The sequence below is a fragment of the Vitis vinifera genome, chromosome 19 (assembly GCF_030704535.1).
Source record: "Vitis vinifera cultivar Pinot Noir 40024 chromosome 19, ASM3070453v1".
Classification (NCBI taxonomy): domain Eukaryota; kingdom Viridiplantae; phylum Streptophyta; class Magnoliopsida; order Vitales; family Vitaceae; genus Vitis; species Vitis vinifera.
Window position 1 is genome coordinate 19,664,376 of NC_081823.1, and position 72,089 is coordinate 19,736,464.

The window sequence follows — 72,089 nt, forward strand, 5'->3', positions numbered from 1 at the left end:
TTCATTGTTTTGGTTTCTTCCATGTTGAACCTTTTGAGAAGATCTCTTATATATTTTGCTTGATTGATGAAGGTTCTTTCCTTTAGCTGCTTGATTTGAAGTCCAAGGAAGAAGTTGAGTTCTCCCATCATGCTCATTTTGAACTCACTATGCATGCATTTAGAAAATTATTCACAAAGAGAGACATTAGTAGCTCCAAAAATGATATCATCAACATATATTTGCACTAAGAGCATGTCATTTTCTTTGGTCTTTATGAAAAGAGTTATGTCAATTTTTCCCATTTTAAAACCCTTTTTCAAAAGAAATTTACTCAATCTTTCATACCATGCTCTAGGTGCTTGTTTCAAACCATAAAGTTCCTTTTTAAGTTTAAAAACATGATTAGGAAAGTTAAAACTTTGAAAACTGGGTGGTTGTTCAACATATACTTCTTCATTTATAAAGTCATTTAAGAAAGCACTTTTCGCATCCATTTGATATAAAACAAAGTCTTTAAAATATGCAAAGGCAAGTAGCATCCTAATGGCTTCCAATCTAGCTACGGAAGCAAAGGTTTCTTCATAATCTATCCCTTCTTCTTGATTAAAACCTTGGACTACCAATCTTGATTTATTTCTAACAATTAAGTCATTTTCCATTTTATTTCTAAAGACCCATCTAGTTCCAATAACACTTTGATTTGAGGGTCTTGGCACTAATTCCCATACTTTACTTCTTTCAAATTGATTTAACTCTTCTTGCATAGCAATCATCCAATTTTCATCAACTAGAGCATCATTTATATTTTTAGGTTCAATTTGAGAGATAAAAGCAAGATTATTACAAATATTTCTAAGAGATGATCTAGTTCTTACCCCACTAGATGGATTACCTATAATTTGATCTTATGGGTGGTTGATGACAAACTTCCAATCTTTAGGAAGGTCTTGACTTGATTCACCTTGCACTTGTTGAGGAGGGGGTAGTGCCAATGGTGATTATTCTTTCTTGGGATCCTCTCCAATTTCTTCTTGTCGCCTTCTATCTTCAATTTGTAATTTTCCCATGGAGGTCTCCAAGCCTAAATCATCATCAAAACTCTCTCTTTCTTGAAGAGAATTGTTAGATTCATCAAAAATAACATGGATGGACTCCTCTACAACCATGGTTCTTTTGTTAAAAACTCTAATGGCTTTACTTGAAGTTGAGTAACCAAGAAAAAATCCAACATCCGATTTTGCATCAAATTTTCCAAGATTGTCTTTGGTGTTTAATATAAAGCATTTGCACTCAAAGACTTTGAAATAGCTAATGTTGGGTTTCTTGTTTTTCCAAAGCTCATAGAGAGTTTTCTTAAGAATGAGCCTCTATAATATTCTATTTAAAACATAACAAGAAGTGTTAACCGCTCCCAAAAATATTTTGGTAAATTGTTTTCATTTAGCATGGTTCTAGCCATTTCTTAAAGAGTTCTATTTTTCCTTTCAACTACCTCATTTTGTTGAGGAGTTCTAGGAGTCGAAAAATTGTGGTTAATACCATGCTCATTGCAATAGTCTTCAAAATCAATATTTTCAAATTCTCTCCCATGATCACTTCTTATACAAGTAATTGTAAAACCTTTTTCATTTTGAACCTTATTGCAAAACTTCGAAAACTCATAAAAGGTTTCATTCTTTTGACTTAAAAACAAGACTCAAGTGTATCTAGAGAAGTCATCCACAATAACATATGCATAAGATTTTCCTCCAAGGCTTGGTGTCCTAGAGGGACCAAATAAACTCATATGCAACAACTCAAGATGCCTAGTTGTTGAAATGAAATTTTTGTTTTTAAAAGAGTTTTTGATTTGCTTTCCCATTTGACAAGCTTCACAAACTTTGTCTTTTTGAAAATTTATTTTGGGAAGGCCTCTAACAAGTTCATCTTTGTTGAGTTGGGAAATGAGGTCCATGTTAGCATGTCCCAACCTCCTATGCCACAACAAACTTTGATCATGCATGCTTGGAAAGCATCTATCATGGCCATAATATTTTGAAATATTTATAGCATAAACATTATCACATCTATGGCCCATGAAGATGGTTTTATCATTTTGAATATCTTTGATGATGCAATGAGATGCTTCAAAAATAACTTTAAAACCTTTGTCACAAAGTTGACTAATGCTTAAAAGATTATGTTTTAAACCATCCACTAATAAAACACTTTCAATAAGAGAGAATGTTTCATTACCAATGTTGCCTTGACCAATGATCCTTCATTTTGCATTGTCTCCAAAGGTAATGTATCCTCCCTTTCTCTTTGTAAGGAAAGCAAACTTGGATTCATCCTCGATCATGTGTCTTGAGTATCCACTATCCAAGAACCACTTATCCTTCTTTGAACCCTACAAAATAAAATTCAAGTTGATTTAGGTACCCATATCTTTTTGGGTCCTTGAGGGTTAGTGACCTTGGATTTCTCAATCCAAACATTTTTAACTTTAGCTTTTGAATTCTTTTGAGAACCATTTCTTAAGGGACATGTGCTACTAATGTGCCCTCCTCTTCCACAAAAGTTGCAAGTAGTAGAAGGACTTGCACTTGAGGATTCTTTCACAAAATAGTTTTTAAAATACGTTTGATTTTTTGAGGATTTGAATCCTAGCCCTTGTTTGTCAAAAACACATTTTTGGCTAGCTAAGATCATTTTAAAAGATTTTTGTCCACAAGAAAAAATTGAAAGAGAGGAGGTCAACCATTCATTTTTCTTTTTCAAAACCTCATTTTTACTTCTCAAAATCTCATTTTTTTTTTTCAAGATGAATTTTAGATATTTCAACAATTGAAAATTTTTCTTTCACTTCTTCAAGTTCTTGAATTTTCTTTTTAAGAGAATTATTTTTCAAACTAAATTTTTCAAAATCCTCATATAATTCTTCAAAAACATCATGCATATCTTCATCATTAAAGTTAGAGTTTACCTCATCAAGTTCATTTATTGCCATGAAGCACATGTTTGCCACTTCTTTCTCCTTTTCTTCTTCGGAGGATTCTTCACTTTCACTCCAAGTGGCCATCATTGCCTTTTTCATTATTCTCTTGGCTTCACTTTTGTAGAGAGGACAATTATATTTTATGTGTCCCAGTTTTTTGCATTTGAAACATACCAAATCTCTTTTCTCTTCCCATTTCTCCTTGTCACTATGAGATGAGGATTCCTTTTTAGAAAGGTCTCCTCTAGAGGTGAACTTTCTTCCTCTAAACCTTTCACTCCTCGTGTATTTGTTAAGCTTTCTTGTGATGAGGGCTAAATCATCATCTTCCTCACTTGGTTTTTCTTCTTCAACATCTTCTTCTTCCTTGGTTGTAGCTTTGAGAGTTATGCTCTTTTTCTTTTTGTTTTCACCCTCTTATAGCTTCTTTGCCAAGTTAATCTCATATGTCATCAATGACCCTATGAGCTCTTCCATAGGTAGCTTAGTCAAGTCTTTTGCTTCTTGAATTGTGTGACCTTAGTATTTCACTTTAATGGGAGTGACCTCAATATCTTCATCACCTTTTTGGATTCCTTGTAGGTCTTTCCCAATGCTTCAAGACCATTGACAATGTCGATGAACCTAGTAATCATCTCAACAATAGTCTCATTTTCTTTCAATGAAAACAATTCATAGTTATGAATAAGTAAATTAATTTTTAACTATTTCACTTGATTTGTTCCTTCATGAGTTATCTCAAGTAATCTCTAAATTTCTTTAGCCGATTTGCACTGACATATTCTATTATATTCATTTCTATCCATAGCACATTGCAAAGTAAAAATAGTCTTGGCATTTAATTGATAATTCCTTCTATCAAGCTCATTCCATTCTTGCTTGGGTTTTGGAACCAAGACTCCATCAACTAGTTTAGTAGGAAAAGTTAGGTCATCTTGATTCGTGCCCACTTGGTGTCTCAGCTGATTCGTGTCCAGCTGGTGCTCCTTGATTGAAGGAGTATTCAACAAAATTTATAACCTATTACACCATATACTAGGGTAGCAAAGACAAAGCTACTATAGCATAGTGGCTCTAGGATCGTTCACTGGGATGGGTTTTCACTTCACAAATGATGTTAATTCAAAGTTGAATTGGTGCCTTTTCATTTCAAGGTTAGCTTTAAAAGGAAACATAAAGATGTTTGAATGAAAAATGATTGGTTTTAAACTAACCACAAATAGTAACTGATTTTACTTACAAAGAAAAATGTTTCTTGGAGTTTCAGATCACTAGGCTCAGATTCCTCATATAAAAAGGGAGTTCCGGTCACTTGTTTCTTTTCCTCGCATTAGAGAATTAACATATAGTTCCTTCTCCAACCGGTGTTGTACAGATGATTCCCATTAATGGGTTCAAACACTAAATCCCTCTCACTGATGCATCTTGCAATGGCTCGTGCCTCTCACCTAGCATTTGCCATTCAAGGTGATCTTTAACCTTGGATTACCTGTCAAAAGCTCGCAAGAGATAACTAATGGATGTCTCCTTGGAGTCCAAAAGCTTACCAAGTGTTGGCTATTCTAGAAAATCCTACCTTCAAACCACCTCCCAAAGGCTCGCAAGGGGTAAACTAGTGAATCTCCATGGACGGAGATCACTTGCCTTACCAAGTGTTGGCCCAGGTGATTTAAAGGCGTTTTAAGTTAACTAAAAAGATAAAAACCATTAACGGGTTACACTTTCTCTTCATTAAAAACTAAAACAACAAAACTTCCAAATTATACATGTGGAAACTTACCCGGCTTTCCTTACTCCAAGAGACAAAAAGCTTAGCCTCTCATCCTCTAAGGAAAAATCCTCAGAGTTTGGTTGGCTAGAAAGAAAACTAACGAGAAAACAAGAATATATATGAAAAATAGAGCAAGTGCTCTGTTCGTTGATTCTATATATGATATATCTATCTATATTACATACATCTCTCTAAGAGTCCTCTTTTTAGTGTTTACAAGAGAGTTTATATAGGAAGGTAATTTACCCTTCCTTGGATACTTCCTAGCTAAGGAATTACATGAGTGGCTGAATACAAGGAGAAAATGGAAATTTATACAAAAATATCTGAAGAAAAGATCTAAAAGAGTCGGTGCACAAATATCGGGATGTTGCGAGATTTCGCAGACACTCAAGAAGGGCTGCGAAATCACTTCGCAACAAAAGGCTATTCTCGCAGGGCTGCGAAGTTGGCTTCCATCTTGAGGTGCTCAGCTTCCAACTTGCGGCATATATCGGGCAACTTCAGGAGGGAATCCACAACACTGTACAAAAAGGCTGCGAAATCATTTCGCAACAAAAGGGTGATTCCGCAACACTTTTGCAAAATGCTTTCTTCAGCTTAGAGTGATTGACTTGCAGTGACTGTAACTTCTTCGTTTCAACTCCAAATTGTGCACCGTTTGAAGAATTGGATTTTTAACTTCCTGAGCTTTAAAATGGTATATAGCATGCATAAAATGGACTTCGGGAAGTGCTCCAAAAGTGCGAAAGAAGACTGCAGATGTTGTCCTCTGTTTTCTTCACTCTGTTTTCCTCTCTCCAGTGCTCTTTCCTTGCATACTTTGAACGACTTTGGCAAAGAACTATGAGGCTCCAAAGCTTGGTTTCTTCATGAATTTGAGCTTCCAAAAGCTTTGCCATGAATTCCAAAGAACTCTCCTCAATCTTGGATTGCTTTGGTGATCAAATTACTAACAAAAACACCAAAACTTACACAAAGTGATTAGATTTGATTGTAAGGGTCCTTAACATGCCAATTGAGTTAAAAGGCAATAACTACTACTCAAAAGTGTTTAAAAGAGTTGATTACAAGCTATAAAATAGCACTTTTTTAGTAGTAATCACATCTCAATGACGTCTCATACGTCTAAATCGGTTGATTGTAAATACCAAGTCATTCTAGTTTTCCAATAGGAATAGTCGATTCCCGTAAAAAATAGAGCTCTATGTTTTGTAAAATTTTCAGTTTGAGATGAGCTTGATGGAATAGCCATTTCCTCTTAGATGATTAAGTTTTAAGCAAGAGGTCTAGCTCTGATACCAATTGAGAAAATAAAGGTTATGCTTAATTAAGAAAAACACCCAAAAGAGGGGGTGAATTGGGTTTTTTAAATATTTTTTCAACACAACAAGTTCAAGCACAATATAATAAAAAAATAAAGAGATAGAGTTAGAGAGTTCAAACTCGGGTTTTATAGTGGTTTGTCACTTCCTTGCCTACGTCCATTCTTCTTAATCTCCTAACCGAGTGAGGGTTCCACTAACTTGAAGCTTCAACCAAACTTCCAATCTTCTTACACTTGGATTCCGGCTCCAATGGGCTCTTACACAATCTCGTCAAGATTCAAACCTCTTGAAGGCTTTAACACTCAAATTTACAAGAATGAATCCCTCAACCTAGCTAAAAAATAGCTCAAATACAAAACAAAGCTAGGATGACTCACAATGGTGCACTAGAGGATATGCAAGTGATGATTTAATGCACTAAGAAAGAAATGAGAGATTTTAGGCCAAGAATAGGTAGGTAGACAATTGATTGCAAGTGTTCTCAATGTCATAAATGAAGTGGAGCTCTCAATTTATAGGTTTCTACGCTCGAGAACCAAAAATAGCAAAAGGCAACCTCGATTGGTTAAGTCAGGGGTCGACCGGTTCACTAGCCGTTGGAGCATTTAATGCTTTAGCAGGTTACCGTTGCCTCGATCGAAGGTCAATCGGACCTCGACCGGGAAAGGGTGAACCTCAACTGGGAAAAGGAAGCTACTAGATGAGAGAGTGTTTTTGGCACTCCTCGATCGGACCTTGACCGGATAAGGGCAACCGATCGACCGGTTCCCTAACCTGTTGAGCTGGTTGGCCAAAACCTCAACCGGTTCAACCTTTTGGCCCCGAAAACCTATCTTTTTCAATTCCTTTCTTTTTTAACACTTAGGTCAGGTCTTTAGGTGAATTAATATACCAATTTTAAAACGTTTTACCTAAGGTATATTTGATAAAACTCAGGTTTTAATGAAATCGCAATTTTAAAGGATAAACCAAGTTTTCAAATATGCATGAAATGGTATGAAAAACCTAAGTGTACCCATGCATTCATCTTACATTTGTTTCCTATGATCAAAATTCTTCCAAAAGTCTCTATCTTGTATCCATTTGGTCCTTTGATGAATTTCTGAATTTATACCTGAGATTCTTTACCATTCAAATCAATTAGTCACTTAACCATGGTTTGTTATCATCAAAACCCGATTAGGAGAACCCTTAGGCTAACAATTTTTCTATTTTTTCATGACTTATTATAAACTTTTTACTTAATAGAAAAAACCAAAATATTTAGCTTTTTCTAAATAGAAAAAAATAACATATTGGTTTTTCTTTACTTTTTAATACTTAATAGAAATAAAATACTACAAAAATAAACAACCTAATATTTAACACTATTAAGTATTAAGTTTCTATTTAGAATTAAGTAAAAAAACAAACACCACCTTTGTGTAATACCCTTATACAGTTACACAAATTTTATATCCCTCCTAAGTTATGTATCTATATGGATATGTTTAACCATATTTCTAATGGTTTAGTTGATAAAATGGTGGATGACATAGGGTCAAATTTTTTTCCCCAAATATCATTACTAGGAAAATATTGGAATTTTTATGTGATAATTAAATAAAATACATGACATATGTATACAATTCTTGAGTGATAAAAAAAATAAATGAATGGTTCAGAATAAATTGAAATATTTTACAAAATATAGTCTTGTACACCCTTATACACTTAGTATAATACCATTGTATAGTAACACAATAAATGAATAAATGAAATTTGGTTCTTCTTATTATTTTCATATAAAAAAATAGTATTAAACAAGGTTTTCAATTTTCATTTTTAAAAATAGTTTTCATTTTTTTAATTAAACGTATTTTTAAAAAGAGACAGTATAGAAAATATTTTTAAAAAAAACAATAAAAATAAAAACTAGAAAAATATTTTTAAACCAAACTCAAACATAATCTATATAATTTTTAACTACTTGTTTTCGTCTAAAATGAGTAAATGTACTTTTCAATCCTTTTATATAAGAAAAATTCAATCTCTACCATGTATTGATATAATCTACTTTTAAAATTAGGTTATACAAAAACATTTTTATTTGGTATTTAAAATAAAAACTTTTTATCCATCCTCTTTCTTTCTTTTTCTTTTTCTTATTTTAATAAATTTTCAATTAATTCAAATCATTAAAAAAAAATCCTTAGTAAACAAATTGACAACATTTCATATAACTTATTATTAAAAGTCATGTTTAAAAAGTTATTAAAATAAGGGAAGAAGAAAATTAAAAAAAATTAAACTTTTTATTTTATAATAATAAAAAAAAACTTTAAAATACTTTTTAATATAAAAAAAGAAAATAGTGAATATATTTATTTTAAATAGTATTTAAATAATTAAATTATTTACTTCTAAAATGTAAAAGATAATCTTTATTTATTTAAATTAATTTTTTTTAAATTATTTTCTTTTTAAATCATTAATACAATTTTTGTTTATTTATAATTTAAAAATAGAAAATAATGTTGATTTTTCAATTATTTATAAAAAAATTTAAAAAAAATAATGAAAAATCCAAAAATAATTAAATGAGAGAGAATTTGATGGTAGTGACACGTGAAAGAGCGATAAAATAAAGACAAAAATTAGTCAAAAATATATTTTTATTCATTACTATTAATCAATTATGGATAATTGAAGGAACTTATCTTAATTATTAATCCCAAAAACACAATTCTCCCTATAACAAATAGCTCATTTATTCTTGACTTCCGTCTAGTTACAGATCGATGCTAAAACATGGATTATGAAATGATCAAAAAGGAAAAAACAATAGAAAACGGTGGAGGAGCTGTGGACGGTTATGAACTAGTGAGAAGAAGAGTTTTGATGGGGGCAAATGGACAGAATCAGAAGCAAACGCTCCAAAACCTCCAAATTAAAATTTATTCAAAATATAACCACTCTGACTAAAACAAAAAAAAGGTAATCCAGCTAAGGGGAAAGTGATAGAAACGAGGGAAAACAAAAGGACAAAGTTAATGGAGCCGATGCAAGTTGGATTTCCGAGAATCCTTTTTCAAAATCACCCTCTTGTCCTCTTCCTCCTTATACTCTCTTTCAATTCAACGTTTTTCAACTTTCAAACTTCAAATTAACCCTCCTTTTCTCTCTCCTCCTGTGGAGATACGATATTTGAGATGTCTTTATGTTGTGGGGTCTTACCGCTCAGCCCAGTGTTTCAAAAAGGCCTGTAAACTTTTAAGTACGAAGCCACGCGCTTCACCTCAATACCTTTCATCTTCCTTCAAGTGGGTGTTGTGTGTCTTTCATCTATTCAGTTTTCTCTGATTTTCTCTCAATGGGTCTCTCATGGAGTTGTTTGGGTTGAAGATTTTCTCACTCAGATCCCTCACTAGCAGCTGACATGTACACATTTTTCATGGTGAGATTCATTCTCTTGCTTAACACTTGCTTTCTCCTTTCCTTCTTTCCCCCCCTTTTTTGGGTTCTTTTTGACAAAAGGCGGTCCAGTTTGAGTCTTGTTCTTGTTGTTCTTCTTCTTCTTCGCATTAGTCTTTCTTCTTCATGGAAACACAAGTTCTTAGGAGGGGTTGAAATATAATTTTTTTTTAAATCTGTTTGGATGTAGAGAAAGAAGGGAAAAAAGAGGCAAAAAGTTGCAATATTATAATTACCACGCCATTCTAACCCTAAACATATGAATTTTCCTTGTCTTTTCTTGCCTTTTCTCTTCAACTAACCTGCATATATATAGTGCTGTTTCAGAATTTAGAAAGAAAAAGAGGGTACATGAGTTTTGGTGGGGTTGGTTCAACTTAGCTGTTTCCATGACTTTTTCATGTCAGAAATTAAAGATCTGCTTCTTTGTTTTTGTATTATTGGTAGACAACACATGTATGTCTACTGCCCTGCTTCAAATTTTCAAATTTTCAAACTTTCAAACAGGTTTTTGTCACAAGCAAAAGTGTGCTTGGTCCTTTGTTTTGGTACCAAGCAGTAGTTTTATATGTTTAGATTCAGTTTTGTATGATGATTACCGAAAATATTTTTTGTTTTGACATGGTTCCACACTTTTGTTGTTACTTCAAAAAAAAATGAAAATGTTGAATGGAAGGACTGAACTGCTCTTGCAAATGAAGTGACTGCATTTCTTTATTTCAGATTTAAATTCCATTATGATAAGTGGGGCTCAGAGCGGCCTTTAGTATGAGAGCAGGTTGAGAATATGTGGGTTGTGTGAAAAGAGTGTCTTTTTACTTAGCTTGTATCGTCTTTTTAGGTAGGTCTATTTTATTTTTATTTATTTTTCAGTGGGCAAGTGGAACTTCCCTGTGGTGGTCCTATATCTTATGGGTTTATCACCCACTATCATTGATATGCCATATATATGTATATATGTAATGTATGTAAGGATATGTGGGCTCCCAGTCGACTCTGTACCTAGTGTTACAAACAATCCATGGGGAGATAGAAGAAAAATAGATGGGACCGAGGGCCTCAGTGTTGCCCTTCCAAGGAACAGTATGTATCTGCAAAAGTAAGCTCCATATGGATATGGAATTTAATAGGTGTTTTGAAAGCACTGTTGATATGCTTTGAACAATATCAGGAGAAAAAGAAAATAAATAGAAAAATAAATAAACACCGGCAGCCTTGTGATCGGCCTCCAAGATCAATTGTTTAAACTTAGTTTAGTTACCTGAGGATGATGGCAGGGTGTTCAAAAAATTGAATCATGGTCTGAGTTTATCACATCCCAACCATCTAAGAGGCCAATCAATCTGTTGGTTGGCACCAGACCTACCTTGTTTCAGTGGTTCCTGCTGGTTTATGTCTTGAACAGTTCCATTTGATATCCAAACTAGCTAAACTATTGGTATAGTGGTAATAAAATTTTTAAAATAGCTGCATTGTATGTCTCGATCCACTCCTATGAATCGCTTGATTTTCTTTAATTGTATTCTCATGTGGTGAAAGTGATTGGGTTTTCATTTCATATCAACACAAGACAGAAACCATCAGCACCAACCCTTCTTACAAATCATGTGCATATCATCAACTAAATATTATTAGACTACATGATGATATGAGAGACAGGCATCTAATTTATGAATTAGGAAAATTAAACAGGGGCTTTCAAGTTATTCTTTGTGAGTAATTGTGGAAAGGATTGTATTCTTTTCATCTTTTATGGTTGATTTTCACTTAGATGGTTTCTTAACTAGTCATGTTACTGCATCCCTGTAAAGATAATTGTCCCAGTTAAAATATATGGTTGTCTGCGAAAAAAAAAAAGGCTCTAACAGATTAGTTAAGGAAACCAATATATTTTTGTTTATATATTTCTTTTTGTATCTTTTTCTTTCAGATTGACCTTACTGGTTATTGTTTATGCAATCATTGATTTTCCTCATATGAAATGGAGAATTGTAAGAGAAAGAGGACAACTTTCATTTGTAAATATAGATAATATGATAAATAAGTGGAGTTCAAATAGACAATAACATATGAAGAGCTAGAAAAAAGAACAATTTTGTTTTTCTAATAATCAAATTTTAATCCTTTTCATACTTTTCATACATGACCATATCCTACTTTCCCTTCCTAATAGGATGAGATGGTATTGACTTAATGCCTCTAATTCACAATGTTATGATAGCCTCATTATTTTATTTTTGTTTGTTGGTACTTAATACTGTTGAACTGCCAAATGAGAAATTGATTGATGAGGCTCAATCCATTTTTCCATGTTGATCTGGTGCAATGTTTTCGGGTACCTAAGAGATATGTAAGGCAAGTCCAGACTAATTTATGAAAACATTGTTTAACCATTTACTGGTTTTATTGTTTTTTTATTTTTTTATTTATTTTTATTTGTCTTCTCCTTTTGTTGTTGAAGGCAGTCACAACATCTCAGTTGATAAAGGATAATAACTATCAGTTAATGAGAGGGATGTTTTGTTATTATTCATGTGCTATTCCTAATAGCAACATTAAGTTTGCCTTTGACTCTACACATTCACTTCCACTTGAATTTTGGTTTCAAACTGGTGCCCCTGCTCCCTGGGGACTAGATAGTTTTGCAATAAGTTAGCTATAACCACAACATACTTGTACATTGTTTTTGTTTTTTTGCAATATTTATTAACATTTGTGATTGGAAATGTCCTCAAGCACACAGAGCATTCAATTATGCATTGTCTAAAATTATGAAACATTAGGGGAAAAAAACCTTATAACCATTAGCAGCAAAAGGTTTAGTCTGAATGAATCACTCATTAGGAAGTCTTAGATAAACATATTAGAAGTATTTCTTGCTTGAAATAGCGGAAATGCTTATTGTGGAAAGTCAGAAACATTACTTAATGCTAGGAATTGGCCTGCTCTGGATTTTGATCAAATGATAAATGTGCTCCTTCATGCTGCATAGTGGTTCTTTTATTATGATTGTACAGTGAAACCATTAGTTACTCCAGGAGCCATTTGCTCCAACGGATTATCTTCCTACATATGAACATAAAGAATTTAATTTCTACTTTTTTCCATGTATTGAGATCTCTATGTCATGAGCATTTTGCTCCTTCATTTGTATCCTTATTTTGGTAGCAAATTTAAATGGTTTTTTATTTCCAAATTGCATATATATATGTGTGTGTGTGTGTGTGTGTGTGTATGTATGTATGTATATTTCATTTTCATCACATCTTCAATTTTGCAGATTACAAGCGATTGACGATTTACCTCCTTTTAACTACTTTTGTTCAACCAATTGTATTCAAGAGGAACAAATGCCGAGGACAAGGTTAGGGACATCATTTTAGTAATACAGGTTCCTATCAATGTTCTGTTTTGTGTTGCTTTGCTTTCGAGTCAACTGTTAGTCCATTCTCTGGTTCTACAGATCATATTCTTTTTGAACTACTTGAAACCTGAAACCATTTTGTGTGTTGGTTACCTCTTAGTCTGATCAAAGTGCACAGAAATAATCTGATCAAAATGGACAGAAACATTATAATGATGGACCCTAGATACTTTTTTGGCCGAGTTGATAGGTGGGGTCCATATGGATTCACCAGCCAATTGCTGGGGAAGGGTGTTGTTTCCCAATTAAGCTGAGCATCTGATTCTGCATTTTTTTCATAACTGCATGCATTGCATTCAGACAGCCCACAACCTGCTAATCTCTTAATCGGCTGTGTACATTAATCGTCTTTCTTTATATTATTTTCCTATTATCTTGATGCACTTCAAGGTAGTGTGGTAGTTTCATATGACTTTGGACTTTAACAAAATGTGATATTATCACAAATCTTAAATTTCAGTTATTGCTTGTGGCTTGACAGTTGACATGTGACAATGAAGTTCTGATATGGTTTTAGTTTATCAAAAATACTTGGCAGGTCTGCCTTTTGGTTCTGTCACATTTGTGGCTTTAGTGTTTTGTACCTATATATACTGATGAGCTGATATATCAAGGTGCAAATAGCTTTCTGCCTTTTGGAGCAACATAGTGCACTTAGAGGGTATTTTGTAAATGCAATTAATAACTTAATTTAAGTCATTAAGTATATTAAGGTGACATTTGTTTTTGTCTTAAATATAAATAGACTTCAATACTTAATAATGTTAAGTATTAAGTTGTTTATTTATTGTTGTTGTTGTGGGTTTTTCTTAACTTGTCTTAAAGCAATTTGCTTCAAAACTAAGGTGGCATTTCCTTTTTTTTTAGTTGTCTTAAATCTAAATAGACCTTAATTTAAGTCTTAAATAGTATTAAGTATTAAATTGTTTGTTTTCTTTATTTTTTGACTTAAATCTTAAAGTAATTTGTTTAAGACTTTTAAGTCTTTTTAAAGATTTTTATTTTTTAACTTATCACTTTTTCTAAGGCAATTTTGTCTTAATGGAACAATCAATTTTTTTACTTTTATCTTAAATCTTAAAGCAACTTGCTTTAAGAGTTAAAAAATGAAACAAAGAACCCTTAAGCATGTTTGATAAAATAATTTAATATCTCAACTTAAAATTAAAAATAACTTAAAAGTAATAAGTTAAAATAAATAACTTTTTCTAAGTCTCGGCTATCATTTGCCTTAATTATTCATGTTTCTTTCCTTTTTTTCTTAGCAAGTATATTAATTTAATAATTTATAAAAAAAAAAAAAAAAGCTTGTTGTTTTATCAAACGACCTTACTACCTAGAATAAAAATTAAATAATAAGTTTTAAGTTAACATTTTGAGCATAATTTAACTTAAAGTCATCTTAAGTCATTAAGTATATTAAGTTTTCCCAAATGTCATCTTATTTTATGATTTACATGTGTGATCATGGAGTACCTAGCTGCAGTAATTTGTGTCTCTGCATGTAGATGATGCAGAATTCCCCTTTTGTCGTTTGTAAATATTGTACAAGTTGCTGTTATTGCAGTAGATAATGAAAATGTTCTTGAACCAAATTGATGAATTTGGTTATCTTATTTAAATGGGAGTGCAGTTCATTGGGAAACTATAGTGCATGTCATACACTTTCACATACTATACATCCCTAGTTACACTAAGCACATCATGAAGATGACTTGTTCTTTAGGAAGTTGTTTTGTGTGTGTGGTTAGCTACGCATGAAATAGAACTGGTAATTGTTGTCTAATTACTGAATAGATATAAGTACTACAATTATGATGTGTTGAAAAACTGTCAGAAACATAAGATATATCTGTATCATCTTCCATGCCAACATGACACTTTCAATTTTTTGTCACTTCAATCCATTCATGGCCATTTTCTTTTGAGTAATCTTCAATGTCTTCGATGGTGGGTTTTTTCACAAATATAGTGGATCAGTTTTACAGAAACATTTTTAAATGATGAATAGGGGATCAGAAATGCCTCAAAGGCAGTCTCCCCGAGGATCACTTCAGCTTCGAACATCAAGCTCTGATTCTGATCCTCTACATCATCGTCCTATTACCGATCGGAGCCCCAAGGTAGGAGACCGTCGATCCCCAAGAGGTGCTCAATCTGATTCCGTAAATCAGAAGAAACTCGGTACCCGCATTGCAGATTTAGAATCTCAACTTGGGCAAGCTCTAGAAGAGCTAAAGAACCTGAAATTTCAGTTAGCTTCTGCTGAAGCAGCAAAGAAAGAAGCTCAAGAAGAATTGGAGAAGAAAGCTAACATGCCAATCACTCATGATGCTATGGAAATCCAAGAGAAACATTCTCCAACAGAAGCTTACAAATCAAACAAAATAGACAGCAGTCATCCTGATGAAGCTCCAGATGACAACCAGCAGGAAACTGATGTCTTTGAAGTTCCAGTGGAAAAAGTGGCAGTTGAGGCCAAGGTTGATCTCAGTCAACTGTCTGATCAAGAGGATAAAAGATCCAAACCAACTGACATCTCAACTGAGCCACCAGCAATTCTGGAACCAGAGAAAGTGTCATTTGAAGAGTTGGCTATGAAGAATGATGAGATTAATTTACTGAAAGCAAAGTTAGAGGAAAAGGAAAAGGAATTAGAGGGGTCTTGTCAAGAAATTGAGGGCCTGAAAAAGCAGTTAAATGAAGCAGCGTCAGAGATTGTGTTGGTCCGAACAAAGGAGGAAGAGATGGCTCTGAGGCTGAGCCAACTGGGAGAAGACCTGAAAGCAAATAAAGCTAATGAAGCTCAATTGAAGGAGAAATTGGAAGCTGTGGAAGGAGTGAAGGAGGCATTGGAAGCAGAGATGAAAAAACTGAGAGTGCAAACTGAGCAATGGAGGAAAGCAGCAGATGCTGCAGCAGCTGTTTTGGCTGGGGGAGTGGAGATGAATGGCAGAAGGATTTCAGAGAGGTGTGGGTCAATGGATAAACACTTTGGCGGGGTATTTGAGTCATCTGCAGGTGGGTATGCTGGTTTTGTGGGCTCACCTGTTCTGGCTGATGATTTTGATGATGGTTTTGGAAGTGGAAAGAGGAAGGGTTCTGGCATTAAAATGTTTGGGGACTTGTGGAAAAGGAAGAGCCAGAAATAAGTTCTCCAGTTGTCCTCTGTGAGTATGAAAGTCTTTTTCATCTGTATCAATCATGTATTCTGGTCACAAAATGGTTGCTCATGATTTTGCATTAGGTTTGCACTGTGTTCCAACCACCATGGCATGCCAGCCATCTTGTTTCTAGTGCTTGTATAATCCAAACATTTTAAGGATGAATTAATGTGTTGTAATTCAACTGAGGAAGAAGCGTATTGGAACCTCATCAGGGAACAGTGACGATATGAAGTCCTTTTCCTACCATCTGTGGATGATGATGCTCCTGCAATTTTTCCTGGATGAAAAACCATGAAACTTCCCGATTCGCATTTTAGTGAAGCCACCCACCCTGAACTCCTCAAAGGCACGGACTTTCTGCTTCAAATGATATGATCTTCCTCTAAAAGAGTTCAAACATTAAGCTTGTTTAATTGTTCAAGCTTCAGGGATAAGGTTTTCAAAACTCAAATACGAGAATGAGAATTTTGAGAATCAAGTATGAGGGAAAAAAATGATCTCGATAACCCTATGAACCTCTAAAAAAAATAGTTTTAAAACATGAATTTTATAAGTTGTCAAAAAATAAATCTTAGGTGAGTCAAAAATCAAGATACAAAAATCTTACAATCTTCAACTTGAGAGGTATAATATTAAAAATGAATTCTTCTCACAAAAATGTTTCAACAAAATTTAAAGTTAGAGATCTCATCACGATTATATTCCAAAACTTTTGTTGAAGTATGAAAAACAAAATGCATAGCCATTCATCAAAAGCTTGATCTTTTAACTCTCAAACTTTCAAGCTTTTTTTTAGAATAACTTCTAGTCATAACAATGGTCAGAGATCTCATCGCAAAATTTTGATAAGAGTTTCAAAGGATCCACTAAGAAGCATAAGGGAGTGTTGCATCGAGAATGTGGAAAAGGGGTGCAGGTGTTGACGGTAAAAGACTATAAGGAGTAGGTGCATTCAATTAGGTAAAACTATGTGTTATTTTCTCATATTTAGTGGATTTTTTAGTGGTTGAGAGACTACTTGATTTTTTACACCTAATAGGTTGGTAGGTGGTTTTTTCACGTCATATCTTGTATTGATTTATGTGATTAATTTTATTTATATTTGCATGAGATTTTTGCTTTCTTTAAAGAATTAATATAAAGGGACAAACCTAAATAAAATATTAATTTGGGGTTTAATTTAAAGACTACCTAGTTACCCACCTTCTAGATACTTTTATCATATTAAGCCTAGACATAAAATTTCTTTCAAGCATCATGTTGATTTATCATGTAGGCATTGCCTAATTGGAGCATAGAGAGTGAGCTAGCCCAATTAAGGTATAAGTATTCCAAAGAGAGATCTCTACACATCGTGAACATTCAGATACAAAGTGGAGTGAGGCTATCATCACACAATCCACAACTCATATGTACCAAAACACCTCCCATTGTTGGTATCGAAGTTATTTTATGACAATTTCCACACTCTATTTATTAGAAAATTTTAATGCCAAAAATTCTAAATATTTTGATATTCTGTTTTCGCAAATTTGTTTATCTTTTTATGCTGATATTTTTTATATGAAATTGTTAGCCCAAGGGTTCTCATAATCAAGTTTTAATGATAACAAATCATGGTAAAGTTACTAATTGGTTTGAATGGTAAAGAATCTCAAGTATTAATTTGGAAATTCATCAAAGGACCTAATGGATACAAGATCAAGACATTTGGAAGACCTTTAATCATAGGAAATAGATGTAAGATGAATGCATGGGTGCACTTAGGTTTTACATATCATTTCATGCATCTTTGGAAAACTCGGTTTATTCTTTAAAGTTACAATTTCATAAAAACCCGAGTTTTATCAAATGTACTTTAGGCAAAACATTTCAAAATTGGCATATTAATTTACCTAAAGACCTTACTTAAGTGTTAGAAAAGAAAAGAACATAAAAAAAAAAAGGTTTTTAGGGCCAAAGGTTGAACCGGTCGAGGCACTAGGCCAACCGGCTCAACCAGCCAGGGTATCGGTCGATCAGTTCCCTTTACCTAGTCAAGGTCCTGTCGAGGAGTGCTAAAAACACTCTTTCTCATCCAGTAGCCTTCCCTTCCTGGTCGAGGTATCCTCTTTCCCGATCGACCTCTAGTCGAGGTCCGATCAAGGTCTGGTTGAAGCAACGATAACCTGCCAAAGCATTAAATGCTCCAACGACTAGTGAACCGGTCAACCCCCAACTCGACCAATTGAGGCTGCTTTTTGTTTTTCTTGGCTCCTAAGGTTAGAAGCCTATAAAATTGAGAGTTCCACTTCATTTATGATATAGAGAACACTTGCATTTAATTATCTACCCACTTGTTCTTGTCTTAAAAGCTCTCATTTCTTTCTTGGTGCATTAAAATCTTCACTTGCATATTTTTTTAGTGCACCCTTGTGAGTCATCCTAGCTTTGAGTTGTATTTGAGCCATTATTGAGATAGGTTGAGAGAAGATCATTCTTGTAAATTGAGTGTTAAAGCCTTTAAGTGAGTTAAATCTTGAAGAGATTGTGTAAGATTCCGTTGGAGCCGGAATCCAAGTGTAAAAGAGATTAGAAGCTTGGTTGAAGCTTCAAGTTAGTGGAACCCTCACTTGGTTAGGAGCTTGAGGAGAATGGATGTAGGCAAGGAAGTGTCGAACCACTATAAAACTTGAGTTTAAATTCTCTAACTCTATCTCATTATATTTGCTTCTATTGTGCTTGAATTTGTTGTGTTGAAAAAGTTTTTGAAAAACCCAATTCACCCCCCCCCCCCCCCCCCCCCCCCCTCTTGGGTGTTTTTTCTCATTTAAGATTAGCCTTTATTTTCTCAATTACCATGGTCACGAGTCTAATAAATTAGACTTTGGCTTTTTGAAATGAGAATAAACTCATCTAATTGCAAGGACCAAAAGGAGTAGTTAGACTAAGTTGAGCCTTTGTTGAGGTGATTGATTCTCTTGTCAATTGGTGCCCTATTATTGGGGTATGGCTGATCCAAAGGCCGTAACCACTGAATTGGGACTAGTTGTGTGAGTTCAGCTTGAGAGAGGGCATTCCAATGACTTTTCTTTCCAAAAGCTTGTGTTTGCTTTCTTTTTAGTTTCTAGGTTTCCTACCTTTCCCAAAAAATGACCTAAAATATGTTTCTTCCCTTTGTATTCACACCTAAAACTCTTGCCCCCAGTACTATTAATCCTAAGTACCTTATGGAGACAACCTAACCTCTATACAATTGTTAATTCTTTTTTCTTTTTTTGGTTCAAGAATTAAGAGTGACAACAACTATTTTGGTTTAAAGTTTTGTTCGTTTAAAACTTTGTTGTTAAAATTCATTTTGGATTTTGTTTTAAACTAGAAAGCCAAACAAACCAAGAAATTGGCGTTATTGCCAAGGAACTTTTGCATTAACGGTGATAGAGGTATCTTTTTTGGTATACATTTGTTATTTTTATATCTCTATTGGTGTATTTCACCCATTCTTCATTTATTTTTGTTATCTTTAGTTGTGCTTATTTTACTTTTGTTGTTTCATTTTCTTTCATTTTCCAATTGTTTAATTCAACATTGTAAGCACGCTTCACTATAGTGAGATTATGTTTTTTTGGGGGGGTATGATGGCTATGAAACCTAATTCTAACTGGTATATCCTGTTATCTATTGACCAAAAGCCTTAACCCACAAGCTACCATGAGTTCATCTGCAAACATTAATTTTTGTGACAGTAGTAAGAATGTTTTGTTTTTTTTGCTTTCTTTTTTTAAACACACACACACAGATATATATATATATATATATACATGGTATTTTTTACTTTCCGTGTTTTTGTCTACTGTCAATGTTTTGTTTTACAGAAATCTTCTACTTTCTAAGATTGCTCAACCACATACTCTTGATAAAAACCATGTATGTATTTCTTTTTTGTTATATTTGAGTCATGTCATCCTTCAAAACAAATGAAGATTGGTTCTTTAGTAAAGGTAAGATTTTACACCTAAATGGTGCAATATCAAATGCATAAATTGAAAGTGTGGTCTAATTTGTGCACTTGGAGCAAACAATTTGGATGGCGCATCTGGCAAGGTGCATTTTAAATGTGTACCTTTGGTGGGCTGTCTAAATTACCCTTTCAAGGACATAAGGAAGATTGGACGATTCAAGTATGCAATTGGAGCTCGCTTCTTAAGTGCACAATCCCCATTCATAGGGAAATTGATTTTCCCTTGGTCAATGTTGTTGGGACTAAGCCCGTAAAAGTAAGACTTCAATCCTTATCTCTCACATTGTACATGAATTGGGTGCATTAGTAGTTGCACAAATGATGCAAATCATGGGTTCCTTGTAAATAGATAAGTTGTCCATAGTTAGTTCATGAATTTGGCCAATCCAGTAGAGATTGTAGTGCACTACCTTATAATTGGAGGGATGATTTTTCTTGGCCATTGGGATGAGTTTCCCATTTTGAGTGTACTAGTGTATGTGATGCACACTGAACAAGACCTATGACGAATCATGATGTAAGGTTATCAATTGTCATGATTTACTAAGCTACTATACTGCATGGACTCTCAACATTAAGAGGATATTGAGCTTGAGCCAAAGTCAATATGAGGCTTTGACCTATGGGTTAAACCCTAAGAAGGTCATATATCCTTATGGATTGGGTCGTTGTTGACGGAGACTGGTGACAACAAGTATTCTCAATAGAGGCACGATAATATCACATGAGTTTGAGACAATGTGTCCCTTTGGGTGATCCAAAGGACATGTGATCTAGATGACTATGGTCATAGCATTTTCTTTAGTGGAAATTTGGCATATGCTCCTTAGAGCAAGAGTATGTCAATTGATCACATGATAAATGGGATCTATAACTCAAAGATTGGAGAGGTAATCTTGATAGGTGATGACACTACCTTGTTAGTGTTAGGATAGAGCCCTTAAAAACATGACATTATGTAATAAAATTTGGAATTCATTATTTAATGATATTCCAGTTTCACTTTTATCTATCCTTATTCCATGCATTACACTTTATGAACATTCTTGTCTGCATCTTTCGTAGTGTACGTGACTTGGATGCATTAGAAGTTGTACAAAAAATTCAAGTCATGGGTTTCTCACATAGATGACTTGTTCACAATCAGTTTGTGGGTCTAGGCAATATATTAGAGGTTGTAGTACATTACTTCCTAATTAGAGGCATGGCTAATCTTAGCTATCGGGATGGGTTTCCCATTGTGAGTGCACTAGGTGTATGGTTACACATTGGACAAGACCTATGATGAGTCATGACTTAAGGTTATCAAGTAGTCATTACCTTACCAAGCTACTTCATATGTTGTCTCTCAACTTTGAGAGAATATTGAGTTTGTGTTAAAGTTACCAATGGCTTTGAAGAAGTATAGGTTTTCAAATTCTCTTGTAAAGTTTTAATATTTTCCATAGATTAGGATGTAAGTTCCATTATAGGGGCATAAGATTTAATTTTATGTTGTAAAGTTAAATTTTTTATCATCTATGGAGGGTACAAGAGAAGAATTCCTCAATGATGTCAATAAAGATTGGATCTTTATTAGAGCATCATCTATGAAGATTCAAGGATTTTAATGGCTATGGAAGAAAGGATGAATCCTTTCTTTGATTGAATATAAGGAAAATGAAGAATAAGAATTTTATTTATTTTTGAGATCCATGGCTACATAGCAACATTCACTTTGACTCAAAATTGGGGCTTCCTCTTATAAGTTTCTTAGGGCAAGCTACATATGATTTTTAAGCTTAGGAAGTCATGAATCCAACGCCACAAATGGTTCACTATTTGGAGTTGAAATGAGAGAGAGATATAGTCATTTGAAGCAAGCTATAAAAAGAGCATGCTATTACGAGATTGCAAATGGGTCCAATTTCTTTTGCTTGTTTAGGCTCATTTTCGGGGCCATTTGTTGGGCTTAAAAGTTTTTGAGTTATGACAGCTATATAGGAGCTTCTTTTAGCAAGTTTTGAGGCCAAATATTGGTGTCAACTTATAGCAAGTTGAAGACCAATAGCTCTTGTTCACAATTATGTCAAGTTCCACTTAAGGAACTACTATGACCATAATTTACATGAACACACCTCCTTAGAAATCACCCAAAAGGACACTTTGTCTCAATCCCATAAGATACAATGGTGTTTTTATTAAAAATACCTATTGCTACTAGCTTCGATCAACAATAACCCAATACATAGGGAATATATGATTACTTTAAGATCTCACCCATAGGTCAAAACCACTACTAACTTCAAAACAAGCTCAATATTCTCTCAAGGTTGAGAGAAAACACAACGAAGTGGTTTGGTGAAGTCATGACTACTTAATAACCTTACGTCATGGCTCACCATAGGTCCTATCAAATGTGTAACCATACACACTAGTGTAATCACCATGGGAAACTCATCTTAATCACCAAGACTAGCTATCCCTCCAATTAGAAGGTAGTGCACCATAACCTATAATAGATTGCCTAAGTTCATGAACCGATTGTGAACAAGTCATCTACTTGCAAGGAAACCATGACTTGAATTTTCTGTGTAACTCCTAATGCACCCAAGGCATGTAGAATACAAAATATTTTAGGTGAGAATTCTCATAAAGTACAATGAATGAAATAAGGATAGATGAAAGTTAAACTACAATAACATTAAATAAATAATGAATTTCAAATATGTTACATCATGTCGTGCTTTTGAGGGTTCTATCCTAACATTTGGGTATGTAATTTATAAAAAAAATAAGGTTGTATTAGATCTTATGAATTGTATTTTTGAATTGGTGAGTTAGGTTTCTTAATTAATTAGAGCCCATTATAGCTAATTAATTAATTAAGACCCAAATGGGTTAGATTAGGTGACCTAAGCCCAATTTGGGCTCAAGTCACTTAAGCCCCTAATGAGCCCTATATAAACCCCCTTACGAGTTTAAGGTTAAGGCTTTTGCCATTTTCACTAGTGTCTTTCATAAAGAGGAACCCTAGTCACCCTATAAAGGAGAAGCCCACTTTAATCTCATGCTAAGACCCATGGAGAGAGAGATCGGGTGGAAAATCATTGGGTAGACGAGTTCTACGATGACCACCATGGTTTCATAGTCTTCATCAGATGGAAATCAATTTGAGAACATTTCAATCGTAGGTATAAACTTTTCTAACTCTAGATCTATATTTGTTTTAGTTTTTAAAGCCATAGTTTTCCACTAAAATAAATTTAAAGAAGCCTATGATAGATAGCATGCACCCTACAAGATCTAGGGTTAGGGAACGAAGTAATCTGAGGTTCCCAACATTATCCCAAGGTACTAGGTATTAAGGACCTTAAAAGGTCACTTTACCCTCCAAGGTGTTACTCCAAGCTCTTTAAAACGAGGTTTGTTTTTATCTTTTTTGTTTTTTTATTACAATGTTAACCCAAGTTGGTTGGATTGAGTAACCCAAACGCAAGTTAGACTCAAGTCACTTAAGCCCATAGGGAAGCTTATATAAACCCACTTAGAGGTTTAATAATATCTTCCAAACTCCAAAAAAGAAAACCCTAGCCTCCTTCTAGAGAAGACCACCATTCTCTTGTGTTAGAGATCCTTGAAAGGAGTGATCGGGTGAAAGATCTTTAGGTATACAAGATCTACAACACCCATAGTTTACTTCATTGGATTGGAATCAATCTAAGAACATCCATATCATAGGTATGACCCTTATTCCCTCTAAATCTAAGTTTTTATGGTTTTTTATTGCCATGTTTTCAACTATGATTATATCTAGTGAAGCCCAAGAATAGATTGCATGCACCGTACAAGATTCAGGGTCAAGGAAAGAAGTAATCTAGATTTCCCCGCATTTTTTTTTTCACTCTAAAAGTGCTAAGCACTTTTTATAGTGTATTTTGTTTAACTTTACAACAACTTTGGGGCTACGATCTCTTATCCTTTTAGAGGTTTCACTTAGGTAATTTTGACACAATTTTTAGTGAGAAGTAGATCCCTATGTGGAAGAAAAGACTAAGGCATATAAAAGGGCAACATAGAAAAGATCAAGCTTCTTTCAATTCTCTTACTTGGCACATATTTTCATATTCTTCATCATTCTAGTTGTTATTCTCATGCCATTTTGCTTCCATTCTTTACATTTTTTTTTTCCCAAATGTACAAGTTTTGATGTCTCAAAGATTCAAGGTTGCAAGTTTGGCATATGTTTATTTATATATTTATCTATTTATTTATTTATTTATTTTTGTTTTTGTTTTTTTTAGAGTAATTATTTCAAATAAGCCCCAATAGTGCTTGAGGTAAAGGGGCCCAATTTTTATGAATGCATGTCCATCACTTAAGAATCAATGGTTTAAAGGCAAGGCTATGCAATTAGCCTTGAGACTATAGCCTCAATAGAGGGTAATTAAGGCTTAAGCCTCAAATATTCAAAAAGTTATAATGGGTTTAGGGTCTTTATTGGCTTTTTGTATATATTTGTTAAGAGGTTTAAGTCTCGACATTGGTTATAGTAATTTATGCTTTTTATAGGGTTTTGGTATAGTTTTATAAGCTTTTTTTTTTGCATCCAAGATTAGTGTTAAACTTTTCAAAAGAATAAGGGCTTAGTTGAGTACCAATTAACCCTAAATTAGAAGTTATTGAAAATGACATAATTAATTTGATTATTATACATTGCATTGATTTCTTATTATTTAATTTTGATGTGATTTTATTAGTATTTTTTATTTTAAGAATTATTATTATTATTATTATTATTTTTAAGTTGAGACTTACATCTTATTCCGCCTTGCTGCTTATGATTCACCTCATTTAGGGAAAGTGCTTCAAGACCGCACCTTTTAAAACATTGTTAAGAACCATTATAACTAAAATTTGACTTAATTTTCATTTTAAACGCAAAAAACTCTTTGTTTCGGCTTTGATTATGGTTTAGTGAATGCTTACTAATATTCAGGATGCTTTATTCTTCTACCTTGAACTTTCATGAGCTTGCTTGATTCATTAATGACGAGATCATTAGCTCGGAATAAGCAATTTAGAATTTAAAGGATTAAAGAAGTGGACCAAATCTAGATTATTTTCAAAACATTAAGTATTGAATTTCACTACGAAATCCTCCAAGTGAGCTCACCTAATTTGAGATTCATCTGAGTTAAAATTGTAGTCATTCAAAAAGAGAGTTGTAGTCGTTTTCCACTGTATTTTATCACGACAAGTAGTCACTTAAAAATGCTGAACACAATAATTGAGAAGACGATCATCAATATTTATAAAACAATAATTATCAGAGTTTTATACTATCTAAACATCATCTTTCAAATCTCTTCAAATATTAATTTTAATAATCTTCGCAAATAAGCTAGTCCTCAAAATTTCACAACAGTCTACCCGGAAGCTTCAAGAATTTTTCAACTCGTCTTCAAACACTTTCAAGTCCATTCGAAGACTTTCTAAATCCCAGTTCAAATATTTGAATTTCTGCAATATTGAGTTCAAAGATCAACTTTCTTTGAATAGAAATTCAAGTCCTAAGTCTTGTCGATCTTAAGATTAAGCTCTTAAGCACTCGAGGCCAAAATATGAAGACGTGATCGGCCATTTTTGCTCAATAATTCCTGATAAAATATAAAATATAGGTGCTTACGAGACATAAATCTTGACGTGGTACTTACTCCATTACCAGTAAGTAATGAGGCATTAGTCTCAAACATAATTTTACAAGGTTGTGGCCTACAGACAAAAATATAAACGCCCCTAGGGGATAGTCATCCCAATGACAGTAATAGCACCACTGCCATGTTGTATGCAACAACAGTACTGGCTTGCAGTGTGCAGCCATGCAGGTTATGTTAACAAATAACAACTGTATTTGAGTAGAATATTTAGTGGAAAAACAAAGACTAGTACTATTCCCAAGACATGCTATTTGGAGAAGGAAAAGGCGGAAAAGAAAGAAAGAGGGTCTATACAAACTTGTTAATACTAGCTCATCTAAAGATCATGTAAAAATGCTGCTATAAAAGATTGATGTGGAAATGGAAACCTTGAAGAGGATAAACAATATGTTAATTTACCATTTATTTGAGTTTTCATTTTACAAGTTGAACAAGAAGAATAAACAAACCTGCTTGTAGCATATTATGTTACACTATTACCACCATCACTACATCTTCCACAATATTTCTGCATTGCCGTATAAGTTATGTACAGACTCTAAAATTGGCTTGAAGAAGCACTCACCCTTTTTGGGCTTCTCATGCAAGCATTCCCTACAACTCAACAGGTCTCAAACAGAAAACGGTGCTCTAGAACCTCTGATAATACGCACCTCATCTTATCAACTGAAACAGGTTTCAGTACAACTCCATTTATACCCACCCTCAAGTAGTTCTCCTTTGTCACCCTATCCGTGTTTCCCATAAGTGCTACCAGCAATGGCCCTTGACGACATGTTGTAAATTTTTCATGTATACGAATAGCAACTTCATAACCATCAACACCAGGCATACACACATCTAAGAACACCACATTGTGTTCCTGAGAAACAACCCGCAAGCAGTCATCTGCTGAGCTTACAGTTGTTACATCACATCCCAGGTGCACAAGCAGACCCTTTGTCACTGACCTGCTAACCCTACATTACCACAAATAACAAAGTTGAACATAAATTGCAGGCAGCAGCTAAAACTGCAATTACAAAAACTAAATTCTGCTGCTAAATTCAATGCTTTGAAATTACTGGCTTTTTTTGTTTGTGTGTGTGTGTGTGGGTTTTTGTGGGGGTGGGTGGGTAGGGGTGTGTGACAAAAACATTTTGAATTAAGAAATCAGCGTGTTAACAATTCTATTGGAAAATTAAATATAGAGTTCAGCATTTTTGCCATTGGTTGGCTCAATAGAAACATGCCCTCTCAATATTTTGTTTTACCTTTTCTTTTCTTTTTTTGATAGGTAAATTTTTGTCCCATTGGGACTTGAACCTAGAACCTCCCACAAACCCTCCCCATCCCTTTACCACTTAAGCCAGACCTCAAGGGCTTGTTTAACCTTTTCTTTCTTGGTTGGCAAAACACATTCTCACAGTGGATCAATGGCATACATACCAGCACTGATTGAATGTGGGCTTAGGATCGATTGAGAGAATGAGTGTCATTCCTTGATTTGGTTCACCTTCTAATTAATGAAAGTCATTCTTAATAAACTAGGGCCTTTTCACATTATTTGAAGGCAATTTCCCCTCATATTTCTAGTGGCAATTTCCCCTCATGAGCCACGAAAATTACTTAAGAACCTAATTTTTTGAAAGGTAGGTTTTTTCTCCTTTGTGATACATGTAATTGGACTTGGAACTTCCTCATCCCACCTAATCTTTTTGCTACTCGAGGCACAACAAAGTGGCTGCATGTGGATGAATTAGAACTTTGAACTTTGATTGAAAATATGCCCAATAGGTTTTGGGACATGATTTGGTAGGATTCTAATGCGCATTGTTGTGCCAAGTTGAATACAATCCTTGGAAAGGTGAATTATGGACATTTCATCTGTTTTAAACCACCAATGGTGGATTTGGGATTGCTATTAAAACGCAAATGGTGGATTTTGGATTGCGATTTAGTGGGTAAGGTTGAGATTTAGTATAACTTGTAAACTTTCATAATGCTTTGTTTATACCACACATGATCCTATGGTTTTTTCCAAAAGAGTTCTTCATGCAAATTGCATTTGTTAATCAATCATGTGCCTTGTGTTAGAATTAGATTAAACAAACTAAGCTAACATATATCATTGATATGTGTATACACAAATTTTGTGAAGTCTTGCAAAATTAGCAAAACTATAGGAAAAAAATAATGCGAACAAATACTTTATTAAAATTAATAATTGATTGTGGAGCACAATTTTAGTGTCAATATTCTTTACAAAAGAATATTTTCCCTTTAATCACAATCCAACAATGAAGATGTTTTTTTCGTTTTTAAAGTCAATCGAGAGCGTAGAATGGCTTATTCCTTAGTAGTTTTGTCGAAAGGCAAAAAATGTGTGTAGTTCTTCTGCGATTTTTCGAAATTGTAGGGAGATTTTATGAAGCCTTTTCTTCTTAGTTCAGCCTCTTTTCCTATGTAGAGTCAATTTGCCGATCAATCCAAAGTTGTCTTCTTTAAAGGAAGTCATCCTTATTTATAGATGAAATTAAGGAATTAAATTTGGAATCCCCCAAGATTTAGTTGTTTAATTCAAATAATTTAGTTCCTTGATTTTAGCAACTTATTTCCTTCATTAAGGAAATTTGTCAACAAGAGAATATTTATTTTTTAATTCTCTTTTGACTTCAATTGGAAGATTTGTTTCATTTAGAAATTTTTCATGAGAGAATATTTATTTTTAGTGTTCTTTTGACTTTAATTGGAAGATTTTATTTTATTGGCAAAACAAAATTTTGTAGTCTTCCAAATTTTGTCATGTGTCACCTTTTGATACATGTCACATGTCAAATGTGTATGACTCATCACTCATCAAGCCCAAATTTTGTTCAACAAAGGAGTCACAATTTTGAAGACCAATTTAGTAGTAATTTAATCCACTAAAATTTTTTGTCTACAATATGTATTTTAAATGGTCTAACTCAGTTTATTTGTAAATAATTGATAGATGTTGTTCATTTAATTATTTCCTACTGGACTTCAAAATCTTTATATCAAGTAAACAAGGTTTATTTATCGTTAAATACAAATATTGTTAAGAGTACTCCAAGAAGAGGTGCATTTAGGGTATAGAGCAAGCATACACGGAACATCCAAACTAAAAAGAAAGAGAAAAGCAACATAAAGCTAGACAAAGGCTGTTAGGTCACACACAATCTATCAAAAAAATCTAGATAAGGTATCTTTGTCTATTGTTTTTTTTAACCAAACAGACAAACATCAAATAAAAATGTATTGTAAGTTTAACTATGACAGATCCAAGCCTTCAAAAGATATTAGAATCTCTGATGATGATGATCATAGTAAAATTTAAAAGATATTAGAATATGCTCCTTAAAAGATATATAAGATTTTATTCAAATTGGATAAACATTATTTAAATTTAATTGAACCTATTCACCCATCTATGGGCCTTTGATCCTACCGTACCAAGGTTTTCTCACATTATAAAATACCTTGACACAATTTCCCATTTTTTAATATAGTGCTATTTAAAAAATAAATAAAATAATGAATAACCATATTTTATAAGAACTACATAAGGGCTTGCCAAGACCAATGTACAAGGATATAAACCCACCACACCACCACCCCCCACCCAACAAAACCCCAAAAAACAAATATATATATATGTTCCACTCAGTATTATATATTGGAAGAAAAGCCCATTCAATATTTAATGATGCAATTTTCCTATAAATATCTCCTTATAAAAAGGAAAAAAATTCTCCTACTTATTTCCTTCTAAATGCTCCAATAAAAATAATATTCAAGATGTTTTTTCCATACTTCTCTTACCCTACTTTTATCAATGCTACCTCACCAGCTTGAGTCATCCATCTGAAGTGCAACTCGAGCACCATTCTTGAAGTCACCCATGCAAGTCAAAGAGGGAAGAAAGTAAAGTCAATAACTTACAAGCACCCATGAAATGACGATAAGATAGACCAATCAATTCCACTTCTTCCTCACAAATGATCATCTGTTCAAAATGGCCTAATTCCTACTCAAGATGATCCACCATCAAACATTTGTACAAAATCCATGGTCTAAGTAAACAAAGGGACCTTAGTAGGGATCCTTGGATTCCGCACCTTCTTTTTTAGACATCAAGATACTTCCCAAGCATGTTACAACAGATCCCACCCTCCTCTCCCCTTTTACCTCCATTAAGTTTAGCCTTCCAAAGAAATCAAACACTCTAATTCCCTTATCTCTTCAGGAATTCAACTCAAGACTTCCACACTTGTTTGGATTGTGGAGAATGAAAATGCTAGGGTCAAAGACGGTCAAGAGTAGCGTCTCTGCACCAAACTTCCTTTCATAATCTACTGCAACCACCAACCACACCCTCAACTGCACCCTTTTACAAAGGTGTCAAAATAATTCGTAATAGTTTTTCCATTTCTCAATTTCATACCTGCAGTTACCCTTTTTGAACACCAATTTCAACCTCAATGGAAATTCTTACGTTACCAACTTAATCCACTAGCTCTCCTTTTACACTACAAACCACCAAAACCTTTTTGCCTAAAAAAACTCTGTTTCCAAAAACAATGGCCTAATTCCCCGACCTTCCCTAAACAACTGCACCAAATTCAATTTTGACTGCAGCTTGATTGAAATCCAATCTAATTCGATTGACTTAATATGAGTAAATCAACTAAATGCTTGAATTAATATGATCAATTGGAACTAACTGTTTAACCAAAATTCCAAATAAAGAAGATCATCACCATATATCGCATTCTAATAAAAGAATGACCGACTTCACCTTTAACAAAAATTCGTTTTGCAATCCTCTTGTCTGTTATGTTCTTATGGCTCTTCCAGAAATCTTCACCTTGGCATCTCTAGGACTCCCCATCATGGCTTTGATACTACTTGTTCTACTAGTTTTCCACACATAAAGGTATATGAAGTTTTAACATTGTTCTGCCAACTACACCTATATTCATGGATGAGAGAGAATAAAACCCACTATACCACAGAGAAATTGCAAAGGAAAGAGAAAATAGATACAACTAACCCCCAAAAAAATCTCATGTTTCCCTGCTTCAAACATTGATATCCTTGACTACAAGCCCTCACTCCACTAGGGGTGTCACTTTTCTTTATATCTCTACCTATCCTATTAGACTTTTCAAGCTCGTCTCAATCTCATAATTTTTTTCCCATGAATTAGAATATTTATGTAGATATTCTTACCTCATTCAATAAGGATATTTATTTTTACAAGGAAATATCAACATAGAAATTATTCTATATAGTATTTTTTCACCAAATAGGAATTTGACACTTTCCAATGTTGATTAATAGATTAATTTGAACTAGGACTAATTCATAATCAGTTAATCATTTGTTATTTGAAGTAATCCCTCACAGTTTGAAATTGGAGAAAATTTTATAAGATTCACTAAAAAAAATAGCTATACTAGCTTGGTAATAATAACTTCAATTTTTCATTTTTAGAGGCCTTCCTTCTGTTTTACAAAAGTTTTTTATTATTCCATCCCAGATTGTTGTCTGGCCTCACGTTTCTCATGTATCTTGGACCCAAAATGTTCCTATGTTACTTCTCATTAACACCTTATACTCTAGTAACAATGGATTAAAACTTGAGCCATCTCAGCCTATCTACATTTAAGAAAATAATGAACATAGTGGTTATACACCCATGATTAGAACGTGGTATGAAAGATGGCTTTGTCACTTACCCATTGTCATCCATAACAAGAACTTTGAGTCCTGGAAAATTTGTCTGACAATGGTTTGCTGACACTTTAGGAAAAAAAGGGAGCTTAGATTCATTTGAGTACTCTGGAATCCCAAGTTTCACAATGAAGACAGCAGTGCTTCCCTTTCCAAGCCCTTCACTTTCTATCCAAATATGTCCTCCCATAAGATTTACAAACCTGATAGGATTATACAAAAGGAAAAAGCATTATAAGCATTAACTCAAATGACGAAATGTGATATAAGCATTATAAGCATTATAGCATTAGTTAATGACGAAATGTGATATCTCCTTAGTAGACATAATTGCCTACCAATAAAAATTAGAATACCAGGCAACAGGAAGAAACACCAACTCAAATTGACTGTTTTGCCCCTTAAACTGAAGTTGTGGGTGGTAAGAAGATTGAAAATACCTCTTACAAATTGCAAGGCCAAGTCCACTGCCACCAGAATTTCTAGCTGCTAGTGATTGACATTGTGCAAATTTGGTGAACAGCTTAGAAATATCTTGGGGGTCAATTCCTGCTCCTGAATCCTTAACCTACACAAGAAGAAAAATTGTAATGCATGAAGCATCCAGAGATAAATATATATCAAATTAAGCATTAGAAGCAAACCTGTACACGCAAATAAAAGTGATTATCACTGTGCACTGGGAAAAAATCTGGCGCGCGAGAATCTCTTAAAGATTCTGATTTTGCAATAAAAGCAAAAATTGAGATGTTTCCCTCGTTCGAGAATTTCACAGCATTACCAACAACATTTAACATAATTTGCATGAGGCGTTTTTCATCACCAACAGCAAATTCAGGCAAGTCTGGAGCCAAACTTGATGAAACAAACAACTTTTTGACAGACGCAATAGGCTTGATCAAGTAAAGGACCTGCAACGAGAAACATTAATCTTAGTTAAGTCAAAAACATTACCAGCCACTGAAATGATCTATAGATTGCCCAATGCTAAGGCCTGAAAACAACTAATAATAGGCAGGTATCCATTATCTTACCTCCCTGAATAACGCATGAAGGTTAAAAGTTCCATTTTCAAGTTGAAGGCTACCATCTTCAAGCCTTGAAAGATCTAGTACATCATTTATGAGTGTAGCCAAAAGACTACTGCTCTTTAGGATGGCTTCAACCATCAGGCGCTGCTCAGGAGTCAGCTCAGTTTCTTGCAGCAAGGATGAGAGTGCAATGATGGCATGCATAGGTGTTCTCATCTCATGGTTCATAACAGCCAAGAAATCATTGCGAGCACGAACTGCTGTTTCTGCTTCTCTCCTGGCTAGGTCAAGTGCAACATTCTGCTCCATAAGAAGATCCCTTGCTCTCATTGACTCTTCTAAGATTGCAGCATGTGAAAGAGCCACTGCCACCTGGTTCAACATGCCAAGTTTACAAGTGAGTACCTCCAAGTATCATCATCAAGAAAAACTCAAGTCCAATCCCAATCAACCAAAAAAAATCATTATAAAGAAAATGAAAAACAAATGCAAAGCAAGCTAGTGATTGGCAAGGGTATATTCCACATACAGTTATATAAAAAAAGCAAGATATCATTAATCACCTAAAAGATAACATATGTTCAACATATATGAAGTATACGCAGACCCATGCTCATACATACTTGCACACAACAATTTCAAGAACTCGATTACTAGAAAATGATCGGTTCTAGAATGAGTAATGCCGGTTTAATATGCAAGACTGATTGTAAAACCATTTGTTAAAAAATAACCAAAGAGGCAGAGGCCTATGGAAGCCAGGTGCTTTGTGTTTTTACTGAAAGTTAGTGTTTGAATTTCATAAAGTAGAAATTTTCCAGTAGACTGATTTCTGCAATTCACATGTTGCTGAGATTAGATTTATTTTACTTTATTTTTCTAGGTATATCATGTTGTTTGGGAGTGCTTGGCCCAAATAATTGAATGAGAAAGTCCTTTACCATTCGCATAAGGTTCTCCAATTTCCACTAATATAAGAAATCCTAAGGCTGCATTAGGTATTTAGGACCTTTACCAACAAACCTAATCTCAATTTTGTTTCATGCTTAAATGATCTCCTTCCTTATTCAGAGCATCTAACAGAATGCATATACAGCTACCCCTTTTTTTAATGTGAACAATTATTATTATGTGTCGAAGGCATCCAACACAACAAATGCTTTAGGAATCTCAAGTGTCCGATGTTTCAGATTTCTCCTCATTTTTTCTCCAATTTATCGATGATATACTGATATTTTGCCCATTTTTTGTGTATTTACCAATTTTATTGGCTACGCATCAGCCCAAACAGGCTGCTTTTGCATTAAAATTTCAGTTTGTAGGTCAAATGGGCTAGAGCATAGCCAGCTTAAGCCTAGCTCTGTTTTTTGCTTTTATTGGTTAAATAGGGCACATGATTAAATACACCATTTAACTCTTATACATTTCCAATGAATGATGATGCCCTCTTTCTTAACTTAAAAGGGAAAAAAATCCCAATTGAAGACTAAACAACTAAGGATTGAACCGGGGATCTCAAGCATAAAAGGGCAGCCACCACCTCTAAGCCAACAATGCTTTTATGTTGTACTTTAAAAAAAACCCCAACTGAAGACTACATAACCAAGGATTGAACCTAGGACCTCAAGTATAAAAGGGCAACCACCAACTATTAAGCCAAGCATGGTTTTATGTTGTATAAGTGTGTGTGCACGCGCACACAATCAAGGATTGAACATGGGATCTCAAGCATAAAAGGGCAACCACCAATCACTAAGCCAAGCATGCTTTTATGTTGTATGAGCACACACATGCGCAAACACACACAATTATATATATAATTGTGTGTTTTACATAATAATTAAATACCAAACAAATATATATTTGTAAATAAAATCATAAATATTTTTAAAAAAATTATTATTATAAAAAAGAATTAAAGTAAAAGATAAAGTAATATCGAATGAAATACAAGCATATCAGACACAGATATCATGCCCACACCCATGTCGCATCATGTTGACATGGGTATTTTGGCTTAAATTAATGTGTCCATATATCACAGTCAACCACCAAGTCAAGCCTGAGAGGGAGCTTTCTTTGGTGGCTTTCCACAGCGCTAACATTCCCAAATATTTTGAGAGCATCATTAGGAGCCACTAGCCAATATTAGTGGGATTGTTTATCCACACTACACTTGGATGTTCTATGTGGACATCCATTTTCTAGTTCTTAGCCTCTCTTTCAGCGCCATGATGTATGGGATGACCATTCTCTTGACTACTCAGTCTATTGGGCATGCTCTGTGCCTTGGTCCTCTACTTAAGAGATTTTTGCTTGCACCAGAGGTCCCTTCTTTGACTCCATCCAAGCTCCAAGAGATCCTTGTGAGTCGTTTTAATGTTCCATGGGATCTATCCATTTACATCTGTCTCATTGACTATACTAAGTCAACTTAGGTTCTTGTGATATTTGCTAGCTATACCTTTTATCCTACATATCATCGAACCTAGATCTAAGAGTCACAACCCATTTTGTTCATTATGTCTTTGATTGGACCTCCTATTGACATAGCCTAGAACATTCTCGATATTATGGGCTCAAATGGCGATTCATCTTGTTTGGGGAGTTTGTCTCTCCTTATCTTGATTTCTTGACTTCTCTTGGATGCAAGATTCCACTTCCAACATGATCTTCTAGTGCTTGATCAAACAACTCCCATCCATGATAGCTCTTGATCTAAACATGTGAGTCGTACACATGGATGACTTGTTAATCTTGCCAACGCGGTAGAAAAGGTTGAGACTTTGGAGATGGAGTAAGGAGGTGGCAAGCATAAAGGATCATGCAACATAGGTTAAGTAGTTCTGGACAAGCTAGTAGTACTTGATTGGCTACTGCACCAGAGGTTGTTAGGGGCTGCTCCCTTCAGATTTCAAAGAGGTTGATGAACTTCATCAACCAGCTTACAGCTCATATGTACACTCATTTCGAACAAGTTGTATGATCAAGTCTAGCATGGATGGGAGACTAGCTATCACTAATTCTTAGCTATTAGCATAGCCTAGTCCTAGCTCCAATTCATTCCCTCCACCTGGGAGCTCAAGCTAGTTTAACATAGGACTTTATGTTAATTTATTTTGATGTATTTCTAGCTCATCTATATTTTAGCTTATGACATTCATATTTTGATGTATTTTGGACATGTTATGTATGCTTTGAACATATCCTCTAGTTGATGTTTTCATATATATATATATATATACTTGGATTTGGCATTCTCTACTTGCCATATTTATAAATTCTTACAATTAAGCAGTGGGGTGGGAATCCCAATTTTTCAAGAGAATTCTCTCAGCCTTCAAAACCAAGATTCTTTAACTATTGGACTATCAGAGAGCATGGTTCAATGCTTTTTTGATCCGTGCTGACTGCTTAAAGCTTGTCGGTGGAGAATATTTTTGTCAATGGAGTCATGTGAAGGCTTGAATGGAGAGTGCTTGATAATGCCATAAGATTGAAAGAGCTTTATTTTGATTTCCTAATTGGAGGGAGAATACCCTCACAATCATTATCTGGAAGATAGTTCGATGTAGAATCATCTGATTCAGCATAAGAGTCTTCTTGGGAAAAACTTGAGCTGCTAGCCATGATTTCGTGAATCCTGCAAAATTCACGAGTTAAGCAATCAGGGATTAAGTTATTTTCTCCTTTAATATACTCATTTTGAAAATCAAAATTGCTTAAAATAGCTTGCCATCTAGCAAAATTATGCTTAGAAGCTATATTCTTAATATCCTTTTGTAAAACTAATTTTGCAGATCTGCAATCAACTCTTAAAAGTTTTTTATTTAAAAGACCATTTTGAAATTTTGAAATGCATAAAACAATGCTTAAAATCTCTTTTTTAATGATGCTATGAATGTGTTGGTTAATACTCCAGTTTCTTGAAGTATGCCTAGCCAATATTTCATGGATATCATTACTCTGCCTAAGAATCCCACTATAACCTATGTCTGAAGTGTCAATCTTAACAATCTTAAAGGCTTCTAGATTATCTAGGGCTAAGCTAGGTAGGGTCTTGACAGTGGACTTGACTGTTTTGATAATCAAAATCTCAACAATGAAGACAATGATAAAAACAAAAAGCTAGTTAAAGTTTTCATCCATTATATTCTGGAATTCTGAAAGTGCAATCTTAAGATCAAAGGTCATTATGTTCCATTCATAATGTCCAAAGGGTACCAACAAGGTAATCTTATTAGGAACATGATACCTAATCCATCCTAATGCATCATTAGGAGCTTGTAGTTGATGACTAGTCTAGGTGTTTCTATATATATCTTGCGATATGATGATTTCACCTTGATTTTATCACGTCACTTTGCCATTTTTTTTTACAAAAAGGGGGATGAGAGTTATGGTTATTATTATTAGCCACTTAATATATTTTGATATATTTTATTCATATGATATGATTGATATATTATATTGCGCATGGTTGGTCATATCTCTTTGCAATAAATTATGACTTGACGTCAAAATATTGGATTGTGACATTCTTTCATGTAGTATAATTATGTTTTTCCCACACTTTTTTTCATAGGTATTATTGTTTAAGCATGTGCATGTCACAGATTTCTAAGATTTTTTAGGATTTGCAACGTACTAATTGAAAACCATTTATTTAGGATGTTTGGTTTAAACGTGAGAGATAATGTGTTTTATAAACTCCTTTTGAGAGCATTGAAGGATTTATGTAATCATTATTTTGTCACAAGATTAACAAAGAGAGAGATTGTTAGTAGGCCACATTAGCTAGTTTAGATTGGCAATATACCAAACATTATTGGATGCACTCTACATACTTCCTAGAATTTACACTGATCTTTAAGGACTCAAGATCATCATGGATTCTGACCTTGAATCAGTAAGGTAAGTATAGTTGAATATGTTTACGTGAATAATGACATTGAAAGGCATATAGTAGCCTTTTTAATAATATGTAGAATTTATGGACAAAAAGAAAAAGGTTTAATGAGCACTCAAGTACCCCTTGCAAGCGCTCAAGGAAATTTTCACATATGTTTCATAATTCTTGTTCCATTTTTATTAGTGTTATCCCTTAGCCTGCAAGGGTTTCTCCATATAAATATATGCCTTATTCTGCTAAAACACATGAGTGCCTTACATTGTTATTGTCATCATTATTCTCCTATGCCTTCCTAACACTATGAAAAGCCTAACTCTTATTCAAAGGTTGAATCGAGCAGTGGATGCTAGAGGTCAAGCAAGGGGGATATGTAGTGTTTTGGGACAAGAGGGTGTTGGAGCTTCTTGAGATGGAGGTAGGTGCCTTCTCAGTGTCATGCCAATTTAGAAATTGCAAGGGTAGTTTTGTGTGGATTTTTCGAGTGTTTACGGACCTATTCTTGCTGAGGAAAGGGAAGATTTTTGGGCTGAGTTGGGTGCTATTAGAGGTCTTTGGAAGGATCCTTGGTGTATTAGGGGTGATTTTAATGTGGTAAGATTTCCAGTAGAAAGGAGGGGTTGTTTGAGAATGTCAGTTACCATGAGACATTTTTGTGAGGTTATCGATGAGTTGGGCATTAAAGACCATACCCTTTCCAGTAGTGAGTATACATGGTGTGGTGGTTTAAACAACAGTTCAGCTTCTAGGCTGGATCGTTTCCTAGTATCTGATGATTGGGAAGACCAGTTTAGTGGATTGGTTCAGAAAATCCTGCCAAACCCGGTCTTTGATCATGCACCAATATTGTTGGATGGGGGAGGGATTAGAAATGGAAAGATTCCATTCAGATTTGAAAATATATGGTTAAAGGAGGAAGGGTTCAAGGATCTTATAAGGTGTTGGTGGGAGGGATATAGCGTCCAGGGGTCTCACAGTCATATTTTGGCGGGTAAGCTCAAAAGTTTGAAATAGGATCTCAAAGTGTGGAACAGAGAGGTTTTTGGGAATGTGTCCACCAAAAAACTTGAGGCTTTAGAGTAGTTAGGTCAATGGGATGCAAAGGAAAGAGAAAGAGCCTTCACAGTGGAGGAGTTTGAGGAGAAAAGGAGAGCAGTAGATGAGTTTAAAAAATGGGCAGAGTTGGAGGAGATTTTCTGGAGGCAGAAATCAAGAGAGCTATGGCTAAAAGAAAGGGATAAAAATACTAGATTTTTCCACAAAATGGCAAACGCTCATAGAAGGATGAATTTTTTGGAAAAGTTAAGGGGTTAATGGTGTTTGTCTTGAAGGGGAGAATAGTATTAAAGAGGGGTGGCAGGAGCTTTTCAATTATTGCTTTCTGAGATAAAGGAGTGGAGGCCAAGCGTAGAGGGGCTGGCATTTAATTCTCTATCGCTTGCAGATTCAGCAACATTGGAGGTTCCTTTTATTGAAGAGGAGGTTTTTTTTGCGGATGGTTTTACTTTGGCATTTTGGCAGGACTGCTGGGATGTTGTAAAAAATGAGGTCTTGGTTTTTTTGGTGACTTCTATGAGCCGGGTTGCTTTGAGAGAAGTTTAAATGCTACTTTTGTTGTTTTGGTGTCTAAGAAAGGGGGGGCTGAAGAGTTAAAGGATTTTAGGTCTATCAGCTTGGTTAGGGGTTTGTACAAACTGTTAGCCAAAGTTCTAGTTAATAGACTCAAGAGGGTGATGGGCTCTTTGGTCTCGGATTTTCAGCATGCTTTTGTGGGGGAGGAGACAAGTCTTAGATGCAGTTTTGATAGCTAATGAAGTCATAGATTCTAAACTTAAAGCTAACTTGAGAGGCTTGGTATGCAAACTGGATATAGAAAAGGAGTATGACCATGTTAACATAAATTGTGTTATAGCGGTGATGGATAAAATGGGTTTCGACTCCAAGTGCTTGGGTTGGATTAGATGGTGTATTTCTACGGTCCGTTTCTCTATTTTGGTCAACGGCTCTCCTTCTAGTTTCTTCAATAACTCTAGAGGGTTGAGACAAGGAGATCCTTTGTCTCCTTATTTGTTTATTTTGGTGATGGAGATCCTTTCTTGTTTGATTTCAAGGGCAAAGGATGGTGGTTTTATTGAGGGTTTCTGGGTTAAAGAGAGGAATGATGTGGGGGTTAAGGTATCTCATTTGTTCTTTGCAGATGATACTCTCATTTTTTCTGATGCAAGCAAGGAAAACTTGGAGTATTTGAACTAGGTTTTTATATGGTTCGGGGCATGCTAGGGTCTTAAGATTAATTTGGAGAAGAGTGAATTGATTCCCATTGGGGAGGTTACAAATTTGGAGTTTGCTAAGGTTTTAGGTTGTAAGGTGAGTTCTCTTCCATCCACTTACTTAGGCCTCCCCTTGGGTGCTCCTTACAAGTCTAGTAGGGTATGGGAAGGTGTGGAGAAACGGTTCAAAAAAAGGCTTGCTTTGTGTAAGAGGAAATATCTGTCAAAAGGTGGAAGACAGACATTGATTAAGAGCATTTTATCTAGTTTGCCTATTTACTTTATGTCCCTATTTGTTATCCCTAAAAGAGTGGTGGCCAGATTGGAAAAAAAAATCAAAGAGATTTCCTGTGGGGGGGAGGGGAGTTGGAGAAAAAACCTCATTTGGTTAATTGGTCGATTGTATGTTTGGAGAAGCACAATAGGGGTTTGGGTTTTAAAAGTTTTCCTCTCTTCAATAAGGGACTTTTGGATAAATGGTCTTGGAGATTTGTGATGGAAAGGAACCCTCTTTGGAAGTGGGTAATTGTTGGTAAGTATGGGATTTAGGAAGGGGAGTGGTGCACAAAGTAGATGAGAGGGAGGTACGGTGTAGGAGTATGGAAGGCAATTAGAAATGGTTGGGAGGACTTCAAAGATAAAACTATGCTTCAAGTTGGTTCAAGGAATCGAGTAAAATCCTGGAAAGATAGTTGGTTTGGTGATATGTCATTGAGAGATGAGTTCCCGGGTCTTTATGCTATAGCTTCCTTTAAGGATGCTTGGGTGGTAGATGTTTGGAATGGGGGTAGTTGGGGACCGAGGTTTATTAGACAATTCAATGATTGGGAGTTAGAGGAGGTAGATGCCTTATTTAGGAGCTTGCATGGCTACTCCATCATTAAGGGTACTTTTGATGCCATGGTTTGGTTGGAGACTAAGGATGGTGATTTTTCAGTTCGGTCCTTTTACTCCTCTCTGGCAAGTAGGAGAGTGGAGCCTTTCCCGAACGGTATAGTGTAGAACTCTTGGGCCCCTGTTAGAGCTAGCATTTTTGCTTAGGAGGTAACTTGGGCTAAGATTTTGACACAGGATCAACTTAGGAGAGGTTAGAGGATGCCAAACAAGTGCTACATGTGCAAGGCTAAAGAGGAAACGGGAGATCATTTACTTTTGCATTGTCCGAAAGCAAGTACATTGTGGCAGCTGGTTTGTGCTCTTTTTCATATTTAGTGGGTAATGCATTCTTCCGTGAGGGGGGTGCTTCTAAGTTGGAATGGTGTCCCAGTTGGCAAGAAAAAGAAAAAGGCTTGGAAAGTTACTCCTCTTTGCATTTTTTGGTCCATTTGGAGGAAAGGAAATAGGAGAGCTTTTGAGGATAAGGAATGCTTAGATCAAACTTTTAAAAGTTCTTTTTTGTACTTATTTTAGGATTGGGTTACAGTGTACATAGTGGATAGCATTACTTCTTTGATAGATTTTGTGAATTGGTTAGGTTCCCCGTAGGGTGCGATTGTGTTGTCACCCCTATTGATTTTTGTATATGCATACCTCGTGTATACCTTTTCTTTAATACAACACCCATTTTACTTATCAAAAAAAAAGGTTGAATCCTAATGGTTGATCACATCCTCTTAAATCATTGAGTTCACTAAGGTCTAAGGAGCTCGAGGTGTTGTGTCACAAACATGAAGATAATTGTAGTTGCTAACCAATGTAAGATACCTAGGAGAAGGAAGCATATGGTCCAAGTAAATTTGTGTACTTGTCCTTTTAGAATTAGTAGATTTTCTTCATGATTGATTATGTAGTAGACTCTATAGGTAGTTTCTCATGTACGTCACATGTTTATTCTAGAACTTATTATTATGATATTTGAGTTAAGATAGAGCCCTTAAAAGTATGACATGATGTAACAATAAACAGATTTTATTATTTATGATATGATTCCAGTTTCCCTTTCTATCTATCTTATTTTTGCATCACATTATCAGAGCATTCAAACCTAGAATCTTTTACATTGTACAAGACTTAAGCGCATTAAAAGTAGCACGAAAAATTCAAGTCATAGGTTCCTTGTAAGTAAACGAATTGTTCACAACTATTTCATGGACTTAAGCAATGCATTCGAAGTTGTCAGGCACTACCCCCTAATTAGATGGATAACTTATGTTGGTCATTGGAATTGATTTCTCATGGTGAGTACACTAGTGTGTATGGTTACACATTTGATAGGACCTATGGTGAGTCATGACATTGGTCATCGGGTAGTCATGACTTCACCAAACCATTATATTGTATAGGCTCTCAACCTTAAGAGGATATTAATCTAGTATTAAAGTCTTTAGTGACTTTAACCTACAAGTGAGACCTTGAGATAATCATATATTTCCTATGGATTGGGTTGTTTTTTATTAAGGTTGGTGGCAACAGATATTCTCAAAATGGGCACCATGATATCTCATAGGTTGAAACAGCGTGTCCTCTTAAGTGATCCTAAGGGCATATGACCAAGAAATCTCTACTCATAGTAATTCCTTAATTGGAATTTGATATATGCTCTTAAAGAACTAAAGTATATCAGTTGATCACATGATAAGAGGATCTAGGACTGTAAGATGGTAGATGTTATCTTGAGAGGTTGATAATATACACCTCGTTAAATTCAGACACCAATTCATGGGAAGCCTACATTTAATGGATAGTAGGTCACAGACCCAAGTTCTAGTATCTTAAGAGTATAGTTGACTCTCTGTAGTGGGTGTTGAGTCAATTGTATTTTCTTATGGGTCTCACAGGTTCCCGCTCGAGTTTATATTTCTTGGTGGCGCATTCATTGAGGGATATTTATAGTAGGTCATAGACCCAAGTTCTAATATCTCATTCTATACTCATAAGATACTAGAGTATAGTTGACCCTTTGTAGTGGGTGTTGAGTCAACTTCATAATTGGATTATGAGAGAGCTAGTATTTCCCTATGGGTCTCAATAGTTCCCGCTCGAGTTTATATTCCTTGGTGGCACATTCATTGAGGGATATTTGGACTCTCTATTCATATGTATGCATTAGGGCATTTGGGAAAATACGCAAGGTTTCACAAGAACTTATGAATGATCCTTCTGAATTTGGTTAATTAATTAATTAAAACCCAATAAGCCTAATTAATTAATTAGGACCTAATGGGCTAGATTAAGTAACCTAAGCCCAAGATGGACTCAAGTCACTTAAACCCATAAGGGAGTTTATATAAAACCCTTAAGGAGTTTAAGGTTAGACACCTTTTCATACTCTTGCTATTCAGTCTTCTAGAAAAAGGAACCCTATCCTCCATTCCCATTAAAGACGATTCCACCTCCTCACATGCCAAGATCCAAGAAAGAGAGCCATCGAATGGAAGATCCACTAGCCTTCACATAGTTGTGAAAGGCGCGCCTAGGCTCCAGGTGGCACAACGCCACCCTCCGACGCCTCGCCTAAAGGCAGGCAATACCCCTTCACAAAGACTCCACTTAGGCGCACAAGGCGCGACACGATCCACAAGTGCGCCTCGATCCCCTATCTCCTTCTTCTCCTTCTCCTTCTCCTTTCTTCTCCAGCGTCGAGTTGCAGAGGGTAAAGAGAAGCTCTATTTTTTTATTTTTTTTTTTAAGACCAAAACAACGTCGTTTTGGACCTTTTAAAAAGGCTCAAAACGGCATCGTTTTGGTCCTTTTTATTTTAAAAAGAACAGGTCAAAACGACACCATTTTAGCCCTGTTTTCCCTTCCAACCCCCTTTTCTGGTTGTTTTCAACCCGAAAACCCTTCCAAATTTTGCCTTAGCCTCAACCGTGCAATGGAGAAGTGAAGAAGACAAAGAAGAAGAGGAAAAATATAGGAAAAATAGACGTACCTTTCCGGGACCTTGGTATTTTTATCTTTTCTTCACTTTTTTGCATTTTTTTCCGTCCTTGTCTCATAACTCTCATTGGCATTTTTATTTTTTTAAAATAAATATTGTATTTTGACATGAAAATTTTACTAAATAAAAATAAACAAATAATCAAGGTTGGAGAAAAGGCTTATTCAAGTGCCTTGATGTGTGTGGGGAAAGAGATGACTCAAAAGGCGGGCGCATGTGGCCAACTAAGATAATATGTGTAGTAGGTTTAGGTTGGCCACTACTACTTTCCCTAAGCTTTTAACGGTGGATGGGGACTCAACATCCTCTCACTATATCTCCAAAATTATTGGCAGGGGTCAAAAGGAAGATAGAGGTTATGTGTGTTAGCTCAAAGCTGATGGGTTGGTAAAATAAGTCTATTGAGCTTTTAACGAGAAGTCTCTAGCACACATAGACAAAGGGCCAATTTTAGTTAAGAGTGTTGGGTTGAATTTTTCTAAAGGCTATGAGCTTCCTAATGTAAGATTGATAAGAGAACCTAGGAAGCCTATGAAGGAAGTTCACTCTATCAATTCATCTAAGGGAGAAGATATTTTTGGAAGTGGGCCACGACAATCATATTGGTCCAACAAGAGTTAGGCCTAATCATTTTGAAATGGGCCACTAGTATGGACATCTTTTTTTATTGATAAAAAGAAGAATATTATAAAGAAAAATGTCAAAAAAGCATCCCGAAGTACACAGGAAGTATATAAAGAACATTTTAATGTGTCATCAAAAAACAAAGAGGGCAACAAAAAACATCACCCCCTCAAACATAAACATAGCTCAACCAATCCACAAAATCTACAAAGTAAGAGAGACTAAAAGTTATAAACAACTTGGACCATGACCAAAGATTACAAAGGAAAGAACATTTAAGCCCTTGAACCGAATGCCTCTCATTTTCAAATGCCCTGTTGTTTCTTTCCTACCAAATTGTCTAAAAAAGGCATAAGGGAGCAGTCCGCCACAACTTTATCCTTTTTTATCCATGAAAGAACCGTGTCATCATACATGCGTCTCCCTAACTGAAGAGGGGAGTACTCATGACACACCAAATAGAGAAAACAATAAATGTCTTAAGTGGATGAGGATGTGACCAATGGATTCATTCTTGTAAAGGGTTAAAACCTCTCCTCTGCATGTGATCTAAGGTTAAAACCTTATTCCAAGTGACCTCCCATGCAAAGAAGCTCACCCTTGGCGACACCTATGAGTTCCAAATTACACTTGTTGAAAAGATGTCTTATCTTCTTGGCTCCATAGTCTTGTAAAGGGTTTTAACCGAAAATTTTCCATCCTTTGACTTTGTCCATGACACCTTATCATCCACATCCCTAAACACCCTCCTCCCTTGCAATATCAGCAAAAAGCACTCCACAATTTCAACCTCCCAATTGTTGAGTTGCCTAGTGGAGCAAGAGGCCTAATAACCCCCATCAACTGATAGGTTCCAAACATCCTCAACCTAAGCCTCCTTGGAATGAGCTATAGCAAATAAAGAGGGAAAAGAAATGCACAACGGATCGTCACCACACCACTTGCCCTTCCAAAACCTTACCCTCCTCCCATTACCCACAGATAAGGCAACTCTGCAACTCTACAACTCAAAATATCTCAATCCTTCCTTATGGTTTTCCGTAACCCTATCCTATATCCTTCTCTCACTTTGCAAGAGTCCCACCCTCCTTCTTCTTCTATGTATTTACCGCTAATGACTTGCTTCCAAAAAGCCCCCTCTCCGCAACAAAACACCCACTCCATTTTCACAGTAGGGCTTTGTTGAGCAACAAAAGATTCTGAACCTCTAGACCACCCTTTCTTTTGTCTAAGTAAACGATAGACCACCTTACCAAATGTGGTTTCTACTCAAGGACCTCTCCTCCCCAAAGAAAATCTCTTTGGATTTGCTCTAACCTCAGTCTGACAATCCTTGAATGCAAAAAAAAATGACATAAAATAAATAGGCATGCTAGAAAGAGTGTTGTGGATTAAGGTAAATCTCCCCCCTTTGGAAATATACTATTTTTTTCCATATAGCTAATCTTTTACTAAACTCCTCCACACAATCTCAAACTATCACAGACTAAACAGAGCACCCAAAGGAAGGCCTAAAAAAGTAGAAGGAAGCGCACCAACGTAGCAACCAAACTCTTAAATCAACTCCTTTAAGTTCTCCACCCTCCCCACTAGAATTAGATCCCTCTTTTCCAAATTAACTCTCCATCCCAATAAGGTCTCAAACCACATAAGCAACTAGTTCAAGTTAATTAATCTAAAGAACGCTCATAGAATAGTAATGTGTCATCAGCAAACAACAAATGAGAAACTTCCACCCCCTCTTCTCCTTTGCCTCTGACCTGCCAACCCAATAAGAAACCTCCAACCTTAACCCTCTTAAGCAAACAACTAAGGGCCTCCATGGCAATCACAAAAAGACAAAGGGAGAGAGGGTCCCCTTGCCTCAATCCCCAAAAGCTTTGAAAAAAGCTTGAAGGAGAATTGTTGATAAGAACAAAGTAGCTAACAATTTTATTTCTTTTAAAATCACCCATCGAAGCCTTCTACGCCTTTCTCATCTTCATTTTTTTAAGCAGGGCTAAGATCTCTTCCTTAAATCCCTTTTTTGGCATACCCAAAACGTTGTTAAACTGAGCTAGCAGGTTTAGGACCAACCCTCGTCATGCCCTCCTCCACCCCCGCCCCCCCTAAATTGTCTAGGCACCCTATGTCGAAGACCCTTCCCTCTTGACTCTTATCCCCTGCCTCTATTATAGCCCTCTCTACCTCAAAGAAACACCCCACAGAACTACCATCAACCCAAATCATCCTCAAGGGACGTTAAGTGACTTCCCCTTCCAAACCCTCTAAGCTCAAGCCACCACCAGAATCACAGATCTCTTCAAAAACCCGATCTTAACAAGAAAGAGAAGAAGAAGAGATAACTCACACCCCAAAGGGACTAAAGAGAAAGGAGAAATAATTGTGTACCTGACAACCACAGCGGGCGCATTGTCAATGATCACAATCCGAGACGATATTGACAAACTTAGCTCAGTCGTAGGAGCCTCTACAGAAAACCACCCCCAAAAAGGACCCCTAACAAGCCTTCCACACCCCCACACTTATCCACCAAAAACCAGCCAACTCACTTCCCTTAACACCTCTCTCCTAGGCCAAGCCCAAACCTAAAGCATCCCCCCTTTCCAAAGACAGGCCCAAAACCCTGGTAGGCCTCTTTCAACGCAAGGGAGCCCAATAACTAGGGTCCACTAACATCCCCTCTAAAGCCACCTTTAGTTCCAATCCCATCCCAACTGTCCCCGCCACCTACTTATGTACCCTTCCTATCGACTCCATTCCTTTCCCTTCTTATTGCAACTTTTGAGAGGCAAAAAGTTATAGTCTCACCTACCCGATCTCTCTTGCCAATAGAGATCGACACATCAACCCCATCAAGCTGCTAAGAGTACAAATCCTTCCCCACACATTCACCCACACATGTCCCACCATCCTCATCACCCCTAATCTCCGAAGCAAGATGCCTGCTATTGCAACTACTCAGGACTACTTCTGAAAACCTAGGAAGGACTTCCCACCACAACTAAAAGGAGAAACACAATGAACCAATCACCACTTGCAACATACCTAGCTAGGCCCTCCCATCCAGCTTTACCAAAATCCTAGCCCACTACACCTAAGAAGAAAAGGCAGTGTCTTCATCCACTACTATGAAACCTTTGCAACAATCCCCAATCTTCTTAAGCACCTCTCGAAACCAAAGATGCATAGAAAGTCCCAACATTCTTACCCACACTTCCTTAACGAATCCCCCTAACCAAGCACCCAACCTTAAGAGTCCACCTTTCCAGTTGCAAGACTCTCTACTTAAGCCTTCTTAAGCCCCTAGCAAGGAGCCTTTTTGCCTCCAAACAATCTTCAAATTCAAACACAAGTAGAGGTCCAAAACTCTTTTTTTAATAGGCAAAAATAATGCAAAGTAGAGGTCCCCTAAAAACTTAAATCTTCAAACCCTTTTCAAAGACCAAATATCAATTGCCCACCTTTTCAACGAAGCTAACTCAAGAACCAAAAAAGAGCCTGCACCAAACCTCCAAACCAAACATGACCTACATTGCTTCTCCTTACTTTGCACCTCGCTCTCACCAAGTTGAAGCCAAACCGCATCTCCCACCATGCCCACATTCCTCCTAACTACATTGCGAAGGACTCATTTCAGACACCATCCTAGTGTTATTCCTCTTCTCTATTGGAAAGACCACTCTCCTTGCCTCACTTGTAGGAACAACCCCTAACAAATAAAGTTTCTCCGTCAAAATGGACCAACCCCCATGGAAACCCCTCCCTTTTGGAAAGATCAAAGTAAATCTCTTGGCTTTTATCATGATTACAAAACAAAAAATGAATCTCCCTACCCCATTTAGTCTACGCTCCAACTTGAACTTCCTACCACCCTTCACCCAACATTTGCTCCATTTCTACAACTCTTCATCTCTGCAGCAAGCTTCCACCCCTTCCAACAAGCATCATGAACTCAACTCCCCGAATCCAACTCAGGCTAAGAAGCCTCTACGTCGTTCCACTATGACACCTCTCAACCTCCTCGTTAGAAAGATAAAGGATTTTGAATCTACTGCAAACCAACACCATCATCCTCTCATTCTCTCACTGTGAGGAATTTATAGAACCCCAATTTGGACATAAGATCATTGATATAAGTAGGGCCAAGCCTCAGCTCACTAGCCATCTTTCTACCTTATTTAGGCATAATGATATCAACCTATTCTTGAAATGGATTATGAGAGCCCTTTGGTGGATCTAAATCCCTTCTCTCTCACAACAAAAATGAGGCTTTTCTGTCCCTTAAAAGCACAACTTTTTAGTTTCTTCAATTGAAGTTTCAAGGCAGACATCGCCTTCATCCTTAGATAGTGGAAGTTGCTTGAAAATGCTTTAGAAGTTATCTGAGATGCAGCCTTTTTTCTATCCAATAAAAGAGGTTCTAGATTAGGGTCCCCTTTGGCTTCATCATCTTCTCTTTTTAGGATAGAAGACACTCAAAGCAATTTTAGCCAAAAGGAGCAAGAGTAGCTCACTGTGGATCTTGGGGGGATGCTTCAATCTAAGATAGGTTTTATAGTTGATGGTCCTCTATGGATGATTCAAACCATAGAATTTCCAGGAAACTCCCTTAAACTACTTCAGAGTTTAAAGGTTGTCAACGAAGGGTCATGGGATGCCTGTGCAATTTGTTCCTCGGGCCTCGAAAAGATATGGAACCCTTTTTTATTTTTTAAGAAAAAAATGAATAGATAGGAACATTCCAAAATATTGTAAAGGTAAATACTCTTTTCATCCTCTCTATGTGAATGTTTTAGATGGGGATGTTCGCCTTTTGTAACAAAGCATCCAAGCTTCAAACATACAGGTAGGGATAAGGCTTAACAAAAGCCAATGGAAAAAGTTGCAATATAGAAGGAAGGTTCTTGTGTGCAAGAAAGCTTTTTCACCACATATTGGGTATTTTAATCTATCTCACTCTCCTAACTCATACTAATGATAGGCGGACTCAATGCTCAATATTTACCTATGGAGATCCTTCTCTTTGAATTCCCAATATTCAGCTGTCTTCCTTGGTTCCACCCTTCCATTCGTGAAGTAGATCATCGAAAAGGCAATTTCTCAAGCATAAAGTGAGAGTTTCCCAGCAACTTTTATAAAGCCCAATAGTGGCTAGGTTTCATTCAATTCAATCATTCTCTTTGGCTTTTGAGATTGTCCTTGATCGAGCGAGCAACATGTAAGGAAAGAATCTTGTACCCATCATGCCAAGGGAAGCACATCTCGGATATCAAGCATTCATGTGACAAGATCTCTTTAATTTCAATAGCTCAGCAATGAGTGCCTTCTCTCCCTTTATACGTATCAGAACGGAATCCCTTTTGTTGCCTAGCTTAGTCCTTCCTTTTACAGCCAGTGGCATCGCATCTTGCATATAAGTTCTCGATGAAAGTCAAAATATACTTCCTTATTGTTTTCTCCATGTAGGAAGGCATTTTTCACATCTAGTTGGTATAGGGACCACTTCTTTGATGCAACAATAGCCGGTAAAGTCCTACAGTTCCTAAAACAGTTCAAGTTGGTGATCAAGTACAAGAAAAGAGGGTCAATGATAGTTGCAGATTTTCTGTTTAGAACCCCCTCCCTACCATTTCCTTCTCTTCTACTGTGGCCAATATGAGTTCACCCAGTACTAGCAGCTTTATCGAGGAATTTCCCATCTCAGTTGGAGCTTTCCAAAGAAATAGCTTAGTAGCTACATTAGCAGCACTTGGGATGATTTTAGGCGCAGCATATTCCCTTTGACTATATAATCATATGGTTTCTGAAATACTAGACATGCTACTCTCAACAAAGGAATGCAACTAGAGGGCCTTGACCATCAATGTTCATTCTGATAGACCTAAGGACAACATGATACCAACTCATCAATGACCACCCTCACGAGTGCGAGCTAAACTGCCCAAAAGCCTACCTACTTTCCCTTTATTATTATTAGTAGGAAATCTTGAAAGACATATTTTCTAGATTAGGAAGCAATGGGATGCAACTCTATAGCTATATAATAATCAATCTCTTTTCCCAAAAGTATCCTCTCACTAGGGCTTTATTTAGAATAAAGGTTCAATTTATAAAATGATTAAACAATTTATTTTGCTTTCCCTCCATCCTTTTTGAACTTGATCTCAGCACAGTGAAGACATATTTCATTCAATCATAATATAACTCATTATCAGATGTAACTCAATTTAGGCACTATGAAAATGTCTCACATGAAAGGGCAAAATTGTTTATCAGATGCAATATCCAGGAGCAAGACAAAGTATTTAACAAAGTGAATATTAAAGGGCATCAAAGTGAGAAAATGAGTAAATGAGTGAGAAAAGTTCTGGTTAAGTTTCTTTAATGCAAAGTAATAACCAAGTCATGCAAAGAAAAGGACAAAGTAAAAAGTCAGACCTGGTCAGCAACAACTTCAACAAGTTCCAGTTCATGAACATGCCATTGCCTTGCACTGTCTGAGGGAAGCATCAAAACCATCAAAGCATAGCGCTTTGTTGAAAGCTCAGGCCAGTCATTGATTTGGAAATTAGAGAGATGTAGAAGTGGTACACGCACAGCAACAACCTCCCCAGGCATGTATTTTCCTGCAAGAGGCCGCAATCTTGCCACTGGGCAATTTGGTGATATCTTAACTGCACGATTGCTACTGAAGACTTGATTAATAACAGGATGCTGAATGGGTATGGTAAAGCCAACAGGATTCTGTTGACGCAGAGTGTAGGAAAGTTGAAGCTCTAAGCCAGTACGTGTTGGCATCCACAATGCACACTCTTCCAGAGACAAAGTTCTACCTAACTCTATAAGCGTGGTCTTTAGTATAGTATGCCTATCAAGAGTGCTTCTGATCTCATGAGTCAGCATTCTAACATGCCTCCCTGTTTCTTCCTGCGTACGAATCAGACCCATTTCTCGATCAAGCTCAGCAGCTTTGTTTTTCAAAAATAGTTCTCTAGTCTTCACACTCAGTAGATCAGGAATAATGTGAACCAGCATTAGGGCAGTTACACAAGACACCACAGCAGTCAAAACCTTTGCAGTGGTCATAACTACTTCAACATTTCTCGAATGCATTCCAAAAGTCCACAAGTTAATAAGATGCGTTGCTCCACATAGGACAATAAAAGCACCAAACTGCACAAGCACCCATCTATAGGGAAACACTGCAGATTTCTTAACAAAGTAGATCAGCTCTAGAGGGATGGAAAAATAAGCAAGTGCAATAAAGAAATCTGAAATGTATTGGTACTTCATTAGCAGTTCATCCCCTGGCCATGGGGGATCAATACAGTCGCAAGACTCCATCATTAGCAAACTACCTCACCCCAAACTTCCTCTTTTGTATAGCTGCAGCCAAAGTTATAATGATAATTAACACAAATGGCCCCAAAAACACCTAAGGCACAATACATAATAAAATTTATGCCAGCATATAGTTGAAAATCAACCCATTTACAAAAACTACAGAAAACCCAATCTGGGATTCGGTGAATGAAGAGATAATTACTATAACTATATCAAAGTAAAAAGATGCCCTCCCAATATAATTATATAACCCACAATAAAAGTACAAACTATGTACCCCCATATCCTAAACTTTCCTCGCAAACCCAACAGAGACAAGAAATGACAACAAGACCAACAATAAGATTGCTATGATTAAACCAGGAAATTAAGACCAAATATTATACAAAAGGAGATTCAGACAAAAACAAACATTAATAAATCTAAACCGATTGAGAATTTTATCGATCTAGGGCAAAGAAAACATACAGATTCCGTTTCAAATAGAATTGTAAGACAGGCAGAAACTAACGGATCCAGGAAGATGTGGTGCCAAATTGAGATCGAAATTGAAACTAAGATTGAAAACGAAGAAGAGACCGTAGGTACTGACGAAGCAATCTCTCTTCTCTCAATTTTGTTGTCCGGTTTTGGTTCGGACTGAGGCTGAGCACGGTGGGGAAAGTTGCTTGGAGTTGCAGCACTTTTTGACTTCACCGGCCTAATCAGGCCGGGCCGCCTTTCTGGGCTCCCGCCAGTTTTCGGGCTGTGGGAGGTAGAGGGGTAGAGGTTGTGATTTGGGCTTGGACGACCCTTTGCATTCCACTTCATCGTATTTAGGTTCGCTGACTTAATCCAGCTCTTCATGTTATTTTGGAAAATCTATTCCATATTATCGACATATTTTTCACTTTTTTTTATTTCCAAAAATACTCGTATCCATAGTAATATTCAACTTAAACGGGAATTTAATTTTTTTATTTAGTTAAGGTTTTAAACCTAAACACTTTTTTATTTCCAAAAATACCCTTATCAACTGTAATAATCAATTTGAATAGGAATTTAATTTTTTCATGTGGATAAGGTTTTAATTTCTTGATGTAATAGAGTCATTTCTAAAATCATCATTACAAACCTAAAAAATAATTCAAAATTTAATATTTTCAATTCTAATAATCAACTTAAATGGGAATTAATCTTTTCATTTAGTTTTAAATCTTTTTATTTAAGTAGGATTTTAATTTAATCTTTTTATTTAATTAGGATTTTAATTTAATCTTTTTTATTTAGTTAGTATTTTAATTACTTGACAGAAATTATTCTTAAAATTACAATCACAAACCTCAAAGGTAATTCAAAATTTTATCTTTTTATACTCATAATCAATTTAAATGAGAATTTAATCTTTTCATTTCATTAAGGTTTTAATTACTTAAACGTAACGAAAGTCATTCTTGAAATTACCATCACAAACTGAAAAGGTAATTAAAATTTTAATGTTTTCATTTACCTCCGATTTCTATTTCTTCAACTATTTAAAAAAGAATTTCAATATTTTTATTTTTATTTTATATTCAAATTCAATCTTAAAACTACTCTCAAGAAACCATCAAGGAAAAGCTAAATATTTGTGGGAAACCTCCCTGGGCATTTATCTTTGGCACAGTAGTTTGGTGTCCCCTTCGACACTAATACGTTGTTTATCAGTCTCAACCACTAATTCTAATTTATTTATAATATGTATAGAGAAAAGTGGGCTATGGTATAAGATCATTATAGTTTGTTTTTTCTTAATAACAAATTTGGACTATTTTAAATCATATTTAAGTGTGTTTTGAAAAAATAAATAAAATGTATTTAATGCTTATATTTGTTATAATTTTTTCTTCTTATCCTAACCTATCTTTCATTTCTTCAATGAAATAAATTAAATTTTTAAAAAATTTCATGAATTTTTTAAAAATTTCATGAAACTTTTTATTTTTTTTATAACTATAATAGTGATTTTCATTCATTTTGAGATATTTAAATCTTTTAAACTTTTATATTTAATTAAATAATAGTGAATTAATAATAAGACTTATTATATTATAGAGATAATTATTGAATAAAAAATTCCATCACTCATTTACATTATTTATTTATAAATAAATAAATTTTATTAAGAAAATTACAACATTGTTTTAAAAATATTAAGATTTTGATATAAAATTTACCAAAATGATGAAAATTTTTCTATTAAGATTTTAATTCTTTTGATTTTTTAAAATAACTTTAGAACAAAACTTATTTTTCCTTTATATTTTTTCCATTTGATTGAATAATTTGATATATTACATATTTTTCTTTGATATTAAATTATTTAATTTAATCTATATGCTATTTTCTATCTTTAGAAACAAAAAATAATAATAAGTTTTACAAATATATAATGGTTTTTAAAAACGAATTAAAAATATAATTTTTAAAAATAATTTTTAACAACATTGAAAAAATAAAAGCTAATCTTAAAAGAGAAAAACACCCAAGAGGGGAGTGAATTGGGTTTTTAAAAAAATTCTTTTTGAATACAATAAATTTAAGCACAAGAAAAGCAAATATAAAGAGATAGAGTTAGAGAAATCAAACTCATATTTTATAGTGGTTCGGCACTTCCTTACCTACATTCACTCTCCTCAAGCTCCTAACCGTGTGAGGATTCCACTAACTTGAAACTTCAACCAAGCTTTCAATCACTTTTACACTTGGATTCCGGCCCTCTTACACAATCACTTCAAATTTGAACTCACTTGAAGGCTTTAACACTCAATTAACAAATATGAATCTCTCAACCTAGCTCAACAAAGTCTTAAATACAACTCAAGGCTAGGATGAATCACAAAGGTGCACTAAAGGATGTGCAAATGAAGATTTAATGCACTAAGAAAGGAATGAGAACTTTTAAGGCAAGAACAAGTGGGTAGACAAATAAATGCAGGTGTTCTCTTACTCATAAATGAAGTAAAACTCTCTATTTATAGGTTTCTAATATCGGGAGTCAAAAAAACCAAAAAGCAGCCTCAATTAGTCAAGTTGGGGGTCGACTGGTTCACTGACTGTTGGAGCATTTAATGCTTGGCAGGTAACTGTTACCCTTGACCAGACCTCGATCGAGAAGGTAGATCTCTTGACGGGGAAAGAAAGGCTATTGGAAGAGAGAGAGTGTTTTTGCTCCTCTCGATTGGACCTCGACCGGGAAGAGGGAACCGATCAACCGGTACCCCTAGCCAATTGGCCAGTGTCTTAACCGGTTCACCTTTTTTAGCTCGAAAACCTTTCTTTTTTTGTTATTTGCTCTTCTAACACTTAGGCAAGGTCTTTAGATAAATTAATATGTCAATTTTGAAACGTTTTGCCTAAGGTACATTTGATAAAACTTGGGTTTTGATGAAAATGTAACTTTAAAGAATAAACCGAGTTTTTCAAAAATGCATGAAATGATATGTAAATCCCAAGTGCACTCATGCATTCATCTTACATTTGTTTCCTATAATTAAAGGTCTTCCAAAAGTTTTTATCATGCATCCATTAGGTCCTATGATGAATTTCCAAATTAATACCTGAAATTCTTTATAATTCAAACCAATTAGTAACTTAACCATGATTTGTTATCATCAAAACCTGATTAGGAGAACCCTTGGGCTAACAAACATAATATAAGTAAATTATTTTTTCATAAGAATTTTTAAATTTAATATAAATTTTTTAGTTTATTTAAAATATATATATATATATTTCTTCCCAACATATGGAAAGGAAGCTATAAAAATTAAAGAAAATGAAAACACACAAAAAGGAAAAAAAAAAATCTTTCAGCAGAGGGGGTTTCTGGAAGTTGATATATACGCATGAAAAAAAAAGGGACACAAATGGAAAGCAAGAGATTTTTTTTTGGATTGTTTTCTTGGAAAAATAAGAACAAAGGTTTCATGGATTTTTTAAGGATTTTGAAAGAGAACGATAGTAGGAAGAAGCAATTGTAATCGAGACTGTTCAAGTATCCTTCTTGTTACTCTTTGTATTTTGACTCATTTTCGATTCCTTATTTTGGTTGTTTCCAAAACATTCAATTTTTATTGTTTGGGTGTGGATGGTAAAGGCCAGAAGTTGCTCTGTTAAAATTGGTTGTTTACTTGTTTGCTCTGTTTTGATTTTCTTTTTTTTAAAGGCTATTAATGTCTTCTGAAAATGATTCATATATGACTCCATCATTTACTTCGATCATGCCCTATTTATGTTCAAATCCTATACTAAAATTGATCCCTTGTCCTAAGCCCATGGATTGAAACATGAAATCGTGGCTTTTGTTGATTTTTTTTTCACTTTTTGTTTTCCTCTATTTCTGGCTCGTATCCCAACAAGTTTCATTCCTAGTCTTCAAAATTTGCTCTTTGTTTTTAAATTGAAAACTAAAGATTGTGTGAAGGAAAACATTTTTTTTTTGCACGTGAAGAATGTATTGGGAACTCTTATAGAAGATGTGTCAGAATCATCAGATAACACAGATGCCATCAGAAGAAGGCTATCAATTCCCATTTGAGTTCCTGACCAGTGTTTCTTAAAACATGTTTAACCTCATCTAAAAGTTTAAAATATTTCTTAAGGGTATTGAGAAGTAGAGTTTTTCAGAAAGTTTGAAGTGGAAAAGTTTGATCCAACAAGTTTAAACATAATGTGGTATTCCAAATCCTAAATCTTTCTAAGCCTTTTGATACTATTGTTGTGGTTCTAAAGACTAGAAACTGGATGCAACCTAGGCCATTTAGCTTCAGTAATAGTTCTAAACAGTTCTACAGAGGGGCACATGAATCAGAAAGCAAGGAAAATGACTTGTCAGCCTATGTCAGCAGCGAGTTTCGAGATATGGTAATATCGAGAGCATAAAAAAGAAGTTCATTTGCAGTTGAAGATTCTTTCCCTTCAACTAATATAACAAGGTTGTTATCTTTGGCATGAACATCATCAACTCCATGTATGATGTGGAGGGAAAATTTAAAAAGGTGTAGGAGAATGACTTAAATGGTGGAAGGAAAAGCATAGTAAGAGAATGAGAGTAGAATAAAAGAAAGAGCTGAGAAGTTTTTGGCCAATGAGGAGGATTTGTTATTTCTTTCCATGTGGCTAGCCATTTCTTGGAAGGTTGAAACTAGCGGATGCCTTCAAGTTTAAAGGCTTGGCACATAGTCGTGAAAGACGTGGCTAAGGCGCGCCTAGGCTCTAGGCAGCGTGACGTGACCTTTTGACACCTTGCCTAAAGGCAGGCGACATCCCTTCACGAAGGCGCCACTTAGACGTGCAAGGCGCGATGCCGTCAATAAGCGCGCCTCGATCCCCTATCTCCTTCTTCTTCTTCTTCTTCTTCATTTTCTTCTTTTTTTTTTTTTGGTCTTCTTCTCCGATGACGGGTTGTAGAAGGTAGAAGAGAAGCCTTTTTTTTTTTTTTGTGAGACCAGAACAACATCATTTGGTCCATGTTCTTTTTTAAAAAAAAAATAATCTAAAACGATGTCATTTTGGCCCTGTTTTTTATTCTAACCCCCTTTTCTGGTTGTTTTCAACCCGATAACACCCCCAAAATTTGTTTTAGCCTCTGTTGTACTGTAAAGAAGACGAAGAGGAGGAGGAAAAATAAGAAAAAAAATAAACGTACCTTTCTGAGACCTTGGTATTTTTCTATTTTCTTCATTTTTTTTGCATTTTTTTCTGTTATTGTCTCATAACTCTCATTAGCATTTTTTTAAAATAAATATTGTATTTTGACATGAAAATTTTACTAAATAAAAATAACCAAATAAAAGATACTCTCATGTGCATATTTTTTGTTAATATAATATGCATATTTTTTTTCTTAATTTAATTATAATTATTTTATTGTAGCATAGATAATTTCTTTGCAAGATGGATAACGAGAATGAAACTCAAGTGGACTCTAATACAAGTGGAAAAAGAGATCCCGGATGGAAGTATGCTCGTTTGCCAAATGAAAATATTTGAACACCATCATATGAATTTTTTTGTGATAAAGTAACCAAATGAGGCATATATAGACACAAACAACATCTTGTAGGTGGATATAGAAATGCTAAAAAGTGTAGAAGCGAAAATGTTAATGAATATTTGTTTGGTTTAGAATATGAAGATTTTAGTGAAGAGATTAATAGTAGAATGAATGTCACCAACATTTCTAGTGGAGGTAGTAACCAAGGAGAAAGTAGTGGTAGGATGTTTTCTTCAAAAAAACCAAGACAAAAAGGTCTCATGGATCATTTTTTTTCCACTCCTAATGTAAAGATGGTTGTTCAAAATTGAAAGAGAGGGAAGATGAATCAAACTACTATCAATGATGCCTACAAAAGGAAGCAAGAGAAAGAGTTTGTATGTTTATCATAAGGTGGATGTATGAGGTTGTTTTTCCATTTAATGCAACCACATAACCAAGTTTTCAACCAATGATTGAGGCTATTGGCCAATATGGTGTGGGTATGAAAGGACCAACTCTTCATGAGGTAAGAGTTACTAATCTCAAGAAAGAATTGACTCTTACAAAAGATTTGATGAAGGATCATATAGTGGAATGGAAAAAAAAATGATGTTCATTTATGTTGGATGGATGGACCGATAGGAAAGAGAGAACTTTGGTGAACTTTTTAGTTAATTGTTCAAAGGGAACCATGTTTATGCAATCCATTGATGCTTCTTCGATGATTAAGATGGGAGAAAAGATGTTTGAGTTGCTTGAAAAATGGTAGAACAACTTGGTGAGGAGAATGTTATTCAAGTTATAACAGATAATCACTCAAGTTATGTGATAACAAGTAATAAATACTATTTCTTAAATTTTAAATTTTAAATTATTTATCTTGAGAACTTATGTAAATTTATTATCTACAATGTCACATAAGGAAGTTGTTATAATTAAAGCGCCCGCATTTGTATTGGACACCATGTGTTGCACATTGCCTTGACTTGATGTTGAAAGATATTGGAAAGCTACCAAACATCAAGAGGACATTGGAGAGGGATATATCACTAAATGGATATATTTATAATCGCTCAAGGCTACTCAACATGATGAGGCGGTTTACTAGACAAAGGGAATTGCTTAGGCTTGCTAAGACTTGGTTTGCAACTACTTTCATCACATTATCGCAATTGCATGAACAAAAAAACAACTTGAGGAAGATGTTTACAAGTTCAAATTGGTCAGATAGTAAATGGGAAAAAGAGTAGAAGGGGAAAACTATAGCCAACATAGTTCTAATGTCTTCATTTTGGAACACTATTGTGTTTTGCTTAAAAGTTTCGAGTCCTCTTGTTCGTGCGCTTCATTAAGTTGATGGTGAAAAAAAAGCTCTAATAGATACATCTATGAGGCCATGAATAAATCTAAGGATACAACTGTGAGAAGTTTTAATGGAAATGAAGAGAAGTACAAAGAAATCTTCAAAATCATTGATAAGAGGTAGGAGATTCAACTTCATCGACCTTTGCATACAGCGGGATACTTTTTGAACCCAAAATTCTTCTATGATAAACCAGAAATAGAGCATGATGCAGAGATTATGAGTGATTTGTATAAATGCATCTTACGGCTAACAAGAGACCTTGCTAAGTAAGAAAAAGTTGTAGCCGAAGTGAGTTTGTACACAAATGCCCAAGGACTATTCGGGAATGAGTTAGCTATTAGGACAAGAAAGACTAGAGCACCAGGTTAGGTATTTAGTTTTGTTTATTTAAATGATTAGATTGTATTTTTGCTAAAATAGGTGAATTGTTTCACTAAATTGTTAATATCTATACTACAACTGAATGGTGGGCTACATATGGAGCTTCAACTCCAAATTTGCAAAGGTTTGCAATGAAAGTCCTCAAACCTAACATGTAGTGCATTGGGTTGTGAATGGAATTGGAGCATCTTTGAAAATGTAAGTGACCAAAATAATTACAAGTAATAGTCTAATAGAGTCTTGAAAGTAACTTAAAAGTTAAAAGTTAAAACTTTAAAATATATTTCTGAGCTTATAAATTTTTGCAGATTCATAGCAAAAGGATAAATAAGTTAGATCATCAATGCTTGAATGATTTGGTATACATTAAGTATAATCAAGCTTTGAAGAGAAGATACAATGAACGTAACACCATTGACCTAATTTCCTTGAAAGATATAAATGATAGCAATGAATGGCAGATAGGAAGAATGGAAGATGAGGATTCTCATGGAGGTGCATAAGATGATTTTGTATTTGATGATGATAATTTGACATGGGTGATGTTGCTAGAGCTACTAGAGCTGAGAAGGCTAGGTTTGATACTAGAGCTAGAGCAAGCTTAAGCATAATACCACCACCAAGGGGGATAGCTTCAAGCTCTAGAACTTTGTCTTCTCGTTCACTAATAGATGAAGATGAAGATGAAAATAAAGAAATGGTTGATTCAACATATGAGGAAGATGGGGAAGGCTACAAATGTGATGATGGAAATGATGATGATGATTTTTTTTATTTAGAGGATGAGTGATGATTGATTTTTGTGGAAAAATTTGTTATTCAAGTGTTTCTTAATGATGTTTTTGAATTGTGGACAAATTTCATGTTTTAGTTTGGAAACTTTGGGATTTGGATATGTATTAGGCTATTAGCAATCATGATGCTTTGTTTTTATGCTTGAAGTTCTTTATTTTTATGTTTTTTGTTGATTAAATTGAAGTTTTGGATGATATTTGAGGATTTATGTGTTTACGAAAAATAAATGATTGTTAAATTTGATTATATTATATAAAAATATATTTGTAAATTAGGGTAGATCTCACTTCACTAAAGCCCACGCCTTAGGTGTGTCTTGCGTCTTAGGCTCCAAGAGTACTTTGCACCTGGTGCACCTGAAGCCTTTTAAAATAATGGTTTGGGAAGGCTATCCATTACGTTACGTGGTGTGGCATATTTTGATTGTTTCCACATAACAGGTATGTGTTCTTTCACTAAGGGGGCAATCTACACGGGATGGCTCTAGAGGCAATATGAGCTATGATACAAAAAGAATGTCTTTTGCTTGAGGAAAAGGTTGCAGCCCAAAATGAAAAAATTTATATTTCCACCAAAAAAAGATCATTTTACTTCAAAAGGTTGTTGTTTACAAATGTAATATGACTTAGATACCTGCAATTATTACTCGTATTATAGACAATAATGAGTTCCTCGAAAGCATATCTCCTGAACTATGCGGGCTTAAAGTACTTTCTGAATATCAGGTTGTTGAAAACCAACAATCCTCTTATTCCTACTCTGACAATCCCATGTTACAGTGAAAGAAGCGAAGTCTTCTCACTCACAACCAGGGTTCCATTTTGGCCATAGTTTGATTAGTCTTCAGTATCTAGTGTTCTAGTAGCCACAATAATTGACAGAATCAAGGCATGGAGGAATAAAGTAGCATTGCCAAAGAACCACTGCAAAGAATCGTCCTGATGTTTCGCCTAATAGTAAATGAAGTCCTAAAGGGTCATAATTGCACGATATTTGTTTATAGCGAAATGAGCAAAAAGAAGGACCTCAATGGTTGCCTTTTTTTTAAGTCTGAATGTCAGCTCCTCTTACAATGGGACCAATATTTTGAATCTGGATTCTGATCACTATAAATGCAATAGCAGAACTTTAAATAATGTGCCTTTTTTATGGACACCGGTATCCAAGAGTTCTAATTATGTTACAAGTCGATGTCGATAAAATCAACTAGTGTTATTATGGAGAGCGTAGAACATTCTTGGAGGATTTCCTCTCATAAGCATTTAGACTCTACAACACAGTAATCCAGAAGAAAGAATCGAAAAGCAGTGTTCAAGCATCAAACAGGCCTCTGATTCTGAAGCCATCTACAAGTGAAGCACATGACAGAAGCTTCATGGGGTAAATGGGCCTCTAGTTCAAAAAGCACCTATAGTTGAAGTCCTCTACTCCTCAGCTTCTTACATCAGATTCCAAGAAAGAGCATGGATTCTCAAGCATGCATTCAACACAATTATGGAAACAATAGCCGAAGAAGCAGAGAAAAGGTTCAGTTCCATAATCAACAAATTATTTATTGCCCCCAAATTCGAATCTAGCTTAACCAGTTTGTCTGAAATTGAATTGTTAAGAGCCGAAAAGTGCAAGAATCCTTTGTACAGTAGCCAAATGACCCGGTAACCATAGGTTGCTGTTAGGAGGAATTGTTGATTACAAGCGGGCTTGACATAACAAAGTTGATCTCTTAGCTTACAGAAGTATTCTAAACGTCGACTAAAGGAAAATGATTGCCAAATATGAACCATTGGTCTACAAGGGTAAGATTACCAAGGTTACTGTGCCAATAAATCTTGCCTTTGTTGCAGTTATGGAGCTTAATGTTCTCGTAGTTGATGGCCTTATCGATGGCTGAGGAATCTAAGGGATCCTGCATACTAGATGCACTTTGCTAGTTGGAGGACTTAAATGGTGGGACGATGGCATTGACATTATTGAAACCGTAGAGATTTTAGATGAAAGGGTTCGTCTTGAAGATGGAGGTCCAATGCATGAAGCTTAGATTTGCAACAGAATATTGTTACTTCTTATGGTGGTCACAAGATGAAGAATGAGAAACCTGTGGTCAGAATTCTGATTTTGAGTGGAAGCAAAATGCTAAATCTACGAGGAAGTTGTATATAGAGACTACTAATTGGCCTTCCATTGAAAGTAGAGAGGGTATTTTGGTTTGGCAATATTAGGATGCAGACCCAATCTTTAGATCCTCCATGCAAAGATACTTCTAAATTTCGTTCCTGTGAATGTTTTTGCAAGACTTTTGAGGGTTCAAGATCATCAAATTCATCAAACTGAAAACTTGTTTTTTAATGAATGCAAACATACAAATACCGATGTAGTTTCCTTAATGTTCTACGCTCTGGAGTCCATTCATGTAGCACTAGCAATGATGACGCATAATGACATGCCGAAGCAACTTAAGAAGTGATCATTAAAAGAATCCTAGAAATTGGGCATTGACAAAGCTAATGAAGATGGCCCAGCCGCAGTCAAAGGCACAAATGTTGAGTGGAACTACTAGTAATCACGTCCCCCAGGTTGTATCATTCATGGAGCGGTCTATTTCATCAAGTGGGGCTTGTTGTGAACTCTTGCAAGTTGCAACTACGAGATCTTAAAGGAGTCAAGGGAAAGACTATGGAATCCAACTTCTCAACCTACAGGAAATTATGTTTTGTCCTATTCCGAACTTCCTCAAAGAAGCGAGCATTTTAGCAATTTCTAAATGGTGAATTAATAACCATTCCTAGACTGGAGAAATCTAATAAGTAGAGTTTCAAGAAATGGAGCAGAATACCTAAAGGGCGGATGATCAAGATGAGAAAGAATAAGTGGAGAAAGATGCCTCTTTCAGAATTCGCAATAAGCTGGAATTGATCAGTCAAGATCTCACTCTTCCTGTTGCCATAGTATTCCTATCACATTCTTCCTAAGTTTCTAAATACTTGGAAGAAATGGAGTGGGCAGTCATGTTCTCAAATACCCAGTCAAAATCTGGAAAACAAAGTGATTTCCCCAGTAAAAGAAATGTTATCAGTTTTGCAAGATCTGAAGACATTTCATCCCATTACTAAGATGAAAGCCAAGTGGGTGCTAGATGAATTGGAGTCGTTGGGCGGTTTTCAGAAAAGTTTAGAATTACTAGATTTGGATGAAGAAGTTGTCCATGATTCCCTTTTCTACTATGGCTATAATTGAGGGCTTCATCAGCAATAATGTGCAACTCAAAAAAACAAGGTTGGATGGTTGGGAGCAGACTTTGAAACTAGTTCAGAATCTCAATATGAAGAATCTAATTTCTCCAGTTTTAGTTCTGATGAGCTTCTGCAGATTGGGGACACAGATCAGTTATGAGAATGGCTCTTCATCAACTAGCACATCGCCCTCATGAGAATCCATCATGATTCTCGACACTTCTTGTTGTCTTTTTTTCCAACATGTATCAATCTAGTAGAGACTGGTCTGAAGAGAGACAGAGGAATACCTCTGTTTTATTCATGAAAGATGTGGGCAACATCAGAAATCAGCTTGTACAAAAAAAAGACCTTCTAATTGGAATTTCTGATTCTTCTTCGACTAATGGAAATGTCTTGGCTGTCATTTAAGGGGATTATCAAATGACTGATGAAAAGGGTGTGTTCGAAAGACACTGTAGACACGATGGAAAATCAGGTTGGGACTACAGCTTGTAGAAAATGTTTCATAAGCTAGAAAAAGGGAATTATAGAGGAATGAGGAAGCTCCCAAACAATTGGTACTCCTACTTCATAAGGCAAACAAGACTTCGACGTTAAATGGATCGTCGGCTACTATAAAGATCAAATCCCTAGGAAATGAAGATGTTGCCCTAGATTTTGCTCTTACACATCGAAAAATCTGAATTGCATGTTGTACTTCCAAAGCTCTAAACAAGGCCACCCCTGCGAATCTTACACAGCATGCCTACGGGAAATCCTGGTAATCATTGTGTTGTGTCAGCAACCAAAATATGAATTTCCAATGCACCTGAAGAGTGAAGGATATGGTTCTGTAAAGCACAAAAAATGATTTGTACGTGCTATTTGTTCTTTTGAGGAGAAGTTACATCCAAGGAAGATAGAAAAACTACATATGAAATAGAACTTCCAGATTGCAAAATGGTTTTCAAACTTTAGGATTCTGTAGTAGCAAAAGTCTTTGGACAGTCTCCTCAACCCTATCATCAACTTCAATTGCAACAACAATTTCTTCAAGCACAACAAAACTTATCAGACTAAAATGCTTGGAAAGGGACTTGAAATTTGCATGAGAAGAGACTTTGATTTGGGCACAAAAGAAAGCAAAATGCAGTTAGGGATTCAACACTATCAAGGCAGTCTCAATCACACCTCCAGGCTCCACTCATGCAATGGCCACCTTGGTGCACACCATCTTCCTCTTATTGCTTTTATTTTTCCTTGCCCTTACATGTTTTGAATCAGGTTTTCAAAATTTCTTTTCCATCAAAGCAATTCCTCTTTTATAATTTCATCCTTGGGAGATTCTAGGTTGATAAAATTCAGTTTAAAAAACTGTTGCTAACATATTTCATTCAGGCATGCTTTTTGTTATTTTCTTGGGTTTTTCAACCATTTTCTTGATTTTCTCATTTTTTTTCATCAAGCATGAACAAACTTCATGGTTCCAAATAATGGAACTCATAGAATATATTCATTCAAAAGTAATTTGGACCTTGATGGGGGTTCAACATGCTTGATATCTCTTTCGATATTGATTCTAATGAGACGATTGATTGATATTTGATTGATATTGATCATCTTTGTGATACATGAGATTGTTTTACACCTATTTGTTGAGCTAATCTTGTCTTCTATTAAAGTGCTGAGCTTGCTACCCAAGTACCCTCTCTATCACCTACTTTCCAAAATCCATGAATATGTAGGACGTTATGAGCTATATCCATGTTTGAATGTTGTCCTTGATTGCCTTACTTTTGTTTCATTGTCTCTCATAAAATGCATGTTGAGTAATATACTATTCGAACTAACTTTGATGTCTTATGATAACGCTTAAGAAGCAATTCAAGTATGTACCCTAACTTTCCTTTATGATTGTGATTTGATTTCTTATTTGACATGCTAGTTTTGAAATCACCTTAGCCCACCTAGGTATCTTCAATCAATTGATTAATTGTGACATGTCCCTCAACTTAGTTAGTAGAGACCTTTTTAGGGCTTAGAGGGGTGCTACCACTTTGAGGTACCATCCTAATAGGTTACTTGATCCTCAAACCTAGACTCGGGCTTTTCAAAGACATGTTTTTCCAAAACTATGGAGTCACATTTTTTAGGGTTTTATTTCTTGTTTTATTTTCCCTTTTAAAATAAAATAAAATAAAAGGCAACTCTGACTTTTTCAAAACAAAATTTTCACCAATAAAAGCGAGTCTGACCATCGAGTGGGAACACACGTGAAAAATGCAGGTCCACATTTTGGCGACTCCACTGGGGAATTTGAGGATCAAGGTTAACGCAAGTTGAGGAAAATGTGGCGTTTAATTAGTCAATTAGAGGGTATCTCTTTTTTTAAGCAAGGTGATTCAGTTTGCTTGTTTGATTGATTTGCTATCTTAACATGTCTTTATACCTCTTTTCCTTGCATGATCACTTGATTGCTTGCTCACTTTAGCATGATTCACTCTCACAAATGTTAGATAGGACTTTGATTGTTTGATATTTATCTACTTTGCATCACTGTTTGTTGCATGACAACCCTTCCTCCTGCGTGTTGTATGATTACTTTTCTTTGTTTATTATTTTGCTTTAGATCTTAGGTTTTTCGAATGCATCCACACCCTTCATTGTTCACTCTAGATTATCCCTGAGAGTTGAGAGACTTAAGATCCTTCACCATTAGGAAACCCCTTGGGAAAGTGAGGAAGTGCATGTGTAAAGGTGATGACCACTTTGCATGGAAGCACCCCGTCTCTCTAGAGGCGTGTAGAGGGTTGTGTATCACCGGAGGATACGATCGCTTCTGCTAGGGATCCTTTAATCCACCCATTTTATCTTATAAAGCCACCTAAACCTTGTAGGTTAGCCTATGCCCAATTAGGATTTCATTCCTACACGTGAGTGCATCTATGGACCTTTAGAGCTACCTTGGTCACAGTTGGGTTCAATTACCCTCTCCATAGTATCTTTTTAGTGTGACCAGAGATTGATATCAAATTTAGTATATTTGGGTTATATTCTTGCTTACTTATCAATTGGTTCCTATAAAGCCACCCTTATACTACATCTTATCTAGTGTTTCCATATTTGTAGGAGAGTTACCGTATCTAATTTGGGTTTCTCTTCGTGGATCGAAGTTGGAGGTAGATTGACTAAAATATCAGACCAAAGATCATATCAGAAAGATATGAACTCACAGATAGTTACTATCAACCAATTTGTTGTGGTCATGGCTTAAATCTAAGAAGCTTTAGTTGGTCGTGGCTTGAGGATAGATGGGCAACAGGCCTAGCAGGTCTCGATTCAGGAGAATGCCTAATATGATCCTACAGTACCACCACCCCTCTACCCAATCAGTCGGCCCCACAACCTATGCCTTTCACTTTGCATAGTTAGACCGAGGTTGCCTAGCCTCTTATCACAGTGCCTACCCCAACCTCAGAGGACCCATATGTTTGTATGGACAGACTTAAGCAAAAGATGAGGCAGATGAGGACTTTAGATGGAGCCATCACTTGGGAGGATTTTGACGGAGCACCAATGACCAATTTACCAACCAGGTTAAGGATACCTGAGATTAAGAGATACACAGATATAGGTTTTTCTTGCATCCATTTGAGGCTTTATAGTACTGTTATGAGGGCCCATGGACTAGATGAAGCCCAAATGATTATTCTTTTCCCCATGTCCTTGAATGGTGTGGCACAATATTGGATCACTTCTGTGAAACCAAGGTTTGGTTAATCTTGATTTTGATGATAACAAAACAATGTTTAGAACTAATGATCATATTTAAAGTGTGATTAGGCAAGATGATTTCCAAAGTGGCAATCACAAAGACAAATCAAGCCAAGGAGAAATCATGAAGAAGAGAAGAGTTTTTCAATACCAAAGCTTCATAAGATCTCTTTGTAAGGTTGTTGGTGCATTAGGACTTTCATGCATTTCATTCTTTATTTATGCACCAAAATCATCCAAGAGTCATATTGATTTAAATATCTTAAGAATTGGATGATTTCATGTTTTCAACTAAAACCTTGTGTTAAATGATTTTCAAACTTGTGTTAAAAGGTTTTAAGTTGAAAAAGGTTGGGTGTTAAGCCAAAAAATGGCTCAACCGGTCAATCGGTTGTGCTCGTCCGATCGAGGACCGGTTGAGGGAGGCCAAAAAGTTTCTCTCTCTCTCAGTGGCCTTCTTTTCCCTGTCAAGGTTGAACCTCAACCGGTTGAGGTCCGGTCAAGGTCCGGTTGAGGTCCGATTGAGACTCAACGGTCACCTGCTAAGCATTACATGCTAACGGCTAGTCAACCGGTCGACCCCTAGCTCGACCGGTCGAACCCCCAACGGCTAGTTTGGCTTTTTTCTTTTATAAAAAGGCTCCAATCTTCATTGTTTCATACGCTTAACCTTCCCAAATCTTTCTTGATTATATTTGAGCCTTGCAAGAGTATTTTTGAGTGCACCATTCTTTCAAAACTTGCATATCTTTAGTGCACCATTCGATCCTAGTTTTTCTTGTATCATTTGAGCTTAAAGTTCTTGTGCTAGAATTTTTGAGGGATCATTCATTTGTAAATCTTTGAGAGGAAGTTTCTCAAGTGTGGGGTATCACTTGAGGGATTGTTCAAGAGTGGGATATTTCTTGAGAAGTGTAAAGGGTGCTTGGAGCCAAAAGTCCAAGAGGGTGAATTGGAACCATAATCCAATTGTATTGCTTGAAGGCTTGGTTTAGTGGAACCCCAAGCTCAGGATTGAAGCTAGAAGAGAGTGGATGTAGGTCGGGTTGTGCCGAACCACTATAAACTCTTGTGTTTGCATTCTCTCTTCCCTACTCTTTAATTTATATGCAATTGTCTATATATTGATTATTATATACTTGCATATAATTGTCTCTTGCATTCACTTGTTTAAATTTGCGAAAAGAGACCATCACCCTATTCACCCCCCCCCCCCCCTAGGGTGATTACCCTAGGTTGGATTAGCCTAAAATTCCTAACAACTTCATTGGATGTTTCACGTCGTAGGACATGACCTAGCCCAAGAGTTCTTAAGACAATTTGCATTTAACATTGTCGTTGATGTTTCAAGGAGAGAGCTAAAGGCTTTGAGACAAAGAGTAGAGGAGTCAATTACCTCATTTGTCACTCGTTGAAGAGAGAAGATTGCACAGATTATTGATTGTTCTTTAGAGAATGAGCATATTAGTATAATTATGAGGAGCTTACAACCTAGGTTCGCTAGGCACTTGATGGGACTCCCTCAGACTGATTTAGGATCCTTGGTACAAGCTTTATATGGTATAAAGGAAGGCATAGCTAGAGGATTATGGCTTGAGTCTTCCCCTATGACTCTAAGTGGAAGAAGCCTTTAAGAGGACAAAGATTAGGGGATTGTGAGCACTATCAATTCTATAAGACTTAGACCCCCTAGACATTATTAGACAACTCAGTAGACTTCTGGTTTCTACTTCTCATCATCACCCCATGTGCAGTATAGGCCACCTGCTCCCTCCAAACCCATGACTCCCACTTATCTACACCTAGTCTCATAGCTTGTTTTTGTTGCACATGTCATAAAGAGACCCCCTACCCCATATGCTCGACCCTGAGCTTCGCAAACCACTACTCCTTATGTGCAGAGACCATCATGCTAGTTCTCTCAATTGAGTATGCCTTTGAGTTGAGCTCTTTAAAAATTCATAGAGGGTGGATTATTGACTCCATTTGAACCTAAGCCAATACCTCAGCTAATGCCACCTCGCCTCATATTAAACCTGCATTGTTCTTATCATCAGGGCCTAGGACATGACACGAACCACTGTAACACTCTAAGACATGTTATTCATGATTTGATAGACTAGGGTTTGGTTAACTTAGGGCATCCAAGTGTAACCACTAACCCTCTTCCTGCCCATTCTACACAAGCAGTGTCTCCACCTTCAAGAAATATCCATCACATAGACTTTGTAAAGGATGATAGTATACATATGCTAAGTTAGGATGATGGATTATCTAAGCTTATTGTTTTGGATGACAATTATGAGGTTGATGGGGTTACATTAGGTTCTTAGGTTCCCACACTATTCAGTTTGATTCCAGAAAAGATGTCATTCCAATTGATTCATTCCATACCATTAGTTATTAGACATCAGGATACCTTGGTTATGTTCACTTTATGGACAGAGAATATTGAGTTCAAGGATAGAGATGTTTAGATTATGACCCACAGTGGGAGGATAACTCAACTACCACATCCAACAACTAAGCCATTTGAGGGAGCAACCTCTCTAGAAGGGGTTAGGAGAGAGGATGATGAGGTTCTGAGACAATTGCAGAGCACCTAGGCTCATATCTCTATTTGGAGTCTATTGGCATACTCTAGTACTCACAAAGATGCTTTGATTCGAACTTTGAGTCAGATCAAGGTTGAAATTACCACTACTCCAAAGGAGTTGATTCACATTATGATGACTAACAAAGCCACTTGCATTGTGTTTTCAAATGATGATTTTCCACTCGAGGGTTCAAACCTTACACGTCCTCTATACATCTCAGTTGGTTGTTCAAACCATAAAGTTCCATATGTCCTGTTGAAAAATGGCTCAACTTTGAAATGTTTGCCCTTTAGCCATTGCTATAGCCCTTGGATTCTCACCTTCAGATTTTGGTCTTTCTAATTAGACAATCAGAGTGTATGACAACACCAAGAGAAAGGTTTTAGGTACATTGATAACTGATTTATCGATTAGTCCGACCACATTTCCTACTCTATTATAGACTTTGAGGATTCTCACATCCTTAAACCTACTACTAGGGCAACCTTGGATTCATGGAGCTGGAGCCATTCCTTTTTCCCTTCATCAGAAGGTGAAGTTCATTCATGATGGGCAGGTCATCATGGTATAGTCTACTAGAGATATGTTTGCCTTTTCTAAGTCAGTGCTTCAGATTAGTCATAGCGAGGATGACTTATTTCTGACTAAATTTACGTTGGATGAGGTACAGACACTTGAGATTGAGGACTTCTATAAAGACTTCTTAGCTATGTCATTTGATCAGCACAATAGTATAGTAGTTCTTGACAGATGAGGGGTATGTCTTTCTTACCTAGCATGAGGTTAGGGCGATGTCAACATGGGCCTAGTGAGTGTATAGTTTCCATTGATCATGATACATCATTCGGACTTAGGTTCATTCCTACTGAGGTTGATTATTGATACATGGTGCGACTACACAAGGAGAAGGTGAGGGTTAGATTGTCCCACACACCATTTGATTATCCTATTCACTCCTGTAGAATGAGTTTGGTTGATTACTTTGTCAGAGGATTAGAGATTTGACCTCATCTAGAGAGGATTGATAACGTGGTTGTTACGGATGGAGAGATTAAGTTGCAACATCTATTTCATCAATTACAATTAGGTGATGGGAATCCTGGCACATTTGTTTCTGTGGTGATTGCTCTCCCGTCTCCAGATCGAGCTAGTCTATTGTCCTTATGCTTCCCAGAGAAGGTCACTACTAACGGAGTGGTCATTAAACTCGCTAAGATGATTGATGGAGTTATCCTCCATGACGAGTGGCGATATGAGATGGATATGATGGGTATGAGTCAGATTACTATCATTGTTCAACCCGAGCCCGCTTCACCATTCGATTTGTTTAGGGTGTTTACTAGTGAGGTTACTGAGGAGATCCAAACTATTCCCATTCTAGATTTTTTAGAAGAGGATGGTAGTTTGTTTGAGGACATTGTTAGCCATGTTGAGGGAGCGTCCAACTTGGTGGACCCATCTCTTTCTTTTAATGTTTTATCGAGATTTATCTCTCGCTTTAACGATGTTTCTATTGCTTCATTTATGGATTTGAGTATTTTCAAGTATTCGTCTGTCTCTTTTGATAGTATCTCTATATTTACAACCCACTCACCCACTCCATAGATATTTGATATAGATGATGAGATTGCACAACATGATTCAGAGAGAAATTCTTTTGACCATGCTTCAGATCCCATAGATGAAAGAGTTTCACCTGCTATCGGGGATGTTTAGACTATTGATTTTGGTACAAATGATTAGCCTAGAGAGCTGAAGATTGGCTTACTCCTATCCCTAGATGAAAGAGATAAACTTATTTACTCATAACATACTTGAATGTCTTTGTATGGTCTTATGAGGACATGTCTGGCCTTCATCCCTCTATAGTTCAGCACCACTTGCCTATTCTACCACATGCCAAATCGATTAAGCAGAAGTTAAGGTGATTGCATCAACGTTGGAGTCTGCATGTGAAATATGAGATTTTGAAGCAATTCAGTGTTGGTTTTATATCGGTGGTTGAGTATCCAGAGTAGTTGGCTAATGTTGTTCTTGTTCCCAAAAATGACGACAATGTTAGAGTTTGTGTTGATTTCAAAAACCTTAATAAATCCAATCTTAAGGATGAGTTTTCCATCCCACACATTGATTTGTTGGTTGATAGCACTGTAGGCCATTCGATGTTGTCTTTCATTGATGGGTTTTCCGGGTATAATCAGATTTTGATGGCTCTAGAGGATATGGAGAAGACTGTCTTCATCACTGAGTAGGGTATATACGATTACAAAGTTATGTCATTTGGGTTGAAGAATACAAAAGCTACTTACCAAAGGGCCACTACTATTTTGTTTCATGACATGGTGTATAGGGATGTTGAGGTATA

The 72,089-nt window shown here is 35.7% G+C and overlaps 2 protein-coding genes across 5 annotated transcripts; one reads left to right on the top strand and one right to left on the bottom strand.

Annotated features, from left to right (window-relative positions):
- Window positions 1–9,193: 9,193 nt before the first annotated feature.
- On the top strand, window positions 9,194–16,287 carry LOC100242892 (interactor of constitutive active ROPs 4). Its single transcript, XM_010646516.3, has 3 exons — window positions 9,194–9,494; window positions 12,792–12,875; window positions 14,947–16,287. Exons 2-3 carry the CDS (start codon window positions 12,862–12,864, stop codon window positions 16,085–16,087), a joined length of 1,155 nt encoding a protein of 384 aa, XP_010644818.1. The 5' UTR covers window positions 9,194–9,494; window positions 12,792–12,861; the 3' UTR covers window positions 16,088–16,287.
- A 9,883-nt stretch (window positions 16,288–26,170) lies between these two features.
- ETR1 (ethylene receptor-like) lies at window positions 26,171–52,400 on the bottom strand. 4 transcript variants are annotated; one of them, XM_019216858.2, is made up of 7 exons: window positions 52,194–52,400; window positions 50,696–51,643; window positions 32,575–32,943; window positions 32,185–32,451; window positions 31,981–32,108; window positions 31,546–31,743; window positions 26,171–26,760 (listed from the first exon to the last, which is right to left on the bottom strand). In XM_019216858.2, the coding sequence occupies exons 2-7, from the start codon at window positions 51,602–51,604 to the stop codon at window positions 26,403–26,405; spliced, it is 2,229 nt and encodes a 742-aa protein (XP_019072403.1). In that variant the 5' UTR covers window positions 51,605–51,643; window positions 52,194–52,400; the 3' UTR covers window positions 26,171–26,402.
- Window positions 52,401–72,089: the final 19,689 nt, after the last annotated feature.

Excerpts from the sequence above, each read along its gene's own strand:
- ETR1 (XM_019216858.2), bottom strand. The coding sequence starts at position 51,604 with ATGATGGAGTCTTGCGACTGTATTGATCCCCCATGGCCAGGGGATGAA. Across the intron at positions 32,944-50,695 it reads TTGAAGTTGTTGCTGACCAG|GTGGCAGTGGCTCTTTCACA; the intron begins GTCTGACTTTTT and ends ATGTTGAACCAG. Across the intron at positions 31,744-31,980 it reads GGCCTTGCAATTTGTAAGAG|GTTTGTAAATCTTATGGGAG; the intron begins GTATTTTCAATC and ends TAATCCTATCAG.